Below are 72,089 nucleotides of genomic sequence, written 5' to 3'. Positions count from 1 at the left end.
ACAAGTTGATATCTAGTATAGAGTACCAGCACTGGGCAACAGAAGGTAGCAGCAGAAAGATCCTTGCAGCACCGGGCAAGAAATTAATATGTAAATTGCTAATTTTTGTAAGGATCTTCCCACACAAACCACCAGTGAGGCAGGTCTGCCTCCTGCTGAGGACAGCCTGGGGAGCAGGATGAGAGCATTGACAACGGCAGAGCAAAAGGTGGAATATCCTCCTGCTGCTCATCACATGGATCTTGTGCACAGAAAACATGATTTTTATGAGGTTCTGATATTAACTGCACAAAAGTATTGCAGAATTTCGACAGAGGACAGCAAGCAGGTCTCAGTCTCAATCTGATGAGGTGGCTTCAGTCACTAGTCTGTAACAGGACAATATCACACCAACTCAGGTGCCAGCGGCCAAGGAGAGCCACACTGCCATGTGCCTATTGCAACAGGTGACAGGGAAAATCTCTGAAGGTATATCTGGTTCTATGTCCATCTGCTGAACCTTCTCATGAATCTAATAGCCCATTGCCACTGACTTACAGATAGTGAAGAGGGCTTTAGAGTTGTAACTTGTTGGTGAACTTGTCAGATGAGTTCTAAGAGCTCTTTCCTCAGACAGAGGGAGCATGATATTTATTTGCCTGCAGAATAGTCTAATCATTAGCCTAGATGCAAAATGCTCATTAATTTATTTTTATTATTGGAGTGCAATGAGGTACGAATTCATATTCAAGGAATTTCATGCTACTTTATACATTTGTGATGCCAAACCATTACCACCATGATTTTCACAACACAAAGTAAAGCTGTGGCAGTTTTAATGGATCACCTGGTTTCTTTCAAAACATTTTTATCATGGTAATAAATCCTAGACTTGCCATTGCTGTTCCTAAGAAAATTAAAATGAGCAGGAAATTAAAATGAAAACCTCAGACCCATTAAGAAACCAACAAATTTGAGGTAAAGTTTTGGAAATAGTGAGTTAACTGTTGCTGGTTTACTTTAATTCATGTATTCTCTGACCTAGGACAGTGGTTCAGCTTACCCAGTGTCAGCTCTTTTCTTGACGCAATTCTATTTGAGACAATCACAGCATGAGATTATATTTTTGTCTTCTTGGGCATGGGTTAGAGGTGAGAGAAAAATCAGTTTTCCCAAGGTAAATGAAGTTTTTCTCCTTCTTATTGCCACTTTTGCTTAGGCAAGAAATGGAATTTGCATTTTATTAATCATTTACAGGTGAGAAGTATAAAAATATTTTAATTTAACAAAGAATCTAATTTTCAATAGAACTTATTCCTTCTCTGATCAAGATTAATCTGAAGCTTTACAGTATTTTTAAGAATTAGCGCTCAGCTGGGAGAGAGAGCTCCTACCATGTTATAGCGGTGGAAAGACAAGCTAAGTGAGTGATTCTAGGATGAGCAGAGCTCCTCTTGCCACAGAGATCACTCACAAATAGATGTAACGATTCACCAACTGTGGGTTTTGGAGTGAGGCTGCCAGGGCAAAATAAAGAACTTACTCTGGGAAATATTTGCATATTGGCTAAAAATTCCTCTGGCTCAGCTGCCTCTAATATATCACACATGAAAGGATTTTACACTGCAGTATAGAAAAACGTGCACCTTGCAATATAGTCTTCAGAGCCATCTTCCGCAGAAGAAATGGACATTTCCCAATGTAGTGAATTGTATCTTATAGAAAAGGAAAAAAAGCAACAGTAGCAAATAAAACCATGACGATTATTTAAACAAATTCGAAACACAAGAGTGTGAGATGGGACTGTATAGTGTACATTTTGATGCAGAAGAAAAGATCTCTGTGATCTCTGTGAAATAAGTTTATTAGCTCCTTAATCACCTGGGATCTTCTGAAAATATCCATAGGAAATTGTACATTCTTTAATTAGCTACCAGGGGATATTTGGAAGAGGGTGAAGCTGATACATTTTATACACCCACCCACACACATACATGCACACACACACCACCTCTGTTTTGATTTGCAACAAATGCTAAGAAGTTAGCAAAAAAATCCAGAATGAGCAGAATTACCCAAAGGATTTGGGTTCAGTTCTGACACAAACATAGGCCTTTTTTAGACTGCACCCAAATTTCTGTTATTTGTTCTTAGCCTAACTAAAGCTTCTGTTTGGCAAACAACAAAACCAGCAAACATTTCCTTGATATAAGTGGCTGGTTTATTTTTTCCTCTTATCTCTGTGTTTCCTTGCTTATTTTCTGCCTTAAGTTCCAGTGGCTTTAAGCATAGCTGGATAAACTTTCATCACTACCCTCAACTTGGGGAACCACTGGAGTCCACCACATGGACAAGTTTGTCATGATTCACCTCAGAAGGGTATGGTTAACATATATGTAACTTTTGCGTTCAGAGGTATGTAGCAAAATTGCTGTTTGTTGGTATTCACACCATGAACACTTGAAACTCCTGTTTTCATGCTTTAGGCAACTTACTATCAGTTGATAATACATTTTGTGTATCTTGATAGTGAAAGAAGTTTATGAGGTAAAAATTGCAGTAATTTTCTGATCATATGGCTTTAGAGATAACATTGCTTGGTTTAACTGGTACCTTCATCAACAAATTATCCCATGAAAACTGACAGGACAACTCAAGACCTAGGAGATTACTAAACACCATTTAAAATTGCCTCTTAGCTCAAGCAAGATGTGTGCTTATAGGTTAAATTCCACTGGTTTCCTGATATTGTCTATGGAAACTTTTGATTTCTGGTGTTCCTTGGTACCTTTATGATAATTTTTCTGCCAATTTAGCCAAAGAGTCTTAATGAACTACACTTATGTAAAAATGACCACGAAAAATCCAGAAGACCAAACTTGTAATGGTATGGATATTATGGTACAGGTTTTGTTATTGTTGCCTCTCTATATATTTTTCTCTTCTGACACTGCAAGGTGAATATTTCAGCACTGTACTCTTTCAGGAGTGCTGGGTGGCACCGAGATGAGTATATTCCTGTCCCACCTTTGAAACTATTTCAGAATCAGTATGTGTCATTATGTTGTAGTTGTTAACAGAAAATAATGCCTTTCATCTCCAAAAGCAATTTACGGCTTACAATAAACTGGCACATAAACTCTTCAGAAGGATCACTTTGTGCAGTAACTTCTATTGCACCTTACAAATCTATGTAGCCATGAGAGTCAGAATGCTTTGCTGAGCAGACATGAGAGCCTGCTGTTCTTTGATTAAACTGCTCACGTAATACAGTGAGTGTTAGAAGAGCTTCTTAATACAGGCGCAGTATAGCAAAAATACCAGTCGTGCACACTGTGATTTTGTGTGAAAGCTTTGGTTTTTGTTGCTAGCTGATAATACAAGCATAGTATGTGAGAAGTAATTCTGCATTTTTCTGGTATTCACATTAGAACCACACTTAAGCTTTAATACCAAGGCCAGCTGTTATCTGTTTCTCTACAGCTTTAACTTCAGTGTTTTCGTACATGTTTAGGGAATGCTGCGTTTTATTGACTGTGAATCACCTTAATTCATTTAATTCTCTGTCTCAGTTCTTAACACATAAGATGCACACGCAACAGCCAGACGTCACTTACCATAAATCCATTTCCTTAATGCAATGATTACATTGGCCAGGGCTGGGCAAGCAAGGTTGTTTTCTGCATCTGGGTTTCATAACTAGACCTTTTAAGTATTTGGATTTTATTGTTCACTCACTTCATAGGATATCAATGAAAGCATCAGAGTAATTTAATAGATTGCCTACAAAATAACGCGTGTACAGTGTTGTTCTAGAAGAATTGCTACAAAGAACCCAAAAGCAAGAACTTTGAGGTTTTGGGTGGGGGACGTTTGTTTATTTGGAGCATTTTTTTTCTTCTGTTGCATCAAGTTCAGAATAGATGTTTGGCAGTTGGTAGTGCAAGATTTTGAATAGCTAATCACAATGTAAGGACTAGAGAACAATTATAAACTTCTAATGTACATTACAAAAAGTAAAAACAATAGAAGTATCTATTTTTGAATTCAGTATTACCTGCCAGTTTTCTGCATTTTCTGTTTCTTATTGCAGCCGCACTGTGCCATGTTTTCTCTGCCACCACTATAGCTGAAGCAGGCTTTCATTTCTGGAGCTGATCTTGAGTGTGCTCTCATTTGGGAACTTTTTCCATTTAATGTGACTGCAGGCACCTTTGGAAGTCTGCTCCCTGCTGAAACCCATGGCAACACTCTCTGTAACTGAAGCCATGTATTGTGACAGGCTTGCACTGCCTCCTTACCATGCTGCTATTACTCACGTTGTTATTTCACCTTTCCGTATGCAATGAGTTCCCATTCCCTTATTTTGCATAACACTGGTACAAGTGGCATGTCACTAGCAGCATTACAATATATTTATACATTTGTTTTAACAATTTTTTCTCCTCTATTCCTCCTTCTCAAATTTTCCTATGCTCCTTTCAGGCCCTTGCAGTTACCCCTGCAGTCCCAGCCTGGTCAGCAGCGTGGGGGCGCTGGGAGGCAGAAGCAGCAGCGGAGTCCGGACCCGTTGGCACTGACCATCCCTGGCTGCTATAGCTTCGCCAGCCTGGCCTAAACGTAAAATCCTGCTATGAACCACCTTTTGTTTCACATTTACCTTTTCCGTTACCTTTTCTACTCTCCTTCCATTTACCTTTTCTGCTCCTTTTCTTTCCTACTCACTTTTGCATTCATAAGCGGGGCACAGTTCTTGGGAATTTTTGTCTCCTCACCATATAGATTTGGTTTTAATGCTGCTAAAAAGCATGTACTTTACGTAAATCTGAACAAAGGAAATGTTGCAAAAGTTGTAACTTGCAACACACCAGCTTTACTTTTGTCCTTGAAGTGAAGAAGAGAATATTTGCATGATTAAAGGCTAGGTTTTTTAATAGCAAATTTCCTTTAAACAAAGGCAATATATAGAGAACTAAACATTTTCCCAGTACTCTTGGTCGAATTCTTTGCTCTTCAGAAGTACTATATCTAGAACATCGGCTCTTCTGACTTCTTGTATTTTCAGTTGTCCCCCCAGGTCAGTAACTAGCTGTTGACATTCAAAGCCCAGAGAAATGTGCAAAAAAAGCCAGTGTTGCTGCCTTCTTTCTTGCCAGGGTCTGGGCAGTTCTCTTGCTCTGCACACAGCCACTGAGGCTTATACTCCTAGATGAAAATAGGAGAGTTGAGGCAGATGGAGTACAGTACTCTGCGTCTTATGCTCACAGTATATAAAAGAGATCAACAATTTTGTTTTTGATAGCAGACTTCCATTTTCTGTAAGGCATTTGGTTGATATCCAACCTGCACAGATTCTTTCTCCTGATGTTTATTGCCCACAGGTCAAATAAGTTCAAATGAAGTGTGTCTTTAATTCCTCCGTGGGCTGAGAGCTGCCAGATGATGTGCTATAGAGATGGCTCTCAAGGGACAGCTTTTCCAGAGTAAAAACCAGGCTTGCTGCTTGCAAGTCTCACATGGGAGGGTCAGTTGCGTGGGTGAGGTTTTGGAAAGGACAAGATATTTTCTTCATGCAGAAGTTTTATGCAGAATGATATTTTGGGTGAGCAATAACTTCCAGCAGGCAGCTCTGACTGCCAAAGCTGCATTTGATCATGGCTAGTGTGAGAGCATCGGTTCAGAGATTCTACATCTGCAGAAACGGGGAGTCAGGGCCTCATTATCACAAGGCACACGGTACTGGCAGCTTCCCTCTAAAATGCCTTCCTGACAGCACCCGGCTTTGATTTTGTCTGTACAGAACTTGCAATGGAAATGGCAGAGCACGGGGGACAATGTGTGAGCATTAATAAGCATTCGCTATGGCTTCAATTCTGTAATTGAAGAACTTATTTTACTGTAAAAATACACTGTAAGAGTAGCCTGGATCTTTTCAGCAGGCACAACTGGAAAAGAAAAACTCATTCCCTTGAGGAGGTTTGTACGTGTCTTTTTTTCTTTTTAATAGAGATATATTAAACAGCCTTCTTAAAGTTACTTGAGCAAGTAGGCATGAATTTAGAATCATGTGCCTTCAGAAATAAAAGGTTGGGCTTTTTATTTTCTTAGGCTTTCTCCTGTGCATTTAGAAAAGACAAAGCTCATGTGATACTTGTTGAAAAGCAGAAACTCTAAGAAAAATAACAGGAATAATGTAGCAACTCTTAGAAAGACTTCCAGGCAATCTTTTGAATTTCTGATCCAGACTAATAATGATATATTACACTACTATAATAGTGCCCTACTATAGGGCACATCAGCCTTACATAGGTAAACAGTTGTCTCACAGAAGAAATCCTGTGGCCTTGCAGAAATTTATCATCTCTGCTTTAATTTCAATAATGTTGAATAAAACTTTAAAACAATGCTTGTCAGTTAAATAAAGACACCCTGCAGCAGAAGCCAGTATTCTTGGAGGAAAAGGGATGTGCGTGCAGGGGACATGGGGTGGGCTTTGTGGGGTTTTGCTCATTACAGTATGCATCTTTAGCAGAAAATGTATTTTGGGAAATGAGAAAATTAGATGGACCCTGCTGGGAGAGGGGAGATACTTGACATATGTGTTGGACAAGCTGAGCTACCAACTTGCTGAGTTAACAGCTGTTACTTGTTAACTTCATGGGGGTGGAGGGAAAACAAACCCAAACAGGTGCCTATTTAAGTCAAGTATAAGCAGTTTGACAGCAGGGAGGAAATAACTTTACTCCAGTACTAGGACTCTGGTAATTACACTGCTCTAAAACAAGATGTTTTGGGAACACAGATCACCCCTTGGATAGCTCTGGCCATTAATTGCTGTGGTATTTCTAGCACATAATCCTACTCCAAGTAATTTTTTCAGGACACTCCTGTGTCTGCCTGCCTGTTTTCAGACAAAAGCTTCAACACTAAGCCAGTAGGAGCTGAATTAACACCATCAGATCTCAGCAACTAAACTCCGGCATCATCACCACATCTAGGCACTGGGCACTCTAAGGGCACTTCAGTGCAAGGAGCAACTTCATCTTTGCCACAGTGAACACATTTTTACCTATCAAGCAGTATTAAAATTTGCTCTCATTTCTTTTGGGATCAGTTTGCTTTCCTTGTCTAAGGCGGCTTTTTCCTTGTTTGACAGCTTAGTGGGTTTTTCTTTCCCCCCCTGGCCTGCCCTCCTCCGCCTCACCAAGCACTGGGTTAGAGCTCCTTCCATCTCCTTTATCAGAAATTAGTAAATTTTTCTCAGATTCCTCAAGTTTTCTTTTATATATGACGTTAATTAGTTCATTACAGAATTAATGATCAAGATACAAGCTGTCTTTTTTTTTCCTGTTCTTGCATCCAGAATCACTAAATAAAAGGTGGCAAATGTAACAAGGAAATCACACCAGCTGAGCTGATACTTTAATGAATGAAACTTGCCAGGTAGCTCAGTGTGGAAACATTGGATGAAAGCAACTTACATAACAGAAAGATGAGCAAAATCTCAAGTATAAAACGCTCGTCAAAAAGATGGTGACAACAGGGTTTGCTTCTCTGTTGGCTGCTGAAGGTGACAGGAAAGCTATTGAGCCATGGACTGGAGGGAACAGCTGACACTATTTACTCCACATGCAGTTATCCTTGTGCACCTGACTTTGTTTCAGATGAAAAAAATACCAATAACATAAAACCATTCTAACACTGTATTAGGCATTTTTAAAGCTCATTTCCACTGTCCACATGGTTCAGGGAAAATTTCTGCTACGGGATAACCAAACGGCCTTACTGCACTGGACAGGATAATGGGATGTGCTGCTATACTGGTGATGGCTCCCACATCATCTTTCAATTGAGAGGTACTGGCCAATGGTGCATTTTAGGGCAATCTGCTGGGTTGTTCATTATCTGTAAGTGGAACGAACAAGGTACTGGTGATCACATCCATTTTGGTTTGTCAAACCTTGAGGCTGTAATGGCCCAAATATAGGTATTTTTACATCTACAACCGTATTAAACAGAGATAGCCTTTCAGCTATCCTTTTCCGCTTCACATCAAACTCTTCTTCTCTGCGAACACTATCTGCCTTGTAGTCACCAAACCATGATTACACATTTTCAAGTAAAACTGTACTTGAGTGTAATAGTAGTATATCTTCAGGCCATTAGAACTGAAGATTAAGCTGTGGTCTGACATGGTTAAGCACTGTGTCAACAGAATTGATGAGTTCATGTATTACAGGTCCTATGAGAGCCTGTAGAAGTTGCATGTCCAACACCTTTGGAGAGAAACCTGCTAATGATTAGGTGCACACTACGTCCAAGTGTTTATTCTCATTTTGAATATCTTGCTCAGCAGCTCTGGATGTTACCAGGGATGCCTCCTCTCCTAGGAGGAAACCTGTCCTTCCTGCAAGTTTCCACTTCACCAGTTGCATGCAGTAGAAATGTCATCAGCAAAGAGATGAAATAAAGTTTCTGTATCTTTCAACTACTCAGATTTGGACTCTGACAGACAACTCCTCACTCCTTTGAGATTTAAAGGGAAATTGTTGTCAACAATTCAGGAAGTTGCTCTACAGCTCAACAACATGGAAGGGTGTTGGAGACTGCAGCAAACAATCTTAATGTATTAATTTGTAGCTGGTCAGATATTAGAAAAAAAGGGTGCAGGAGGAGTATTTGGTGTTGAAGAAAACAGAATAACCATAGTCAGCAAACAGAACTTCAAGTGGATGAAGTGAAAATGGCAGGTATGTATTATATGAAACAGAGGTCATCATATCAGGAATTACACAGTGATTGTACACAGCAGGTGGGCTGAACTCCTCCTCCAAGTCAAAACTGAAATTTATACTTAGGATTGTTTTTCCTTTTGTATAAATAGTTTTGTCTTCTATGTCTTTACACATTTTACAAAAAGTGTGTTCTCTGAAACAATCCCTACACATTTAAATATTAATCTATTTACGTTAACATTTAGTATTTCATTCATGTAAGTTTGAGGCTTTTTTATGATGTCCCATAGGAAGAATTCTATGAAGCTTTTAATATATTCAGCACTATCAAGTGCAAAATTTCAAGAATCTTCATCTAATAGAAACTAAAAACTTCCCCTGAATTTTATCCCACCAGTATCTTAAGTATTGCCTCATCTATTTCATACATTCTCAAAGCATGTCAGATTTATAAGGACTGTCAGACTGAGTAAATGCTGACTTCAAAGAAAATACCGTGTTTAACCAAGCACTTCATTTGTACACTCAAGTCATGTATTTTGGGATTTATTTGTAAATTAGTTTTTAAGAACTTCCATCCTCATTGCAGATTACTGCAGTGACTGAAGGCTGTTTGGGCCTTTTAAACTAAAGCCACATTAGACAGGTACTCAACCGGCCACGGAGGATGCTCTGAGAAATCCGGCAAGCCCCATCTCTGCACTGGCCTTGTAGCTGCCAGCTCTCCACGCTGCAGAGCCTCTTCTGCAGAGCCTCCTCCTCGCGGGTCAGGACTCGGTCTGACACACGGGTGAGGCGCGGGGCAGGGAGCAGCGGGCATGGCCGCTCTCCTCAGCCTGCCCCGGGACTGCAGCCACTGCCCCTCTCCGCCTGCTGCACGGGGGCGAGTTGCAGATGTGAGGTGGTGTTGGTGGGCTAGGATTACAGAGACAACAGCTCGTCAGACTTCTGATGTTGCTAACCTGATATTTTTCTTGCACATAAATCAAATTTTACATCTGTATTCGCAGATACCACCACTTTGTTTCCTCCTCCGTCTCCCCCAATGTCACTGTTCAACCAATCTTGGAACCAGAAAAGGTATATAAACCCAATTTAAACTGAACCCAAACACCTGCAATAGAACAGGTCCCTGTTTTTGAAAGCAGGGATAAAAAAGTAATAATTAAAAAAAAAAAAATCAGTGTGTTTGTTTAAATTAGAAGCTTTCTCCATCTTCTATATGTTAATCTTCAGCTATAAGGACAATAGTATTTCTCACAGATGTCTATGCTATTAACCTCTCTAATATCTAAATCTGTGACCTCCCGTCCCAGTAAAAAACAACAAAATGACAGCAACAACAACAAAAACACAAAAAAAGAACACTGAACAAAACTGATCCTCACTTTGCTCAGGGATGTGAAAAAGCAGCAATACAATACATAAAACAAGCAGCTTCAGCAAGCAATACAATGTTAACACAGAACGGGTCAAAATGGAACAACAACGACAACAACTTAAAAAGTAATTGTTTCTTCCTCCCAACACCTGAACTATTTCTTAACCTACAGAAATTTAAAATAATTAGCATTTCAGGTATTCTGATAACACATTAGCTATGAGCAAATTGTAATACAGAGAGCTCTTGATTCATAAAAAGGAAAAATACTTGCACCATCCTGTCTTAGTCATACACTCAAGCAATGATTGTTTGCATGTGTGAATTTTCTATGCAGATGCTCACCAAAACAAGGAAAATGTTCCTTTTGAAAAATTAACTTTTTGGTTATGAAAGATACCTTCTTCAAAAGCGACCATCTAATCCAATAATGCATTCGCCTGCCGCGATGCCTTGCTACTACCCTATACATGCTGGTGTCATTTGTATTGCTCATCATGGGGGTGTCACAGCTGCTGGGGATACTTTCCTCTTCTGTTCAATTACAAATGCCCTTTTTAGCTCTCAACTTGAGAACTGTCCATCTCGCTGCGAAACTCTAAAGTTCTACCATGTATATGCCTCATTTCATCCAACTCTTTTTTCTTACTTACACTTCTCCCCACCTCAATCCCTACCCTTGAAATCACCACCAAACTGTTTTTAGCCATAAACCAGGGTGTTATGCTCACAGTATTTTTCCTCCAACCTGTGGCACTTGCTTTTCAAATCTGCTATTGTCACTATTATGAATGGACAAATACACTGGCTTTTATCACAATGACAACCAGCACTGACTGCTGCTCTTTCTAGTCTTTCCTTTTTTTGTAGATATCACAAACTCACTCCACTTTGTGTTATCCATTCTCCTTTATATATCTGATTAATGACTGTGGCTACTTTCTCATTGTTCCATAAACAGGCCAAAATGAGTATTTGTATGGTGTTTTTTTCCACTGGGGTGATTTAGGTGGTTTTTCATGCCAAGTTTAATTACAACTCTGAAAATAAGCTTGCTTTACACTATTAGGAAAGCACCTTGAAGATTTTCTGTTTCCAATTTCCTTATAAGATACTGTACTTAATAACTCCACTTTTTCAGAGTCTAATAAGCTGCCTTCCACACAGGAGTGTATTCTCCAGTATTTGTCAAGACTACATCTGAGAATGTCTTAGTTTGTCATCATCTGAGCAAAAGCACTTGGTAGATTAAAAGCAAATGTAGCTGTGCACACAGTTATTAAGTGAAGTAACCATGTTTATTAGTGTGAAGATTTAAGAAATATTTTTTATGTTAACAACCCCTATATGTACCAAGGCTATACATATGAGGTTAAATTATTTCCATTAATACATATATCTGTTACTATGTATTAAAAAACCAGCACAGTTTAAGATTTAGATTAAATATAATCTAAAAATACCTACATTTGGGTCTACAAACTGTGTATGAAGGAACTGCTGCTAGTTGTTATACAAATTCAGCTCAGGGAGCTGTTTCTGCTAGCACATGCCATTACATTTACTGTCTGCAATTCAGTTTTCATTCAATCCATCACTAAATCAAGAGAGACAGACCCGCAGCATTTGAATGGAATAGGATCAAGTCACTGCTTCTGACTTCTAGGTCCAAAACATATTTCTGCCACCAAATAAGAGCCCACATACAACTTTTTTTCTTTTTCCAATTACAAGGCAATAAGCTGTCCAAGATGCTTAAGTATCTTGTCCAATAGTTTAAAATGTAAATATTTTACATATATTTGGACATTTAGTTTAAATTCCTCTATTTGGTAATACCTATTCAATTCCCTTTTTTTTTGAGCCCTTATTCATACATTAGCTGAAGGTTGGTTACAAGCTAAAAGCTACCTCTCCTGAAGCCAGTAAAACAGAATAGCAATCAAAACTGAGTCATCCCCTTGTCAAAGTGTTGCTTTAAGAATTCCTGAATGGCAACTACTCACAAGAAGCTAAACCAGAACCCAAATCCTAACAACACTGTCCTACTGGAGAGGTTTGTGTTAATACAACACATCCAGGATTAGTTGAGACTATCAAACCAATCAGTAGAGGGTGCAGTAAACCTGGCAAGCAATAATTAAACATACCTGAGTCCTTACATTATAAATTATTTAACATTTGAGAACTGAGAACATTAGATCTGTATCGGTATTCAGACAGATACACTTAACTAAAACATTCAACAGTGACAAGTCTGAATTAGGTGATCAAGTAGCCAAGTATATACAATCCAATTCCATTTGTTTCTTACAAGTTGAGTTGTGTTATCAGTACTCAATCACCCAGAATCCCTTTTTACTATTTAATGTACTTGTGGTTTTAGCAAAAAGGGTCTCAGTACCGGCAACAGGTAAAGCCTCAAGCATTACTCTGCAACTACAACCTCAAACTTGCCACAGCAGCATGATGACATAAAATATCATCTTGTTCACATTAAGCTGCCAACAACTGAAGTATAGAAAACCATACTCAACTCAATCTGTTTTACAATATGTCATTTTACATGAAGTATTTTGACCATGACTCTAATTTTTGCAATTATACTGCAATTACCTTTAAATTAGGTTTTAACTAAAAATTCTGCTTTTCAGCATTTACATTATTGTAAAGGATGCCATGTTTTAGCTATTTCTTCTGCAGGAATTTACATGCTTTTGAAAATTGATATCCTTATTAATATAGCTCTGCTACTGTAACTTTTTTGTTTAAACACAGATGCTGTACAGCATTGGAGAAGATTATTCTGCAAATTGTCACATACAGGTGAGTAAAAGTGAACTCGCAACTTAAACGCTCTTTCCAGAGGCAGCTTCTACGGTGACACCAAACCTGAAGACCCTGATTATGCACCCTGGTCACAGTCTTCACAGACTGTCGCATCACCACCTATCGAAACACCTGCACTATTATTCCTCCATACTATTAGAGCTGATTGTTTCCACAGATACGTACTGGCAACCTTTGCAAATTAGCATCTATTGTCTGTGAACATTCATAACCTTCTCAATTACAAATGATTAAAACAAATAAAAAAAACCCAATCCCAGTCAAATAATTATGAAGGTAAAGCACAGTATTATCCAAAAGTGTTACCAAGTAAACTAATACTCTGTGCAAGTGCTTTAAAATAATCCACGGCTATCTGAAAATATAACTAATGTATGCAGCAATACAAGAAAATTATTTTTGAGTAACCAAGTTGCCTCTACACTAAAAATCTCTTGAAGGTGTAGCTTCTTAATTTCAAACAAATTCTAGGTCTTATGCAATTAATTGAGCTATAGGCATTGTCTATTTCAGACACCAAAAAATTCCTTTAGTAACTGAAACTTCTAAGTTTCAGATAATGAAGTGATAAAATCAAGATGACATTCAGTGCAATAACCTTTAAAAAAAACCAACAAATAAGTGCAACATTGCACTGCTGTAGAAAATACTATTTATTATACATTTAAATACAAATTTGAAATGTGTTGTGGACACATCTGCAGGGTTACAGGTAAAAAATTAAAATGTACAAAGTTATGTTCTGCATCTCTCAAGACTGACGCTTCAAAAAAATATTTCACAAAATACCAAAAGTTCATCTTTGTAAGAACAGCAAAGATAGTAACATATACAATCTTTTGCTTGGCAGATTATCTTTTTTCTCTCCCTGCATAAAGTACCTAGTTTGTAAACAGTCTTTAAAAGTGTTATCAGCTTTAAGGAATGTGTAATCACAGTTCATATGGATTAGTCCCGCAATGAATTATAATGCTACACAGTAGTTTCGTGTTTCCACAACCCAGTTCTAATATTACCAGTACTGTCTGCAGTGAGCAAGGGTCCATCCTGTCCACTGCTTTTAAGTGGTCCGTTCTGAATGGCTAAATTTAAGCCATAAGATTTTTGTTGGTTTTCAAGTTCAACTGCTATCGGTTTCCTTAGAATATCTTTTTTGTTGTTGGAAGCTATTGTTTTTTCAGTATTTCTGCTACTTTTTGGAAGTGTACTGCAAGCATCACTGCTATCTTGTTGGGACTGGTTATACTGACGTTCTCTATACGCCAAATAGGCTCTTCGGCTCCTTGAATGCCCTTCACTGTTGCTTTGCCGACTTTTAGGTAAGCCGTTCTGCACGCTTCCTTCCACGCTTGTGGGAACATCATACGCATATTCCCTCAATACTGCAAGCCTGCTAGCACGATGTCCCTTGCTTCTGTTCTTATGATGCCGACTTGTGTGTCCGTTTGTCCGAAACTGTACCTCTAAGGGAGCTACATGCATTTTGATATCGTTATCCACTGAATGTTCAGTGAGGCTGTTATCAAGCTGAGGACCTGTGTTCAATGGCAGCGACGTAGGGTGGCACTGAGCTGCTGCAGCTTGTAAGTTTGTTAGTTTACAGCCTTGAGAAGAATTTTTTAGGCTTGATGCACTTTTATTTGTGCATGAAGATTCTGCACTACTGTTGGTGCACTTGGGGGCCTCACCATTGGTTCCACTGGAACTGGAGGGCTGCACGTTTACTTGCACCGAATACGTGCTCCTTCCAGGGCAGCAAGTCATTATCCACGCATGCCTGACATCTTCCCTGTTAATGCAATGGTGCACCATAAGAAAGGCACTGAAGCTTAAACACGTTGCCCCAAAAAAACAGCTGAAGATCAGGTCCATGGGGTAATACAGGGAAACCGACAGAGCTCCAAAGATCCACAGAGCGACATACAAAAGCAAAGTAAGGCCCACTCCCAGCAGCTGGGCTTGAAAACTGTGCTCGTTCTCCAAAGCAGATGTGGAAACCAGAGACACAGACAATGAATCTTGATGAGCCAGTTCCCCATGTTCATTGGTTGCCAGACGCTGCTGTTCCTCAACAGGTTCTTTCAGCTCATATTTACGTTCAGGGTGACGTTTTAGTTGTATGAATATGCTGAGAAAATACATACAGTTTATGAAAATTATAAAGCTAGCTGGTCCATAAAATGCTCCCAAGCTGGGCTCCCAAGTCATCCAGCAACTGGAAAAGAAACAAACCAAAGAATCAAAATGGACATCTCCTCACAAGTCAGTTATGCTTTATAAGTTCAGAATTGTACTTTGGCTGTGTTATGTTTTCTGGAAAAAACAGAATTAATTGCAACAAGTACTTAGAAAATGAAATCCATGAAATCTTAAGACAGCACTCTCAGTTATATGGTACTTACTAAGGAGCGTTAGGTCTGCTGCCATAATTTCGGATGTTTGCTGCTGCTGTTATTCCACAAACAATGATAGGGATCCCTCCACCAATGAGGTAGAACCTAGAAAGTAAAGCCATTATATCAGTGGCTGCTTAATGGCAATGGACTGAATTCAGTTACCATGACAGAAATGCAAGCTTTCCAGGATTCTGAAAATATGCAAGTTCTTAAAGAAAATAAATAGAGTAAATCAGGTTTGGGCTTTTGCGATATCATTTATTTCTAATTCTTCCTTGCTACAATATTTTTCCTCCTGTTGTGAACCACCTCTCTCAACTCCTCACCTCCCTTGCAGGCACTGAATTAAAGTATATACAGAGGGAAGAAGCAAAAGCTGGCAGTCACAAGTTGTAAACTGATGGAAGAGAATACAGAAGCTTGGAAAGAAAGCAGTAAGTGGTTTGTCTCTTGTTCCAGAGATGAACTTGCCTAATATTATGGACACTGAGTGCAGATGATCAGACATAAGAACTCCTGTTACTTGTGGGTGGTGGGTGTGCGTGGGTGTAGGAGCCTGGGGGGGTGGCCTTGGTTTTATTTCTTTATTTTTAATGGATTCCCTAATCTCATAGTATGCACCTCCTGCTTCCCTGTGCTGGTGTTAATAAATCTTAAGCCTTCACAAGGAGAAGGGCATGTGCTTTTTGAGTATTTAACTTTTCATTCCAATTTCCATAAATTCACATTGAATTCATTAGTGGCAGGTCAATAACTACTGATAATCATTCTAATAGCACTCTGCTAATCCAGTCCAAATTCAGATTAGCACGTGCAGTGACAACTACTACTGTGACATGTGGATGGGTAGTCTGCTTTTTCAACAGGACACACCTATACCGATGGTCCTAGACCTTTCCACTCCGTTTTAGATTATTCACCAGAAGTTACTGCTGTCTCACTTAAGACACAAAATAACATTCTAAAATAAATTAAATCTCTTGGAAGTCTAGATACACTAAGATATTTCTTAGATGCTGAATCCTATAGCACTGGTTTATTCCGTATCTTGATGTAGGAATCAGAGGCTGGCCAGATGAAAAAGATTGTTGTGGCAGATTTTACTCTACTTATCTTTCACTACAAGTTAACAAATCACTGCCTCAAAGAGGCACCACTACTCAAACATGATCAGACAGGTGAAGCCGGTTCTACACAAGGCAAATTGTTATTGGTGAAAGAGTGAAGCAATATGGATTGTTTGCATCCATAGTTCAGCTTGCTGCACCGAATTAACATCTTTACAACTGGCCTTGAACCATTCCGAGATCTCAAGTACCACCACCACCACCAAAGTGGTTGTGTGTTGCAGTGTCTCAGTCTTCAGCAGTTCCTAAGAGTCCAAATTACAAACCAAAGCTACCATGCAACAAGGAGATGTATGAACAAAATAGTAATCAAAAAAAACACACACAAAGCATGCTAGAGGATGCAAGCAGTAATACTCAGATTTGGGGGCTGAATGCTGTACAAGCTAGAACTTCTCCTTAAGTTAGATCAAAAAGAGAAAAACAAATCTAATGACATGGGTACAAAAGAGGTGTTAGGACAGTAACAAAAACCCATGTAAATAGTGAAATGTTGTCTTTCTAAGTAGAACAGTCACCCAGTATTTGTATTACAGTAATAAAAATATTTGTGTTTTTTTTTAAAAAATAACAAAATACAAATATTTTTATTTTATGGTCTACTTGAGGTATCCCATTAAGATCTTCAGCAAGGTTCTTTGTAAAGCAGTTCTTTTATGTAAAAAAAAAAATTGAAACTATTTCCTTTTGTCTTTGTTGTAGTCTGCTGAACAAAACACAGCTTCTGCACAACAAAGTCCATTTCCTTCTTGTGACTGGCAGCTGAGAACCTCAGTTATTTTTATACTCTCTTGCCTGGCATGGCAATAAAATATACTTGGCATAAAGTTCTTCACAGTTAAGAAATTCCAGCCAGTGCCAAGTGTTGCACTCTCTTCTCAAAACAGCTGCTATGAGCCACAAAAAATCTCCCCTCTAATGCCTACAGCAGCTTTCTGAAGAACCCCAGATCCATTTCAAAGACTTTTTCCACCTTGTTCATGACCTGTGACAAAGTCCCATTTAATACAAAATGAAGATCATCAGCACCAACAAAACTGCCTTGCATGCAATGAATTTTCCCAAATAAAGAATAAATCTATTCTATGATAAATCTAAAAATACATCTAATCTATGCTAGATTAGATCCCCTATGCTAGGGGAAGGAAGTTTAACAGGTATGAACTCCACCCTCAGAAAATACCTACGGGAACTGAAGATCAGTGTAAACACCATGTCCACCTATCACCTGTAAGGCCAACTCCTTTAAATCCCAAAAAATCATAAGGCAGAACAATTTACATATAGAAATTAAGGAGAAAAATGTGTACCTACATACATTTATCATTGCTTTTCTTTCTGTTCCAAAAGACCATTTGTAATTCTGAAAAGGCACATGCAGGAGGAATATAAAAAGTGTGGAGGCCAACAAAGAATCAGTTGGTTTGTCCCTCTAAATTTCAGTAACAAGGGGCATGATAACAGTAGGTGACCAGTTCCAAACAAGCAAGAAACTCTTACACAAAACTCTTTGTGCTGTGCCACTATAGGTAGCTTTGTTTTGAACATAAGCTTAAAAGACAACTGATAAACAAAAAAAGAACCTTCTATGGCTATTCCATGCGAAAGCAGTACACATCTAAGGAAATCCCTGATCTGCAACAAGTTGGCCATTGAGTAAATCTGAAAAACATGAAGCAAGTTTGCTCTGTTCTGATACTTGTCTCCAAAGTTACTGCCACTGTCACAGATGAGGCATCCAGATATGAAATGGTATGTACATGTGTAGGTCTATGCAGAACTGCACCTGAGGCCGGTAATTTTACTGCAGCATTTTCCAAAGCAAGAGCTCTATGAGGAAAAAAAAATAATCACAATGGATGTTAAAAAGGCTCCCCAGTACCCTGCTGGAAGGCACACAGTTGATGATGGGCATGATATCATACAGTGAACACAACAGATTTACTTTTTTAAACTTTTTTTTAAAAAGAAAAATAATAAAAGGACAGAAAAGACAACACTTAGGTGATACACATATCAACCATCTACCTTCTAATTTATCAAATATTTCTATATGCTTGTACATAGTTGATGATATTCAGAAAAGCATTTCTGATTTTCTGCAGTCTCTCTATTTTAAAATCAAGCTTTCCAAGTATTTGCCTGTAACTAATCGAATTTAATCAACTTCTGCCACCTTGTGGAGAATTTCAGCTTAGCAGTTTTCAATTAATATCTAGAGGCTCAGTAAGATCCGTGAACAAAGTATGTTAACGTTTTCTATTAAAACGTATTTCACATGAGAACTTCACAGATAATCAGTTTGTCTCATTTCAGTGATTTCAGAAATAAACATTCTAAGAGGAATGCTTCACAAAGAACTATATTTTCTTTTGATAATGAGTGATACTTATTTTTCAAATTATTTGTAACCAATCTTTGGAAAACATATTAAACTTTATTTATTTAAATTGCAATGTTTGTTAATTGTGTGATAACAGAGTTCTCCATATTCTTCCTTCTATGATAACTTAATAGGAAGTGTTGCTCTCTGAAGTCCTAATCAAAGCTCCAGTGATGACGCTGAAACACCACCCATTTCTTAGCTTACAAATCACAAACACAGCATTGCAACAGTAATATGCCAAGACCAATCGTCCTTCACCTCACTCTCCTTAACATAATGCTGAGAAATGACTTTATGGATTTGGAAAGAAAGTATTTTATGAAACGCACTTGCAAAAACATAGAAGTGACCTGCTCCTTTTTTTGGTCAGAACATAAGCACAGTAACCTGGAAAATAATGAGCTGCAGAAACAAACACTAAGCTCACCTCAGCATTGGTCTGGGTGGAGGAGGTGGCTCATCAGGATCTTGACATCTTTTTACTTTTTTGGTTACTTGCTTGTAAATATTACGAGATGTGACTCCCAGCCACAGTACGGTCGCAAGAGTAGAATAATGGAGAATTATCCCAACCTTAAAAAAAAAAATAAAAAATAAAAAATGAAGCCCTAAACATTTCTTTTCTACAAGTTAAATAATTTAACACACAACTTGCACGAAGCCTGAATTTTCAAAAGCTCAGTTCAAGAGAAGAAAAAATCCCCTTATTTTATTATGACTGTTCATTGTGGATTTCAAAAAAGCAAAATGTTATGCAAATCCATCTTCCTATCAGCTGAATCGGGAAATGCTACAGATCTGCAATTGCTTCTAGTGGAAGGAAAACTTAACCTGGGAACAACTCTGCTGGCCAACATTTTTAAGATTACATATCAATCATACACTTTGTGAAACACTTTCAAATATCTTGTGATACAGATATTATTCAAACTGGAAAAAGGAAACAGCAAACTAATGATATTATGGTAACTATGTAGCAAGTGGCAAAATATAGACTGCTAACACTCAGTGAGTTTAATATCATATAAAAAAAAAAAAAAAAGAGACGTGTCATACTTTGGCTATTTAACCACCCAAACATTAATGCAAAGTCAGCCTCACAGACTGACTGGGCACTACTGTTAAGAAAATGGTTGTCTGACAGATCTATTTGTATCTGCATTATTTTTTGAAGTGAACATTGTTTTCTTGGGAGTTCCCAGAACTTCTTGTAAGTCCCTGGGGTTTTGTTGAGGAAAGGCACAACCTGCTTGTCCTGTATTTCTTTACTTAAAAGCCAACACTCGGATGAAGTGACTGCAAGAAGTAGGTTTCAGCACACACATAGAAGAGGTGACGCTTCAGTTTCTGTTAAATTGGCTGGAGATGGTTTCCTTGCAAGTTTCAGTCACCAGTGAAAGCACAACTCTTAACCCCTCCATACCACAGAAATTCTCTTGGAGGATTACTGCCTCCAAGAACACAAGAAAGAAGATTACAGTTTGTCAAACTGTTCCCTCGTCTCCATATATATGTGTGTGCACACACACAAGCATTCTCCTCATATTTGTAAGAGAAGGGTCAGAGACATTTTATTGCAACACTTCGAACTGTCAACCTAATAAGTACCGTAAATTCAAAAAGAAGCATTATAGAATATTATGCTACGGGACTAAAAACTTACGAATCACTGGATCGAAAAAAAGAAAACAAAAATTTCACTGATATAATTCCAAAGTGGCGACTGTTATTATACTGAAACACTGCAACTGAATTAGAGATGGCCAAATCTTAAAAAACCAAATCAATATAGCCTCAATAAAGCCAGTGATGTTTGTTTACAGAAAGCATTGGTCTCTGACTTGAAACTCTCTCCTTCCCTTTAGGTTGTACTGAGCAAACAGAAATAACTCTTTTAATACCTGTGGAAATCAGTTTTCTCATGGTCTGTAAAGGCCACATACAGGCCTATAAAACAATTTCATAACAAGTAAGTCTCAAAAATAAAACAAACAGGTATCACATTTCTTTGTGATAGCATTTTGGACAAAAAAAATATTTCTGCTGCACTTCTGAAATATTTTTCCAGTTTTCAAGTAACAAACTAGTTTTACCTTCATGGCTGGAGGAAAACACAAGAGAAATCTTAAAAGTAAAAAAAAATAGATCATTTTTTTATCCAAATTTTACATTCTGATGAAAATGCCGGTACAGTACAACAGGTCTGCAAAAGGCAAAGGGGGTGGATACATATATAGGAGTATGAGACTGGTAACTAATTTTTTCAAGTGTTTTGCATGTTTACTTACTGCTTGGCAAATGCTGGCGTTCCTGGTCTGAGTTATGCCTCCAATAAACATCACACATGTCAGGAAAATATGAAAGCTCAGGTTAACTAGCATATGCCAGCTTTTTACACTGATCCTGATCACACTGTTAAAAGAAACAAATTAGACAACATAAAACACAGCTGCATTATTGTCTTTCATAAACTAGCACGATACACTTGTGATAAATAAGATATAATTACTGTTAATGATTGTTTGACTATCATGTACTTTGTAATCAAATATAATCTCTGGTCTTCATCAGAAGAAATTAAAACACCCTCCTATTAACTCGCTTTATACAACTATTTGGGGCCTGATTCAAAAATTTTAGGCGTCAAGCTTTCACATCAACAGAAGCGTAAAAGGCTGAAGAGTTGGTTAAATTCTACCATCGTGCTCGAGTGGACTCTTATCATGAAGCAAATGTGAAAAATTAAAGAGATATATGGTTACAAGAGCTACATGGTCATACTCAAAAACACATGAAATAACTACTTTCTTAACTATTAGTTTGCATCAACAAATTTTATAGGGGAAAAAACCCTCACAAATGCAGATCACTGTATTTTTAAAAAGAAAAATTAGTCTAAGCACTATGAAACTAATTTTTTAAGTCTAGTAACTTTGATTCATACCTGTGATGGTAAATGTAACTGACTATGATCATCAACAGGCACATTAGCAAAACCATGGCAGTGGCATAAATTACTGGATGCAAAAGATCAGCTGGTTGCGTATATAATTCAGCTCCTGTCAAGTCCTGACAAAAACAAAATTAACATTAGTCCACCTTATCTCTTCATTTTGTAAACGTGGGGAATGGAAAAGGAAACACAAATTAAGTAATAACAGGAACCTTCTACATGAAACGTCTTCCCCCCACACCCTACTCTAAAGCTGACCCTCCAACTTTCTATCATTTGATGTTTCTGGCTTTTTTCCACTATTACCTGCTATTCCGACTAACCTTTATATATGTAGTCACCCACCTTACAGAACACTTAAACCTCATACGTACTTGAATACAGAGAGAAATTAGTAGCTTATAAACACAAACCATTTTCTTCTTCCTAAAATATTTATATGTATATCATGTAGCACAACTGTGTGTTTCAGTTATGATTATTATCTTCTGCAATAACCCAAAGAACATTACAGGAAGCATCCCCAGCAAGTCTGCAGATGATGCTACAGACTGGGGGGACTGATCAATAGATTGGAGGATATTCAGAGGGATGTTCTTGAGCCAGAAAAATGGGCTGATAAAATATAATTAAATTTACCAAAGGTAAATGCTAAAAGATCTGCATCTGGGATGTAATAACCTCATGCATGCAAAAATACAGGCTGGGCACTTGCCTTATTAGAAAGCAACCAAAGAACCACTTGAGGGTACTGGTAGACAAAAGCTGACCCCAAGTCAGCAGTGCCGCCTGCAGCCCAAGGCCAGACTTTGCTGTACTAGCAGAAACACAGCAAGTGGGTCAAGTGGTTATTCCCTTCTGTTCAGCACTGTGACACCATCTCCTCAGAACTGTCTTCAATCTGAGGCTCCCCAGTACAAGAAAGGCACTGACATACTGGATGGTGCAAGTCTAACAGGTCACTAGGACGATTAGCAGGCTGAAGCACGCAATGTCTGAGGCTGAATGGTCTGAGTCTGTTCATCTTTAGGAAGAAAAGGAAGATAGCAGAAATCTCATTTATTATCTTGAACTACCTACTGGGATGGTATAAAGAAGACTGAGTCAATTCTTGGAGCTGAACCATGAAATAATGAGAAGCAATGGACATTATCAGCAACGTGGAAAGTTATGATCAGATATAGGAAAAAAACTAGAATGGCAGTGGGCACATACTGGCCAGAGAGACTCTGCCCTTGGAAAGACCCAAAGCTTGACTGAGTATGATGTGGAGCAATATGATCTGACTTCGAAGCTGATCAAATTTCAAGCAGATAATTTGACCAGATGCTCTCCCTACCAGACTGCTATTCTATGCTTACTGTTTGACTGGAATATACAGTTGACAACTCAAAAAGAATTCAACAGCTCTTTAGCATCGTTCGAGTCTTCTGAACCCACCCATCAAAATATTACTTAAGGAGTAAGCATGAAATGGGACCTTAGACTGTTAAAGCACGGCAGTATTTCAAATGACATTTAAAGAGTGACATTTTTATTCATTAACAAGAATAGCAAGAAGAAATAATTCTGTTTGGATGCAGTTACAACTACTAGAGTTCCATTTCCATTATGGTAATGAACACTGGGGGCATGGGGGGAAGAAGCCACAAAAATCCACAAACCCCAAACCAACATAATGTCAGTCCCTTCCAGCACAAAATAAAATAAATTTGTTTAACTAAGATCACTGGAAAAAACTCTTTTAATGTTTCAGAAGGGAGAGCATACAGAAATGTCTCTCACCTCTGAGTCACTCCTAAATCTCTAGAGTTGGCAAAGTTCAAAAGCGTGCCGGGGAAAAGAACAAGTTTGGTGTTCACAAAGAACAGTAGAACATTAGGAGGAAGCTTCAGTTTGTTTTGAGAAAAACCACAGTGATATACAATCTGGTTTTAAGGTTAAGCTGGGTAATCTGATTTCATGAACAGAGTAAGAGTTCTTGAATTGAGGCTTACAATTAAATTAGACTCAGCAGTCTCTTCACCACTCCTTCAATTGTTCTTTCATCAGAATATAAATTTGGTATTTTTAACTAACTCACCTACCTCATTTCAAACTAATTTAATCAGATTGTCAGTTTGATTTTTATGTATTTGGTTTTCTTTGGCACTTGGAAAAAACACTTAGAGAAAGATCATAAAATCTTATGCCCCAGGCAGGCCATGTTATCCGATTTCAACACTACCCATGGCCTGGTTGATCTCCAGCTGCAGATCCCTAGGAACTCAGTGCTGCTACAAGCATGAGCAAATGCACTGGCACCCACAGCTGGTGAGTATCAGAGAAGAGGAACTGTAGGAGAATTCTTCCAGATTGACAGGTAACAAGATGTCTGCATCTATTTGTGTGAATGTTGAGAACAAGGGCTACGAAAATGGCAAGATTTACAATAAACTTCTAAAACATCTGAGAAAAGTCAGTATGCCTAGCCTAGTCAGCAAAGGCCTTGCCCCAATGCTCACTAAGTCAATGGAATTCTTAGCAATTGCACTGACATTTTAATCAGATCTACTAAAAGCAGTACAGGGAGCAAGTGATGTTATTTCTGAGCTAAACTGATCTTAAATAATAATTTAGTAAAAAAGAATTACAGTAAAGTAACCATAGAGATAACATTAAGAAGAACATTAGGGCATTTATGGCCAACTACCAGAACTCTGTTTCTTCTCAACTACCATTGTTAGTTTTTTTTAATCTCTGCTGCAGGCCTATACTAACGAGATTTCAGATGAGCTTCCTGGCTATGTCTTGTATTATTAAACAGTGGTTAAAATAATTTCCAAATAAATACAAAATTTTATAACTGTATCTTCTGAAATTACTAAGATTAGAAAACTAGGCAGTGAGTTATGAGTTTCCTTGTCAGAGAGGACTTCACATTATGTTCTTAAACGTATGAAGACGAGTCAGTGTATTACAACCTCCTTTCTTCTACACACATACATACTAAGGCACAGTAGACTGAAAAAGAGTGAGATAACGCTGGTTAAGTCATACACCATCCAGTCAGGATGATGGAATATTGCATTCCATTCCCTCCTGCCACTACTGTTCATGTATTTGATGTTAATGACAACTGCTGAATTAAAAGTCAAACTTCTAAAACTGAAGCCAAAAGAATTTCCTATGAGCCTGGGACCAGAATCCAGACCTTCACAACACTGTGAGAATTCACAAATGAAACAGGCTATTATGGCTTTTCTTAGTTAATATATGGATAGGCATTATGAAAACCTTTTTCAACAGCCCCATAAACATTCAGAGCTTTTGCAGTGTATTAACTACATGCAAGGACTACCTAACACAGATGTGTCAAAATCGTTCTCACCAGGGGCCAACATCAGACTCAAGGTTGCCTTCAGAGGGCCAAATGTAATTTCAGGACTACTCCTACATTTATACAGTCCTAAAGTTACATACGGCCCTTTGAAGGCAACCATGAGGCTGATGTGAGCCCCGGTGAAAACAAGTTTGACATCCCTGATCTAACAAATGAATGTTACTCTGTCCTCCTCCACCTCACCCCTCCGCTCCAGTCTCTACAGCCCAGCGTTTTGGGAAATAGCTAAACGATTAACGAACACCAGTTTCGAGCAAGCATAGAATGAGAGCCGCTGGCAGAAAAGAACACTGCCTCTCCCTCTAACCTTTTTGATTTCTGATTGTCAGCAGTTCTCTATATAACTCACAATAAGATACCAATATAATCTCACCATGTATTAATTTAGAAATAGTCATTTACTGCAGCAGATTGAATATGCTCTTCATTTTTCTTCCTCCAGATGGCAGAAATGTGACCAATTTAAAGCATAATCTCTCTTTACATACTACACATACAAATGAAGTTTAATTCCGTTTTAAAGAATGCGGTTATGTTTTAGGAAAGGGTTATGTGTTTGAAAAATATGAAATGGAACTATAGGATTTTAACTGTCTGAAGTAACTTAAAACAGCACCTTCTGAGGCAAAGTGAAAAGTTGCTCTTTTAAAAAGCTTGGCATGTAAATCTTAATTTTATTTATGTTTAGCTTTTTGGTATTCTACTAAATTCTTTTAAGAGGAAGATTTTTGAAAAATAGCAACTTTTCATACACTGGTCATCATAAACTAATCTTCTTTCTTCCACATACAATTACATTAAAATATCTATTTAATTCCACACAGAGCACATTACCTACAACAAAACCCAGGCCAAATTTACACTTACGTTAACGAGATTTCCTAAACCTGTTACTATTTCACTCAGCTTCCTACTACCCTCCTGTTTGTGTGTATCACATTTTATCATTTAACATCTGTGGTGATGACTGACGAGCAGAGTACCAGTCACCATCTGTAAAAAGGGAAGATTCACAGGCCAAATTCTGAAATGAAGAACACTGGGAACAGACAAATAAGAAAACCTACTTCATAACTGAAGTGCACTAAAAGAATGTGTCTCACTCCCTTCTTTAGTGATCACTATATTTTAGAACTGGTTAAACATTTTATTGCCATCAATACACTAAGACTAGAGTTCAGATACTATTTTTCAAGCAATATTTCAAAAACATATTAGATGGTAACTAAGCACTTTGATTTTATTTTCTTTTTTTCAATTGATATCGTCTGGTAACAGACCTACATACTAGTGAATGAATAGCTAATTTGCAGTGAAATAGCAAATCTCTGGTTACAGATCATAGAAAAAAATACCTGGAAAACAGTCCTGCCAAGAGACAAAGTTAACAAATTTTATCTAACACAGAAAAGATTATTTTTTTGACTGTTACCTTTCTCTATTTTAAACTGTCATTGTTAGACTAGAGTTCATAAAAGCCCATTTGATTAACTAGCTCATTAAAATGGCTTCCTATAATATAGTACTTTTTATATGAAAATTCTTTTGTGCCTAGTATAATCAGCAATTAATTCCACTTTGACAGATTTCCACTTAAACTTCATCTTACTTCAACATTTATATCTTATGTCTAGCTTTACATGAAATGGAATGTGGGAATGCTCGTTTTCTTCAATGCAAGAAAAAAAAAACCAAAAACAAAAACAAAACAGAATTGTATTTTACGTATTTTTAAGTACCAGAAAGAGACATGTAATTCTAAGTCTCATACCATTAAAACAGCATAGTTGCTGAGGGAGTAGCATTGAATGGTAGTAATATTTTCATCAGACAGAAGAATGCGACAACCATCAGATTTCCATCCCCCTTGTCCATTCAGTAGATCAAAGTCCCACTGAGCTGCAACAGCATCTGCTCCATGCGCAATGCGCCGCAGTGTCACATTTATAGGAACGTGGTGACTGGCTAGGTTTAAACCATCTGTTACAAAAGAAATGCATTTGCACATAAATTTCTCAACATGTAACACATTAGATGCTAAAAAGCTTTTATTAGATATACAGTAGTAGCAAAAAAGGAGTCAGAAATTTTTCTGATTTTTAAAGATCATTAAAAAGTAGCAATAAAAAACAAACCTATCTTGGTAAGAATAACTGGTGTTACAACTGTACGACGTTTCCCATCATCAGCCAGATTTGTCGAATTCCCCGTGGCTGGAAAAAGCTTTCCATTGCGAAATGCAATAAGCTGAAGCTTATAGACAGATTCATCTGCTGGTTTGATTTCTCTTTTTTGCTTTTGGGTGAAAAGGGAAGCTGGCAACTGGATAGAAGCCTCTACAATTGTGTTCTACAAATAAACAGATTGTTAACGTTTTAAAGAGAAAATGAAATTCTTTATAGAGATTAAATTAGCAACTCCTCCAACTGAACAGTGTCAGAGATTAATGCATTTAGCAAACTATGTATCGTGACAAACCTATTTGACAGTGTTTCCAAGTAATCCATGATAAAAATAATTCAATTGGGTTATTAAAGTCTTGACACTTTCTTTAAAAGAAAAAAAAAAGCAAGCTAAGAAGCTGCAGTTACCTTACTTGTTACAGAGAGTAAAGTTGAAGTTGATAAGAGTAAAGTATTTCAAGAGCTTTCCAGATTAAACTACTGGCAACTAGAAGCAGTAACCAAGATAAGCAGACAAAGAGAAATGCTGTAATTGTGCATTAGTACCATTCAAAATGAAACACTGTATACAAACAGGTTTTACTAAGTTGTATATAAATTATGCTAGAGTAGGGAAGCTTGCATGTGATTTCACAGAATTGCATAAATATAATTTCAAATATACACCCTGCAGTGATGTTCAGACAAATGAAGTGATAAAAGCAAACTGGTATATTATGGAATGTAACTGAAAAAAATACTTCTATAGAATATGAGGAAGAGTTTCCATTCCATACACACCCACATATATATATATATATATGTGTGTGTGTGTGTGTGCACGCACATGCACATATACATGTAAATCAACCTAACCTTTCAGGTCTATTTTCTACTTCATGCTTAATTACAGTATCACTAAGCAGAGTATTTCAGATCTTTAAGGAGACTGGTAATACCTGATTTAATACATAATGAAGGTGAATATACAGCAAAATGAAGCCGGGTATCATTATGAAGTAGGGAGTACTTCAATTTCCACACTTATGAAAAGATATGAAAGCATCTTTCAACTTAAGAAGTTTTAATAAAGAAAACCACACCCACTCATTAAAAATTGTGTCCATTAAAAAAGATATTCTACAATCAAACTTTATTATCCTTTGTCACTTTCTTTTGTCACAGCCATTCTGGTTTACGTAAAAATGCTACTTTAAAAGTTAATAATATAAGCTTGCTTTCTAAATGATTCATATCTAAGATATTACGACAGTAGTGAAACAATGAGTATCCGACCTTTAGAGCCAGACTTGACAGCGTATTTGAAACATTGCACTTAAAGCTTAATTGTTTATCTAGACTTCCATCTGGATCTCTTCTCCCATAATCACTGAGTCCTGTACGGTCTGATGTAGCCACTTTCTGAAATACGGTGCATGTCATCCCAGTGAAACCAGCAGCTTTTATTACATAAGCCTCAAGAGCAATGTTTGGAGAGTACTGTGATGACAAAAGTCAAACATTAAATAATTTTACACTTCACAAGAAGAATAATAAATAATCTTAAATGGATTCTTTGCCTTAATAGAAAGAAAAAAAAAAAAAAAAAAACAAACCAAAACACCCACACAAAAAACCCACCCACAAGCAACCAACCAACACCAACCAAACAAACAAAACAACGCTAATACCACCCAGAAAACCGTTTCTGTTTATCCAGCAGAGACAAATCTGTTCAGAGTTATTTCTCTTCTCCCTACAGAAATGGTAGGCATTTCAGATAATGACAACATCTATTAAGAAAAATAAAAAGCTATTGAAACTCCAGAGCCAGCAAAATGTCTTCTAAATAAATAAATTTGTACTTACAGTAGAATAAACTTGAGCTCCATTTGCAAGCCGATACATAGCAATTTTCTGTAGACACTGTACAATTCTAGTGCAAGCCTTGGCTTCCCTTTGTGCCATCCACAAAACACGTTCATCAGCTAGCATAATATTACTTGCTATGTCCACCATCACATCACCAAGCTAACAGGGAAAAGAAATGATTAGTTTATATCTTTCAAAGTATTTGTCAAGTAGGATCATTATCAGAAAATATAAAGCAACTTGTCAGCACAAAAAGCAAAAGAAAATTGGCTGTTCCTGTTTCAATCACCACTTGTCATGTTGAGATACTGAAATACTTAGAGACATTTACCTCCATTCAATAAAAATGTTATGCCAACCTAATTTTTGCCTGCTTACATTATATTTAGAAGACAAATACAGATATTTCATTAAAAACGAAGTGTAATACTCCACATTCTACTGTACTAGTTAAAAGGACAATTTATAATCAACTTTAAACCTAAAATAAACTATTATAAAAATCAACAATAGTACAGTTTGCATGTATGAGGGAAGACAATAAGAAAAGAGTAATACAGGCAAAAAATAGCATGCAACCCTCGTGCTTTTCTTCCTCTCACTATGCCTGCCTTTTCTTTGACTGCTTCCTTGCTTGCCTTTAATACTGCATGAACTGTTCTATGTTGCAGGTTATACATGATAGAGATAGCAAATACCCAGAGGTACCAGAGCTGCTTTCAAACCACCAATTACATTGTTGTAAGTTTATGCTCACAATCCCTGCCCTGTCTTCTGTGTGACAGGCAAACTATTAATATAAAGGGATTTCATTTATTTAGGCCACAACTCTGTCAAAATTAACAAGCACCTACATTGACAACACTGACCTACACCAGATTTTTACAACATTTAAGAAAGTGACAAATACTGGCCAAAAGTGGAGGTGTGTGTACTTTCTAGCTGAATTGACTGAAATGCAATTCACAGTGCCTAAATTTAGGGACTGGAATTTTCTGCATAGAGAGAGGGTGGGGTTGGAAAGACATCTCCTTTACTATCCATGCTTCCCAATTTTCTTTCAAAATATTACTAATAAGGAGATAACATAGTAGTTTGTTGTTCTTTTTAAAAATTGTCTAATATAAAGGCAAGAACGGGAATATAAAGATATTGATTGTTTTAGGAACTGTCAGTTTTAAGGACAGAAGCTACAAATCAGCAAACATTCTCAACAGCTAACACAGAGCCTCAAGCAGCATTTGCAGGTTGCAGCCCTTTTCATTAAATCCTCAAAACCAAATCAAAGTTAAATAAATTGAAGATCTTCATATGACTTATTACTACTTGAAAAATTCTAACATGTTTTACACATCAAAAGATGGTTTTACAGTAAATTAACAGTATTAAGACCCTAAAGTCACAATACTTAAGTTGTTTCATACTTTTAAAAATATTACACATTATTCTATCTCCTGCTTACCAAAGTACACAGAAGTTTTTCCAACTGTGTTCTAACTTAAGACAATCTCCTAAGACCCTCCTGAACATTTGCCTTCAGTTTATTTCTTCTGACATGAAAAATTTATTAAATGCTTTTTATAATTTATAGTTTTTATCTTTCAGAATAGCCACGGAAACACAAACTAAAGAACTGACAGTAAGATGGTATAAGTGAATACAGTGTCAAGAAAAGGTTTGTAGATTAATATCTTAATAAGAAATAACTAAGTCTTAACTAGAGGTACTTAAAAATATTAAATGAAATTACATTCATTATCATGGGATATACCAGCAAATCAAAGGTTGACTTAAAATCAAACCAATTAAGATAAAAAATACATTGTTTAAGATCAAAACTACCTATGAATTTGACTTTATTTTTTTCATATCATCTATTACCTTCAGAAATGGCAAAGTAATGCCAGATTGTATCACTCCACAGTCAATAAATCACAGTTGAGAATATCCTTATAATGTAACAAATCAAGCAGCAATCTAAAACATGGTTCTATTTTTAACTGGGTACAAAACCAGCCATTTAATGAACTGCTCGTATAATTCCAAAATACACACACAAAAAATATAAGGCATGACTGTAAAAAGGAGATTTAGCCTTAAAATTCTCCAAGGATTTCTGCGAAGAATTTAGAACAAGCATTTATGGTTTGCTGAGGGTGGACAGCGAAAATTTGTCTTTTTGTTTGTGCAAGTTTATAATTGAGGTGCTGTGGTCTCCAACTTCCCAACATGGACTGTACAGTGAGATCAATATAACCTCTGTTCAGCAGTGAAACAGAGAGTTCCTACCCACTGGTGGGACTACTCAACCACTCACACTTTTCTCCCCAACAATGAGCATTCTCTAAGATTTTATTTTAATGTCTTATCTCATATCCTGCAAGATATAGGAATACTGAAAACCTTACAGATACAGCTCAATACTGAATAAAGACAGCCTACCATGGTAGGAGGGGAGAAGATAAGTCTTGTTTTATTCATTATTGAGAGGATCTCTGAGGCTTTCATTATTTGTATTTTTACATAAGAAAAACTTCAATGAAAACCTGTGTGACCCACTCCATATTAAATAAAAACAGACTTACTGTACCTATCTCCCTGCTCCAGTGCTGACCAGAGGTGTTACTCACATTACAGGTCCAGTGAATGCTGGATCATCTCAGCACGAATGCAAAGTCTGTGACCATGGGTCAGCAACTTCAGGGACCTACTAAACAAACAAAAACATGGAATAGAAACTGATAATCCACTAACTCAGTACCTGCATCTAACGTTGAGAAGGTTTCACCGCTCAGAATACTTAAGGACAGATTACTTTAAAGTGATGGCAAATTATGCAGTTACCTCTTTATATTTTTCAGCAAACCTTCCAAATTTCTCTATCATTTCAGCCACAAAAATAACATCCATCTTATCAGAAAAATTTGCTGCTTCAACAGTGTAAGCCAAGAGCTGTCTTGCTGTTGCCACTGCATTAGTAAGGTTGAGCGGCATCTACACAGAGAACAAACATAAGCATTTTGAAGTGAAAATTAAGTACAAGATAGAGGCAATGCTTCAGCAATTAATAAATAAGAATTTTCCCAAAGAGGATAGCAATTCCCACAGGGATCACAGTGTTTTAAGTAGCCAGGGACTACCACCTTATCTGTTACGAAGAACATTTCCTACAAGCCAGAGAACCAGCATTTGTACCAACAGCCAGAAACTGGGCTCTATCCTGTTGTCCTAGAAGGGGAAGAGTTGTTGCACCAAGAAAAGGAGCAAAAGACAGTACTGTCAAATTCTTACCTTCCTTTATACCAAAGCCTAGGCATGAAAACACAAAGCTCCTAAAATATGGCATTTTATAGCAAGGGAAGCCAAAAGAAATTAAAACACATCACTGCTGTAGCATTCACTCTTGATTATATAATTACAGAACTCATTTGGAATGGAACACATACACACACACCAAAAAAAAAAAAAAAAAAAAAAAAAACCACATCACAAGACAGGTCAACTCTATGACCAAGTTCATTGCTTCATTCCTGAAATGCAACATCAACATGCCTGAGCTAGCAGGGAACATCACGTAGTACAGTGGAAAGCTGTGCAAGTGTTATCAGCTCGTGTTCAGATGCTGTTTATCCGTGATAATCCAAACTAGAGATGTTCTGTCTCTCCATTTTTGGTGTACAGATATCTAGGCCGCCCTACTGGATTTGCAATGTGCCACATAAGCACAACCACATATTTGTCCGTGCTGGTCTTAGCACTTGTACATAGATTTGAATGCAATGAATGGAAGATTATTTTTTTTGAAAACACAAAGCCATGCATTTAAAGTATAAATAAAGTTCAAAGTCATAATAAGAACTGAAGTAAACTTTCCAATTCAGATATTCTGCATAATTTCTTTAAACGTGAATTTCTTTACAGCTAAAACTATATCTGTACAATATGCAAACAAGAACAGTGTAATATAAATTTTTGTGTATAAATGCTACAAAGATTTCACTCCATTTTAAACTTAGACCTCTAATTGATTTCAATTGCTTGGCAGAGTTCTAATATTCAAAACAGGTCAACTACTTTTGTGCTCAAAGGCTCTAAAGATGCTTATAATATTACATTTAATGTTACTCTCAAAGAGATAATCAAAGCCTGTGCAGAATTCTGCTAAAAATTCCAGACCTACTACACAGAAAAAGGGGAAGGCTCTACTGAGTAAAATCAAGTCCTAAAACCAGAACATGCCAACTTCTCCATTTGAGAAAATTAATTTGAGATCTCTCTTTCAGTGTAGCATGCCTGTGCGCATGTATTTTTAAGCAGATAACAGGAAGTTATCTACCTCACACATGGAAATTCTTCTGCTGCCTTTCTGAAGATACCAGTGTGACCCTCACCCCTGCTACACCACTTGAACACGCACAAGTCTCCAGGGCTGGATGGGATCCACCCAAGGGTCCTGAGGGAGCTGGCGGAGGTGCTCGCTGTACTGGACAACATCAACCTTAAACCAGAGGTTCAAAGTTTCCGGAGTATTTTTACATATAAGGGTGGGTACATCACTGCAGAACAGTGTTTGTGAAAGCATGCATTAACTAGGGACAAGCTTCAGAAGGAGTTAGGAGCTGAAAAGGTTTGTTTCATAGCTACACTGAAAATCTAGAATACTCTATTGTATCCTGGTGAGTACTAGCAGATTACAGACGCCTAGTTAATACTCACTGCTTTCACTAGTTAACTCTCATCAGCCTCATCAAGTCCATTAGAGGTTTACAGCAACAGACGTAGAGCAGAGCTTTACTATTCTCTATGATCATAATGAAAATAGCTGTTCTCCATTACAGCCTCAGCCTGCCTTGTTTCTCTATAGCTTGTGTGCAGGACAGGGCATCTAGTTGACAAAAAAAACCCGTGACAAGTACCATTCTCTTATACTTCACACAAGTACACCAAAGAATAACATTTTCCTTGCACTTTCAATTTGAAAGCACTCAAACCAGATATTAACCCAAACTTTTAACATAAACCTACAAGTTCTAGTGTTGTACTCAGAGGCATGCATTCATCATAATTCATCTAGACCACCAGTATTACCAGCTTAAAAAAAAAAAAAAAGGACTTTTGAGTTTCTATTTTCATTAAATAATTTGATATCATAGAAATGCACAAATTACCTGATTGAACATATAAAGAACTCGAGTCACATCATTTGCATACTGGCACCTGGAGTAGTCCTCTTCTGCCCAGTACCCTCCCCTGTCGCACCTGCGCCAGGCTCTTCTCTCATCTTGCGAGTTGCCAGGATATATCCCACTGCCAGCGGAGTAACGCGTACACAGCAGGTAGGCTGTGATGCCTGCCAATGTTCTAGGCCACCTGGGGAGTCAAAAGCAAAAGCAAAAAAAATTAGACAAATTTACATGACAAGTAAATAAAAGGATTAAGCACTACAGCATGAAATAAAGAGACACTCAAAACTAAGCATCTCTAAACTATTTAAAGGGCCACCTTGGCTCGCCTTCAGTATTTTCAAGCTGTTCATATTTGTGTATTATTAACAAAATGAGTTCTAATCCTAGCATGCTTTTTTTGAATTCTTTCGTGAGGGTGCAGATGGAGAGAAAAAGGTGCTCATAAAATTACTAAAAATCGTTTACAATTTTTTATAAAAATACCTTGACTACTTCATGAAAATTTTTGTATTAACACTATAAAAACAGTTAAAAACATTGTAGAAAGCCCTGCAAGCTTTCTGTTTGCCCGGTTCACATGCACCAACGTAACTTTCAAATGACTGTATTGGTATCAATAGTAAACTGCAGATATGAACAGAAGACTACTCTTACAGCAATTAATAAACAGTAGCAGTACTACAACCAAACGGGAATAAATGGGAAACAAAAGCATTTATGATGTTAAGTAGAAAACAATTCCCTTCACTCCAGTTATGTGGAACTAAGCACTTTTGAAGAAAACTTATTCTATCAGCTTCCTCCTCTAGGATTTTACTGCATATTTTCTCTGTATAAACATATACAGATAAAAATGAAAGAATGAATGAATACAGAAAATCAAAATGCAATACACCTGTCGTGGACTGATCATTCACGAGATCAGAACTGATTCAAAGGAAACCATGCCTGAATTAGATTGCAGTGCCGGGAAGAGAGGACAGGGACAAGGAAAACCACCCGTCTGCCTGCCCCTGCTTCTGGCACTCTCCCGTTAGGATACACATAAGCAGTATTTTATCATTCAGAACGCTAATATTTAAAGTTTTAAAGCAGAGAGCATACAGAGCATTCCACAATTTAGATAAGTATCTCAAATCCAACAGCCCAACAGGTAAGGTTTAACTAAAACTGAGGGCAAAGGATGGCTTCATTTGATCATCCCAGGCTTTCTGTACCATAATTAAGTCAAGCTCCTTGAATAGGCTTTAGAGCTAACATACTTTTTCTCAGTTTTAAGTATTTTAAAGGGCCTTGCACAAAGCAGTCATCTCCAAAAATTGAAGTGGTCAAACAAAAATATTCTGTTAGATTACACAGTGATTTAAAGTTTGCTTTTATACCTGGACTACATTTCATTAAATAGCCGTTTAGTCCCTACTATCATCTAAATTAAGAGATGCTCAGAACATATCTATATTTGAAAAAAAAACAAAAAACAAAAAATAACTTTCTGTGTTTGGAGGAAGATGGAGTAAATCCCTTGAAAAATATTCCATTTCAGGAAATTAAAATTTAACTAATATTGTGAAAGCAGAGAAATTAAACAAATCAGCCCCATTTTCCTTCCTTATTCATCGGTTAAGTAACTTCTTACTGAAGACACTGGGGTTTATCACAGTTCTTTCTCCAAGAAGAGAATCACTCCAGGGACAGGCTAAGGCAAAAGGCTACACTTTTCAATTATATTAAATGATGCAAGTGATTAACCTTTTGGGGTATACTAAAAGTTCTCTCTGTCTCAAATTCCTACTAATTCCTAATCAGCTCAAACAGAACAATTTTGGTATGTTCAGTAAAGAAAGAAAGGGTCTGTCTTCAGGCCATTTTGACAAAGATTACTTAGGTTTGGGCAACAAGCAACTCCAAGATTGCTGCTGATGGCATCCTTAAAATGCACAAGTCATGGCAACGACCATAAGAGAATTCAAAGTCAGTAAGGAATCTAAGGGCAAAGGCTAAACAATAATTACAACAAACCAAATAGAAAACAAAGGCTTAAATTTTAGTCCCTTAAGATAGTAAAAAAAGGTTTAAGTTCTACTAGCTTTTATAACATCTTTAACATTACAAATCGGTTCTCCATATTCTAGTGACATCATTTAGTTAAGAAATGGAGACTTATTATTATAGTACTACCTGAATTCCAGAAGACACAGAAGATAATTTGGGTATCATAGCAGATTCACCCGGCCTAGCAAATACATATAGACTTTTATTCAGAGCCTCAGCAGCCACTTCAAGAAATTAATGCAAGTGTCACCATTCAACCTCTATCAGAAAGGAAAGCTTATATCAGAATTGGTGGCAATGGAGGTGGTTAAGAGAAAGAAAAGAAAAAAATAAGATTAGCTCAGTTTTTAAATGCCAGGAGTCACATACAGGCATTTTAGAGAACGTAAATTAATTCAAAGAACAAATATGGGGTCTGCAACAGTGATGTATATTATTTACCATCTTTTCTCTCATAAAGAAGAAAACCCATCAGAAAGGACAAAAATCTCCCTTAGAAAAATCACAACAGCCTATGTGAATTTTTGCAATCCTAGTAGTGACCTCAGTGCAACATTCCATGCACCCTAGCAAGCTAAAAAATCATCACTTTAGATCATGTCTGGCCAACTCTGATCAAGGACAGAGCAAGTTATGAATCTGCTGTGAAGGGAAGAAGGCCTAAGAGGATACAATTCATGTAAACTTATTTAAGTCTCTGAAATGTCTGTATGGACAATTAAAATGAAGTCTGATCAACACAGACTAGGAAAAGGACAAGGACAAAGATGAGCTACTTCTCTTTTCCCACTTCTTGAATGCATAATGAGCCTTCCAAGAATGAGGCCGAAAAGAAAACAGGCAGATGAGGACAACTAATAAATTAGCTGGCACAGCTGTTAGAAGACCTGCAGGGCGTCCAAATACCTTGCATAATACACTCAAACCTCAGCTTCCAGAATAAAGTCAGGTTCCCACAAACACTGACACTGGAGTCCAAAGCATCATTTCCAAAGCAATTTTATCAACACTGAAATTTTTGTATTAAGTTTCTAGATCAAAGATTCCACTTGAAAAGGATACCGGCCTCTCTCTATACAGACTATTTTCTAAAAGTAGTATTTTTCCGAAGCACTTCTAACTTGAAGTGTGGTCAGCTCAGTTGTGACTGAATGTATCAGTGTACAGACTGAGTGCCACATAGCCTTATCATAATTAAAACTCTGTAGTCCTGACAGATGCTGTATGACACAACCTCCAAAACAAATATTTTCACTGAAAAATGGCACGTGCCATTCCTTTCCTCACTGTTCACACCTAGAAGAATTAGAAAAAGAGAAACCAGATTGAAACACTAGGACTCAAATGAAAAATAAGCCTTTCAGAAGAGCTTTAATTAGTATATTTTTAAATAAGTATAATTTCTAAGCTACATGTATCTTCTAGAAATTCTGTAGCCATCAAATGGAAAAAAGTGACGGTTCCAGTATTAAACACTACTTCAAAGACAACTAGATAATCACAAGTCTATTTTGCCTTCTCTCCCTTGTCTTCTCGCCCCTTGTCCCTTTTTCATCTGTCTCTTTCCCTTTTATTACTGTCCCCTTATTTCTGCTGTATTTACTTCTCACTCATCTCCCTGTACAGCATTTTATCGTCTTTTACCATGATCTTATCAAAAGAATACTAGTAATACTAGACAGTCATATAATCTGTGCTGCCTTTATAACAAATCAGGTATGTACAGAAACATTTTCCTAATAAAACTGATATATTATTCCTCTAACAATTTAGAAGGCTTTCCACTAACCAGACACAAAAGATGAGCAACTTAAAACTCCCAACTTTCTGCCATAATTTTGTATACACAAAACCAACACGAACGCAGAGTGTCACTAACAGAAGCGCTTTGTGGGGAGCAGTGTCCCTCATCCTCTTTCCTCTCCCGTTCACAACACCCATGGTGCAGGTACAAGTTTCTTTACAGCCCAACAGCGAATTAGACGGGAGAACCGATTCCAGCTGTAACTACACTTCCCTTATTCCCTGTTTTTACTAATGAAGGTTAACCTGGACCATTCTCAGTCATGAACCGTTTCCTCCCAGTACCTGTACGCGATGACCAGATGAGGTGCTCTCCATTTTCCAAGAATTCAGAAAGCACATTCCTCCACCAGGGCTCGAAAGGTGACTAACGACATGAAATTCTCATAATGAAAACAAGGGCTACAAAAGTTTGGCTGCATTCTTAATTTCTTGTCAGCCTAAGCTTCAACATCTTTCACAGTTTACCCAACTGCTAGCAGAAGTACAAATTTGGACTCTATTAACTCTCTTATTTCATCACTGCTTATAATTAGGTGTTCAAAATTTATCACATATACATGAGAGTAGACAGCTGTGGTGGAAAAGATGGTTCATTTACATTTAAGTACTATAATTTCGTTTCAGGAAAAAAAAGCCAGTCCATGAGGATTATAAAAGAATCCTTCCCTTCATGCATATTAATTATGTTTTGAAAGCATTCATTTCTTTAAACCAACAATAAGTTTCAGTTACAATGAGTTTTTATATCATAATTTCATTAGCTTACAGGTAGTCTAATATTTTTTTCATATTACATCTCAGTAATTTTCTAAATTCGGCATGACAGCTGGAGCTTTAAGATTAATTACACTCAGGGAGTAACAGTTTTCAAAAGGATAATTCTTATATTTAAGAAAGAATGCCATCAACTACCAGCATAAAATTTTTGTAAACACAACAGCTGAAGGATTTACTGAAGCAGAAGAATTAGGGTACATTTCAACATGCAAACTGTATTTTCAGTTTAATCATTGATTGTAACATAGAGATATTTCTGAGTAAGGCTTAAAAGAATATCTAAATTAAAAAAAGAAACATATTCTGTGATGATGACACTTTTTGCCTAATCTTTATAAAATCATGCTAAACTACTATTACTGAGCCAAAGACACTAAAGACAAACATCCTCCTTCGCTACGCTTTGCTATCCCATCTCTGAAGGGATAAAAATCTAGATGCCACTTTTGAAACAGCTTCCAAGCTAAAATGACTAACCAGTTCCAACTAAAAAACTATAAAATCAAATTCACCTAGGATCATTTACAGCCATCTGCTCAGAACCATTTTCTCACTAGTCAAAGCCTTATTTCCATATGGTCTCAAAGGTGAAAAATTACTCTTTATTATTACACTACCTAAACTACAAATGGAAGTCTGTTATAGTGAACCCAGACATAGTGAACTTCTTGATAAGCTGAACATTTCCTGAAATCTTATTTCTTTCTACTGAATTCCAGAGGGGGTAAATCCTATTACACTGAACAGTCACTGAACAGCACAGGTTAATTTAATGGAAAACACTTTGAAATAAGCCTTTACCATCTGTTTTCACCTCTAATGGCAAATCAAAGAAGAACGATTCACACTAGTATCATTTAAAAAATGCATAACTGATTTAAATAGACGTGTTCTTTGATGAATACAGCATGCATCTGTTTGACTTTCTTCACCTTTTATCTTAAGCTGGAAGTTCTCATTTTCTAATGTAATGCTCATCCCTGCAGTTGAAAGCACCGCAGTGTAAAAAGAGGATATGCACAAAGTTTCTTTTTTCCTTACAATGTGAAAGTGAAGCTCTTCAGTAGTTCCAAACTGCCTCTGTGCAGCACTTCCCTTACTAATAGTTCCTCATACTCAGACACCAGCTCCCCTTTCTCAAATTGTCCAGCTGATGAACATACAGAAGGTGAACTCAGCCCTGGCTGAGAGCTTTTGTTCTATACCTGAATTTTTGCTACAACTGGAAAAGACCTTCTGCACTTGAAAGCTTGCCTCCTCTGCCTGCAAGAGCTATGTCCCAGAAACATGCTTTAACTCGCTTCTCATTTCTTAAAAAAAAAGATTTATGGTCTTAGATTAGCTGTACAGAAAGATTACAACTTTAAAGAACTCTAATGTACACAGGGAAAGGAAGAAAATTTTATAAATGCAAACAAAAGATCAAGCAGAAGATCAACATAGCCAAGCAGCTAAGAAAAGTGAAAATAAATGACTGGGTAAAAGCAGTTACTACAACATTAAGAAATCCTACAAACTGTAGTGAAAACATACGCTATGACATACGCTAATTCTCAGTAGGAGCTACTGCAGAGAGGTACAACACAGAGTAGTTATAAAGGGAATTACCTTACATATAGAGAATCTATACAGAAGCTATCTGTTACAGCTGGCACCTCCAGGAGTAACGTGTTGTTAGAGTGACCAGCAGCAGAAAGACCAGAAAAGGGAAAACAGGTGAAGAGGTAAGAACAAAAAGATAGAATACTCTGCAATATCCAATACAATGGAATAGAGCTACCACTGCAGTCCCAATATGCATTAAAAGGAAACACCATTCATACCATTTACTCTAATACTTACAGGAGAGAGAAAAAAAAAAAAACAAAAACAACCAAACCAAAACAAAATCCCACATATATTACATGTTTCTTATATAGTGGTTTTGTTGTACAGGAGCAGGTGGTTTTTTTAAACCAGAATGATAACCTGGTGGAAACCCCCTCCTCAGTATGTGATCCAGCTAACTCACAGATCTTGTAAAAGTTTTACTCTATTCCAATAATTTCATTTTTATATTTCAAATATCATAGATTATTTTCCATGTCTTCCAAAGATGCAAGTTACCAGTCTCAAAGTTTAACATTTCATAGTACAGTTGTGTGCCCTTCTTTCAAAACATACTAATTTAGAACAGTTAAAAATCTGTTACACACCATTTATAAACAAACCCACACAGGTGCCTTTAAAGCATAATATCTTTATTAAAAACAAAATTAAATGGACTTTTCTCTGAGAAAAAAAAAAAAAAAAGAAAAAAAAAAAGAGGTTACCAACCTGAAATCCCCTTTATTGTTCACAACCCTCTCTGGAGGGCAGTACTGCGCAGAACTTTCTAACACCACAATGTCGACCGTCCTTGTGTTATTCCCACGTCTGGTTTGTACATGGCAACCCCAGTTTCCTGTGGAGCCAGCCTGAATATTTGAGATGGTCAGTGCACTGCAAAGATAAAATAAACAAATAAAACCCAACAGTCTTCCAATAAAATTTACATAAGTTTTTACCAAAAGATTAATAAGGTACAGAAAGACAATGGAAGAAAATACCAGTTACATACAACTGCGAGTGATCTTACAAAACCAGAAATATCTATGAATCAATGTACTGTACTTAACAGAGAAATATTTACTCTCTTCTTCTAGCTCTCAATTCTGCCAAGGTAGGAAAGAACAATAACAGCCATGACAAAAAGTTCCTTCACTTCAGAAAGAAGAGATGAGAAGTCCAAATTCCCCAAGCATTATCATTGCTCAACACAAAATTTTTATAGTTGTCCCAGAAAGGCCAAACTAAAATAACTTCCTAAATGCATCATTTGTGATAAAGTTAGAAGCCCTAATTTACTAATGCAATTACAGGATATATAACCAGTCTGTAGATGCTGAATGAGTCAAAAATCTGCTGCAGGCAAACTAATTATAATTATAGATCTCTGCTGGAGATCACTCATAACTGTGGTGTGCTCAAAAGGAAGAGGAAAGAATCCATGAGTAGCTTACCTAAACACCTTGTTTCCATCATTTTCATGTTCCAAGAGAACAAACGTATCCTACCGCAAAGATGTTTTACATGAACTGCATTGGGTAATCCTTGCAGTTAATTAAAACCCAACTGCAACAGTCCTGGGCAACCTGCTCTAGCTAACCCTGTTTTAAGCAGCTAGGTTAAATTAATAAAATATTTAGACCTCCACCTCAAACTTGATTGTCAGCAACAGTGACCAAACCAGGGTGATTAAGGAGATGTGTGAAATTAGAGTACTTCTCCACTTGGGATGTTTCTGTCTACAGGTGTTCACTCAGCAAGGATCAAGAGGGCCTCATTGGTTATGGAAATAGTCAATAAATTAGAGCAGAAAACAAGGAGTGGGAAATAGATTTTCTCGTTATGGATTCACCTTGCAATCAGTGAGCAGTTATGAATCATATTTTTTTCAACAAAAATACCCTGGGACTCATCAGTTTCCACTATCTTTCCATCCTGATACCACAAGACTTGCATGTCTTGATCAATATATGAAGCCATACATTGGAAGGGTAGACTATCTCCTTCAAAGACAACTTGACGGTGAGATGGAGTCATATAGAAAGATGGTAATTCAAGTGGCGGTTCTAGAATCCAAGAAATAAAAGCAAAATTAATAGCAAGAAACTGTTTTCAAGAGAGAAGAAAAATACACTGAGTATCAATTATTGATATAACCTCCTTGTAAACTGCATCTTCCAAGATTTTATATAAAAACTACATTCAATGCATCTGATATTGAAAAATACAAATTCTCATTACATTATTTTTCAAAATGTGTATTCCTTTAGTGTAATACTTTTGAAAATCTTTTGTCAGGCCACATCAGAGACTGAAAAACATAAACTTGAAAAGTATATGCCTTTTATTTCTTCACAATTTCTCACTATAAATATTTCAAAATCACAAACACATACGTTATATTATTTCGACAGATGGAATAACTACAATACAACAAAGAAGTTAAGGAAGTTGATCGTGTCGTCTTCACCACAAGAAGTTGACTAAACAACAACAGAATCACCACGAAGGAGAGTAAGGCAGAAAATGAAGATCTTTCAAATTCAAAAACTTGAGCTTGGAATAATTTGCACATCTGAAACCAGATAGCTAGACTTTGGGGAAAATAAAAAATAAAATAAAAAATAAAATAAAATAAAAAAAAATAAAATAAAAAAAATAAAAAAAATAAAAAAAAATAAATAAAATAAATAAAATAAAAAATAAAATAAAATAAAATAAAAAATAAAATAAAATAAAATAAAAAATAAAATAAAATAAAATAAAATAAAATAAAATAAAATAAAATAAAATAAAATAAAATAAAATAAAATAAAATAAAATAAAATAAAATAAAATAAAATAAAATAAAATAAAATAAAATAAAATAAAATAAAATAAAATAAAATAAAATAAAATAAAATAAAATAAAATAAAACCCACAACTATCTGTTTCTGCTTCGTCTTGTGAAATTTAGGTAAAAATGCTTGAAAAAACATGGATTAGGAGGCAAAAGGAGTTTATCTCCAAAAGGTACTACTCATCCTTAGTTTCTACAAACTAACATCCAAATTCACCAATTTCTTTATTATTTATTTCCAAAAGCAAATGACACTGAATTACAACTAAAAACCAGCCTTTGAAAAAGAATCACTATTACTATCATATAAGTGCTGAATTTCAGGGAAACAAAACAGAGAAAAAAAGGCAGTTCACTAATATTCAGAGAATACAGAGTGCATTAGAAAGTATCAGTTGTCAGGAGTGCTTACCACAGGTCAGAAGCTCTTGCTTAACCCCAGTCACCATCTGTGACTGAAGTGACTTGGGATAGGCACATTTAGTTTCACGTACAGTTATATTTCTTTCTTTTAACCACTGGTGCATCCACAGTATGTTGCAATCACAAAGAAGATAATCAGTCTGAAATTCTCTGCAACACAAAATAGGTATTTACAGTGACAAAATGCAACACTCAAAGGTCTGAAAGCTTGACAACAGCTGTGCGATGCCTCTCATCATCACAGACACACAGACAACAAGCAGTCAAACCCCAGAATACAGCAGAGTTGGCTACCACTACGTATTGGAAGATACTCTCATCCTCTGCAAGCTATAGTCTGAAAAATAAAAGTACATGGCCCCTGAGAAATGGAATCTTCTCCAGAAACATGAGGAACATCTAATACCTGCACATGAAAAAATTTCTAGTAATTTCTTTCATCGAGGGAGTTGACAACATCTAAGTGAGCAATAACAAAGAATTGCTTGAATGTGTATCACCATAACTTATGCACACACTTTATTGCTTCATTTTAGCAATCCAGTGCTTTGACAGTAAAATCAAAAGAAAGATAAAAATAGCTTCTCACCTAATTCTCTTTTCAGAGACACAATTCACACAATTTTAATGACAGTTTTATTTTGCTTTATATGAAAATCATATAAGGCTTTTCATTGATTCACAGTCTTCTCTGAATAATACTTTCTACTAAAAAGACATACCAATTCCCCCACAGATTTATCTTGTAGTCAGCTACATTAAAGGAGAACACAAATACTTTATTTAGAAACAGTCAAAAAATTACCAAAATGTGTCCCTGTGTCTACACTGTTTTTTACCTCTAGTGAAGACATAATTTATTTTTCTTTTTGCAAATGTCTAGAGGATAACTCGAACTCACAGGCAGAACGCTTCAAACACTAAATCAACATTCCTGCAAAATTCTATTTGGCCTTTACTCACAAGAATTCCTCCAGACACACACATTTTTAATGGCAATAGTTATATCCAGGTTCTCTTGTCTGACATGTAACATTCTTGGACAGCAACCTTTATGTACACAACTAAAATACCAGGAACAACAACTTATGAACAATTAGAAGATGCTGGAGGAGGGAAAGAAACATTTGCCTTTACAAACAAGAAATTAACTAGGTGTCAAAGCCACAAGTCAGAGCTTTTGAGAAAGTCCCAGTAGAGTGAGCCAACTGTAATGACTACCAGGCAAAAATGCAAGCTAATCATCAGCACTGATATTTTTTCTCCCCATTTACTTTCTTCCTGACAGAAGATTACAACTCTCAAGAAATTAAAAGAGAGGAAAATAACACGAGGTTGAGATGTATCCACTGTTACATGTAACAAAACTATACTATTCTTCAAGAACTAAAATATTCCTTAAAAGTACTTTTTCCCTTTGTTAAAAAGGTGTAAACTGCTATTTATTGAATACAGAAAAAAAACCTTCAGAAGCCCAGATGCTAGTATAGCTTCGTTCTCAGGACTATGTAACAAATACTGAGTATCTTTCGAAAGAAGTTATATAAGCACCTAAATATCTGCACATATAGCTCCCATGTGCTTATCCAGATAAAGAAACCACTACTACAAGGTTTAAAAGTAAAAACGCTAAACTGTAGTAAAAGTAAGTGTCTATAAAATGTTTTTGTTATTGTTAAGAACACAAATAATCATGCAAATTAAGATAAGATGCAACAAGTACTTACAGAGCCTTTAGTGAACCAAGATGATCAAATGTTCCCTGTGTAAGTGTAGAAAACAGATTTCCAGAAAGGTTCCTAAGAAATTAAAGTATCGTGATTCGAACTCATGCTCAAGCAACTGACATTTGAAATTTAAAATAATAATAATAAACATCCCTCTTCAAGATAACATTATTTTAAAGCCTACGAGATACTTTTACAATACTGTCATAGTTCACAAGACTCTAAGAATAATAATCAGGTCTGATAGCCTAGCAAAAAAATCGCAAAAGAAACTGTTCCCCAATGCTCCTTTCTTAGCTGAAGAATTTTAAGCCTGGGAACAAGGATTGTAAGAAAAGACTTTATTTAAAGCAACAACTAGCACACGTTGAACATTCATTTCAAGAAGCTTAAAATTAACTTTGTTGTTCACAGTGAATCGATGCGTTGCCATTAACATGCTGTAAGAAGTTTTAATCTAGCCAAATATTTTTAGAAATATTATACATCCCACTTTCCCTATATCAGTAAAATCACTGCATAAGAAGCTAACAACCAGAGAAAAGAAACATTCCATAACCTTACATGTTATTTTCTTGAAGTAATGAAGAACTACAAAAATGTAAGAAAGCAAGCAAAACAACCAGACTGATGCTATGGTAGAGGACACAGATATTAAAAGATTCTATAACCCTGAAATATTTTTCTAGGGAAAATGTTTTCTACAGTCTGCTACTCTCCCCCTTCCATACCTTCTAGGAAACTGGAAAAAGGATGTAAAGCAGACAAAACACTGAGCAGTACAGTTTTGGTTGCCCCCGATGCCCTTTTCTTTTTTAAGCTTGTTACTGAGTAACAACCCACAATCACAGCTGCACTGTGTGTCTTCCAAGCAAAGAACAAACTACTCGCACTGAAACAAAGAATGTTCACTTACATGAGGCTAAAACTTAAGAAGTAAAATTGTATACAAGTTATACTTACAATCTAATAAGATTTACAAGTCCTCTAAATATATCTGCATTCAGGCAGCCAATTCTGTTATTAGTTAAGTCTCTATAAATACAAAAAAGCAAAATTCAGAATAAACTGTTTTATTTCCAAATGATACACAGTCCACAAACAGAAGTATTTAAACTAAAATTCATGAGTAACACATTGTTCCATATATACATGTAGTCCTTAAAATCCAAAAGGTACTGTTCTATGGGTGTACACACATGCACACAGAGTCCTTATTCCATTTCTGGAGTAATAATAGTTTGCCCATGTGCAGTTAAAAAAGCCTAGCCTTTACCAGTAAACCCCCTTAGAACAGTCTCGGTTTATATCACTAAAAATTTTCATATTTGCACACTGTGTTCATCACATGCACTACGTCACTTAATTTTTTGACGTCAGAGAGGCCTACACCATGCATTTATTCTTCATAAATAGGACCACCTCTGTATTTATACTTACATAAATAAATACGATATATTTTACAATTTAGGTCTTAAATCAAATTGCCAAAAATTCTTAAACAAATGAAAATTAACCTTGCAAGTAGTAATGGTCCAGAATTGGTCCTTCAGTTTTAGTTTTAAGGTTTTCAAAAGTGCAACTACCAGCAAAATTTCCTTTTAAGTGAGATAGATCATATGATCAGTGACAAATGAACATACACACTACAAAAAATTTAAGAAGGAAAGCTGTATACTGACTAAATGTGGGGATGTCAATGAAATCACTTAAGACTCAAAGGCTGAAAATCTGAAGAATATTTAAAGAAAATTTTTAAAAGCCAGCATGCTGAGGTCTTGTTTTTAAAGCTTTATCTAGGACTGAATTTTTACAGCCAAGGTATAAATCCCCCAAAAATGTGTTAATGGGAATGTTGGCACAATCTTCAATAAAGCAGTGTTAACAGTCCTGTAACTTTGTAACTTCACTGTAGTATTAATAGCAAGGGACTCAATGTTCCACTATGACCTTTGGGGAAAAAAAAAAAAAATCACGAGTTTAACATTTAAGAAAGCAAGACTTGATGGCATCAAACCTCTGAATGAACATCTACCCAGTGATGTTTCAAGTCACCAAAATACAAAAAGGGAGGAAGAATACAAGAGACTGCCAGGAAGAACAAGCGAGACTGCCAAGCCACAAGCAGAGGATGTTCTTGAGTCATAAGACTGAGAGCAGACTTTGTTTTATACATACATCTATGTGTGCATGTATAAAGTTGAACAGCACATACATATTCAGCTTTAAATATATGAAATATATAAAAACTTTGCTCTCTATGTTGCCAAAACCTAAGACTTATTCTACTCCCAGGCTTGTTTTGTTTGTTCTGTTTAAACTGACTAGCTAGATGTGCTACTTACAGTCTTTTCAGAGACGAAAGCCCCAGAAAAGCTCCTGGATCTATAGTACTAATAAGGTTGTTCTTAAGGTCCCTGTGGAGAAAAATTAAGACATAATATTTACTATAAACTACTCTTTAAAACAGATATACATGCATGAAGATACACTTAACTTGTCTCAACTCGTTTGAAAACTGCCAAAAAAAGCCATACGATACATTTCTACTTTCTCTAACATAATATCTTTCAAAATTTGAAAATCTGTATTTTAACTAGAAAGAAGAATCTAAATAACACGTGTATTCCTTTAAATATTCTATTAGTTCCTATCACATGAAAGGGTAAAGAGTCAAAGATACTTGGCCACAGTGTCCAAATAGGTTACAGCTGCTTAGGGGTAACATTTGCTCATTACACAAAACTGTGTAGGTAGGCTGTATTCCTCAGCCTACCCAATTTTAAATACTTTAGCAGTCCCCAGCATCTACCAAAAGAAGCCAAACAAGATTCTAAAAATACACCGAAGACACAACATTGAAAGTTTCCACTAGTGCACTAGTGTTACTGACACCAAAAAAAAAGCCCTGCCTGAATTCCAAATACAGCTGGTGGAAAAACAGCACAGATTTTTAAATCTTAGATCTATAGAATAGGAGACTGCAAGGAGAAATGTATAGTAACTATGTCATTAAACTGCTTTATTCGTTGTACAAGTAACATAGGAGTATTGACTTGTAACTCAAGATATTTTGCAGATACAGCTTAATTTGAAAGGTCACAGAAAGCATCTGCCAGCATCTACACAGCTTTGAACAAACTTTATCGCCGCATGAATGTTAAAATTATTTCTACGTCCTTATTAATCCAAGATTTTTTTACTGCACTGTTATCCTGAAGCTTCGCAGGCACTTATTTCTACAAGAAAAAATTCTCATTCCTTGGTAATATGTGAACGTTCTGCATTTTAAAAGAAAATCAGTAATCTCAATTAAAAGCAACATTTTAGTAAGCAAGGATAAGGAAAAAAAAAACCTCCTACATCTACCACAACATTAATAATTCTGCCTGAAAGAGAATTGTACAAGAGGATTACATCTACCATCACACAGATACGCATGAGTGAAAATATAAATCCATCCCAAGATTTCACAATAGCATTTCCTACAGCCACCTTAACAAATCACGGTACAACAGACAGTGTCATGGCACATGAATCCACTTCAATGCTATGACTAATAACCATTTTCAATACTTGAAATATTTTAAATACTTTAAATTTACCTTGCCGTACAGTAAATTAATTCTAAATAAAACTATGACAAACTTATCTTATCTCAACTTTATTTTCTTGCCCTGTACAGTGGCAGGGACTGCCAACTACTTCCAAAGCAGTATCAGGAAACTGAAGAATTGTGGAGTTTTGAAGCCTCTTTTGGCCCAATACCAAGACCATGACAAATCTGAAAATACTAAATGTTATTTGTCACTCACCATCAGTCTTTGGGACAGGGAAGAAAAATGATACTTATTCATATTTTAAATTTCAGTTTAAAATCACATAACTCCCACTTAAAATCTTACTGTTGAAAAACACTTAGGAAGAAAAAGCTTGACAACATGCCTTGGAAGTCCACTAGTCTAGATTATCAGTGATGTTTTATTTAATTAGTTAAATTCAAAGCATACTCCCTGATACACTTCTTTCTTAAAACCATTGCTTCAGTGGAAAAAAAAAAAAAAAATCTAATTTTTAAATTAAAAGCAAGAGTTTTACTACTTACACAACCTCTTTATATGTTTTGTCAGATTAGTTGATAAAAAATGACTAGTCTATTCTTTATGTAATTCTTTTGCTTTTTCCCTTCCCCTTAGTAGGTATTAATATCAGTTCCAGAAGGATGATTACACTAGAATTAATATATTATTTTTAAAAAGAAATGCCAACAATGTTCATGTTTTCATAAAAATCAATGTATATTCTGTATTTTGTAAATAAGATCGCAAAGTGTTAATGAACCACCATGCTTAAGTAATTTTTAAAACACAGCCTAGATGCCCCAAGTGTTCACATTTTCTCAACCTGCAACCAAAACACTTGGGGAGTCTCTGAGGTTTTCCCCCTGCTCTCAGTGGCAGTCATTAATAAGTAGTAGCTACGTATTCATCTATCAAAAAGTATTAGCAGATGAAAACTGTGAAATAAAAGATATTTAAAGATCTCAAAATTAACACAGTGCTGACATGTCTGGCAGCTCTTCAGAAACAGTAGATGATGTTGATACACAGGCTGGTGCAACTGCCAGGACTCCAGTATCTGGGACAGTTTCTAAATGAAGAAATGACAGCTGCAGCTAAGCCAACAGACTGATAAGATTCTCACGAAAAGAGAGGTGGAAAAGACAGTCTCTGAAAATTGTGTTTGGCTTCAAAGTTTTTGTTGTTTTTAACACTTACAAATACATAGCTACAAATTGGTGAGTTTTAACAATGGGAATTTAATCGTCTCAGCCACCGATCTCAATAATTTTTCTTTGGCAAAGCTCAACCAAGAGGATATAGTTATAGGTATTTGTTTGTCCAAATAAAAGAAAATCTGTGCAAAAGAAATCCATTACAAGAAGGTTCAGTTAGGGTAATATTACAACACCCCAAGCTCTACGCCATCAGTACACCTTTTATCTTACAGTAACTACATCTTTCATCTAGCAACTAAAAATACTGCTACAAAAAAAAAAACCCACAAGCCACGCAATAGAGCAATCTTACACTGAGCACCTAAAAAAAAAAAAAAAAAAATAGTTTTCTCTTAAATCTAAATAACACTGCAGATGATGATGCCCCTGTATTTATCAGGGAGAGTGAGTAACTGAGATTACGACAGTTGAAAAACTTTGTATTTAGGGGATGTGATGAGGACATGTAGTCCAACTTCTGCCTCAAAGCACAAGTAAATCAGACCAACTGCCCTGCTGTTGTATCCACTGAAGTCCTGCAAACCTCGAAGGATGCAGATTTCACCCATCACATCACCCAAATCTCTAAGTATTTAGCCATTCTCATTATGAAGAATTTTCTTATGTCCAATTGGAACAGCTCTTCTTCAAATCCATGACTAAGTGAGCAAATAGCAACTTATCAACAAGCAAAAATATTTTTAAGAGCCTGACAACCGCACCTAATGTTATCTTGTTAAGATAAGAAAAAAATCTTAATGAAAGAATATTTAAATTTAACTATGGTTTGCCACGTAACAAACAAAATCCTTTCATTTCATTAGAATTTATAATTAAATGTTTCAGTGCATGTATACATACTTAAAAACTACTTATGTATTTATACATCTTACTTATAATTTACGGCTTTCTGTCTCAGCACAATGAAGATTGTCTGAATTATTACTAAAGCATCCTGCAGGCACCAAAAAATGCATATGTATACATACTGACATGTAAACATTATTTAGCTCTCTCCACTACCATTGGATAAACTATCTTTTCTTCCTGAACAGAATTTGAAAATGAATGTCAGACAAGAAATACATAAGCTACCATGGATTCTTACTATACAAAATGCCTTTTCAAAAAGCAAATGGGGGAAGACAACTAAGTAAGAAATGACAAGAAGAGGTTAAACATGACATAGCCTATCCCTCCTACAGCCCTATGAAGTACAGATTTTATTCAAACAGATCCAACAAATGCTTATGAATAATTAAACAATTTTTATCTTTTCTCATCATTCACTTAGTACGATTTAAATTCTACCCTATACATACATAAACTTCCCCCCTAAAACACAGCAGGCTATTTTTAGAGTTTTCACCATCAATGTACCAAATATTTAGGGTACCTCCAAAACTATCGATAACTGAAAGCACAATACTTTATTGCATGTGAGTCTCAGATGTAGAATTCTACTTTCAGGTCACCATATTCAAATTGTATGTTAGACTCAAGTGCTGCTGGAGCTGTTTCACTAGGTTCAAATAACTCTCTCTAGAAAAGGAAAACTGACTTAGATCTATCACTAATTTTGATAATATCAGAATAATACAAGAATAAAAAGCAACTTGAGTGTCCAGGTGCATAAGGAACTACAAAAGAGATGACAGTTCTGAAACTTGGACACTTTACAAATGGAAATTAAAAAGCTGTTATTAAAAATCATCTCTTGAATTTTTAATAAGTTCTTACATATGCTTTTAACATCCCCTTGCATCTAAATAAATCAATAGTAAATTAGATCACTTTGTTTTGCTGTCTTGCCTACTCCATCACATTATCTGTGGCACGGATGAACTACAAGAGTCACAATTTCTTGAAAATGTAATGCAAAAATAAGAAAGAAAAATGTTTGAGACTACCACACTTAGGCAAACTAAAGAAAAGCTAAAACCTAGACCAGAAAACCTTTTTGTTTCCTTCAAATAATTTCTATATTTCCAACAGTTCAGAATACTCCAAAGCATTCCATTTCGCAGCACAGATTTTTCAGCAGACTAGAAGTATATTTCCTGCTCCCCTCACCATTCGTCTTTCAGAAATTACCTGAAAAACAGGTGAGGATGAGGAAAATAAATATTTTGTTAGCCTAACACTCTGTATTGTCCTTAAAGAGCCACAGCTAACAAAGAGATGGAGCTTCCAGAAGCAAAACCAGAACTAAAGTTAGACCAGAAAATATGTTCCTGAATATTCAGAGAACTGTTTCTCTGCTCGTTAATATTCAAGTAAGAAACACCAATACTCTCCATTCACTTGTCAAGACTTCTAAAAAAACCCAAAAAGTTCAGGTACACCACTAGAGGAACTCAGGTCTATCTTTTCACATGCTCTACTGCAGTATCACAACAAAAATTAAAATCAGAAACTGTTACTGTCTGGAAAAGTATTAAATGCTCCTATTTTTACTCAAGGCACCTATATATCTGTAGATTTGTGCTGTAAAAAGGGCAGAAAAAAATTAGACTCTCTACAAATAACACTCCATATTGCATATTTTCCCTTTTCAAAGGTTTATTACCACAATCTAAAAAGACTGTCATTATTTACAGTTTGATAAATATCAAACCCTCTTCTGCTCCCTAAATATCTTACTGAATTCCATGCCTGCCTCTTCCTCCTTTCTCCTTCACATACAATGAAAACTAGTACTTTACAAATACATAAAGTCATCTTCTTATCCTCACAAAAATCAAGAGGCAGCATTAGCTGGCTTCCAGACAGAAGACAGCAGTTTGCTTCTAAGTTGCTGGACTTTGACTAATGCAATATAAAGTCAAGTATCTACTAGATGAAAAATTATCTGTCACAAATTAGTTGTGCAAGAAGCTACTACAACATTTAAACAGCAGGCAATTCATAGCAAAACACAGCATTAACAAAGTCCATGGAGATTAAAATACTTAACATCTTTTTGTGTAGACACTTTAATTACAACTTAGAGCAGTTAAAATCTTTTTACCTGCTTACTGTTATTCAGTTGTTTCTCCTTTATGACGAAGACACATGGCCATTAATAATCACTTGCTAGTGTATTAACTCCTACACCAGTGTACATAAAGTGTGTCACTCATTCAGATGAGACCACCATACCATCTAAAATACTGCTATCCCAGGTCACTTCAAATGCTCAAAACATGATACCTGCCTTACTGCTTCCTTTTCCTTTTCATGAAAAGAAAGATATTAAAATAATCTAGAAAATCCTTATAAATGACAGGAATTAAATGGAAGCAAGCTGGGTTCTTACGACTTTAAAGAAAATTAAGATTTGTATTCATAGAGCAAACTAAAATTATCATCTCAATCTAATTAGATTTTCAAGTATTTCCTGTCTGAAAATTGTAACGAGTTACAACAAATAACAACTGTCAGCAGATGCCTTTATTACCTAAGCAAGGATGCCAAAATTATGTGTAAAGATCTAGAATGCCATCACAGCTGATAACCTTCCTTCTTTGGCACAATGGCTTATTTCTACAATAAAGTTCATCTGCCAGTGCAGAAGATAAATCTTTCTTTTGGCATGTGGGGGATGGAATGGAGGAAGCATTTGAATTTATTTAGGCCAGGTGACCGGGATTGCAGCTTTCAAGTTTTAGAGGAAGAATAAAATACTTTTAATCCCCTGAAGCCAAAAGGCGTTTGGAACTCTTCCTAGATGTTGCAAGATGATTATGAAACTGGCTGCTTTCCCAGTCAAATGGCCTAGAAAAATCCTTATCTCTAAAGTTTCTGCTTGCTCCCAGGTAGATCAACCTGCCAATCCTGACCTTCTACCAGCTGGAAAAAAAGCTGACTGTAACAGAAGCTACAGTGCTGCTGCTTATCCCATCAGTGATAAATCATCTGAAAGGAAAAGTGAAAGCAGGAAGCAAAAGGTGTCCAAGAAGATACTCCCATCAGCCTCACTCTCAATTCACACCCCTCCATACATTCGGTATATACCAAAGTTGTAGAATAAGCAGCAAAACTCTTAAAATAAATGTCAACAAATTTAAAATTACTCTACTTTCTTTTAGAAGCTCTAATACATCTGCTTCCCCTACAAATATACTTTACAGTTGTTTGATAAAGGATGTGAAACTTCATAAGTAAATTAAAGAAATCATTTTCTTTGCAACATAAGTTTTCATATTATGAGACCAACAACAAAAAAGCAAACGCGGTCACCATGGCATTCCAGTGAACTTCCCACTAAAACTGCCCTAATCTCACATCCAGGTGAGATTATCGCTTTATGCTGTTAAATGACTTTCACATTCATGAATGCTCAACTATGTTACCTCTTCAATCACAAAAAACCCACATCATAATAAAGTAAGAACAGATTTCTTAAGACATTTGTTCCCAGAATTATTAATGAAATATAAACAGAATATAACTTAATTTTTAAAGTGAAAATAGCTTTTTAAGAAGTGCTTACAGTCTTTCAAGAAGGTGTAATCCAGAGAAGGAACCATTCTTCAACTCTGTTATTTTATTATTACTCAGAATCCTGTAAACAAAAACAGACAAGAACAATATATTATGTTTGGTAACAGAAGGATTTGGTGCAGCTTACATTTCTGGGGTAAATCTTTTTGTTTAACAACACTTATATCAAATTACAATGCCTCGGTCATTGTCTGAGGTGTACAACAGAACCGCTTAAAAATTATGAAGGAGAAAAAGGACTTTCTGTGTTATGAAACCATGCAAGCTTACGTAATTAACATGTGAGAGAAAATTCACCCATATAGGATTATGATAATAAAACACCAGAACGGGTGTCATAGAAAATGCAGCATTAAACAACCAACCTACACGTTCAACATTCTGTTCTTCCATAGCCATTTTGGCTTTCAAAACCACACAGCATTTCACCTGTTTCCCATTTCCTCAGCCACATGCTCACTTCTCCCAGCCATCTGTCACACATCCATCCTTCTCCTCAGTGCAATCTTTTTAAAACAGCTGCAAATAAGGCCAGCAAGCACTCCTTCACTTCTACCTAACCTTTCTTCTCTTAAAGGACCACACAACCACAAGTTCCCCCTTCCACACAAATAACTGGATCAGGCCCATCTAGCCCAGTACCCTATTCTGCAATCACAGCCCTATGCAAATGCAAATTATCCACAAATTAGAAAGTCCCTTGTATAGCTGGATGCTTCCTTACTTAGAAGGACCTGCTTTCTATACAGCTACATATTCCTCTGTCACAAAAAAGGCCTATTTTCCTTTTGTATCACATAAAATTTTGGCATCCACAACGCTCCTTACAAAACGTTTCACAATACCATTCCATTCGTTCTGAACACGGCTCCTGCTCACTTCATTTGATGCTCCCCACTTCATACACTGAAACAAGTAGAAATCAATCTCTGCACCTACCCTCTCTTTAGCACATGTAATTATGTAGAAATCTAGATGTTCTCTTGCCAGATGAAAGATTGATAGTATAGTTAATTACAAAAAAAAAGTCATTTTGGGCAACCTTAATAATTTCTGAGCTCTTTCCAACTTCATTACACTTGAAAAATTCTGAGATAAGACCACCAGAACAAGACACAGACAAGTCACAAATATACACAGTGGGATAACAATGTTCTATTTTGTTTCCTATTGTTTTCCTAGCAATTCCTGACATCTGATCTGCCGTTACCACTTGTACTAAGAACTGAAGATTTCTGGTCAGTTCAGTGCCCATCATCTCATATACAAAGACAAAATTATCATCATCCCCAAAACGATTTTCATTTTTCTACAGTGCTGCTTCTGCCATTTTATTGCCCAATTATTAGTTTCACAAACTTCTTCCAAAATTCTTCACTTTACCCTCATCCTTATTACATCACAGAACTCAAACTCTGTCAACCTCCTACTCACACTGTTTTACAGGTCATTAAGAAATACATTGTGCATTACGGGTCTCTAAGCCTCTACTCCACTGAGAAAACTAATCATTTACTTCCACATCCACTTCTTATCCTTCAGCATGTTAGCTATTCATATCAGGATTTTCCATTTTATGCTGACATACTATTTTCATCAAAAGCCTTTGGCAAGGGACTGAGAGATGCCTTTTGGAAAAGCATTTATGTCTCATCATATCAGCTGGATCATCCTTGTAAATAATTTGCTGATTCTGAAGAACTCCAAAGGTTTCTAGGGAAGAGCTTCCCATTACAGGCAACATAAATTTTCCAGAGTACATCTCTCTCTTTATCCAGGTATCCAATACATTTACTATGAACTCTGCTGATTTGTTCAATGCAGACATCATACTTTGAACCCTGTAGTTCCCCTAAACTCCTGATGCATTTATTAAAAAAAAAAAATATATATATATATTAAAAAAAAAAAAAAATCAGCATTTGCTACCCTTCCAGTCCTCAAAAAATCAAGTTCATTCTAAGCAAGACCTCAGACATTCTTAATTTGAATTTTTCATCCTCGCCATCTTGTCACTTATTCAGTCTGTCAGTTTTTTCCATAACTTCTGCTACAGTCACTTCAATTTCAGACAGGTCCTCTGTTAAATGCATCCTGCAGATCCAACATGTCCAAGCACTTCTTCACTTACACCAATTACACCTTCAGGCTGGATAACTACTTCTGCACTTACAACTGCCACTAGGAGATTTCTTTCCAGCCTACTGCATCTTTCAGCTATCCTTTACTACAGCCATAAATGAAAAACACACACACACCTCTGTTTCCTCTGATGCATAAACTTTATCTAATGATTACAAGGATTAGTACTTCAAAACACATCATGAATAAGATAAAACTAAAATACAGAAACAGCAGTCTATGAAAACAGCATTTTCACACAACCATATATTACACTAAGTAGTTTTCTTCTCCAGGTTTCTCAAAGACTGCCTGGAGCCTCTGTGGTTTAGACAAACACACGGCAGGCAATTTTTTTGTTTCAAAGCTCCGGCTCTGAGTCACTCTCAGTCTCACATACACAGAATCAAGACAGCTGAACACATTATTTGAAAATCTTTCCATTTCCAGTCTGACAGGCAGAAGGCTTGAAAATTCTTGAGGTTAAGATTAAATCACTCAAACGAGGTAACAGTTCTGATGTTAAAAGGAGGAGATCCCATTCCTTCTCCTCCCTGTACAGTCAGCCCATGTATTTCTGCAGCTCATCTCAAGTCAGTCCCTGGTGCCCACTCCACAAGCAATGAACATTAAACTACATATTCACCCAAGGCACCTTCCAAGAGATTAATTTATATGTCAACCACAACAGTATGATCAACACAGTACGCTACACAGTCAGCTAATCCTGGGTGAAGACTGATGACAGGAATGGTAGAAAGGATGAGGAAAAAAAAAATGCAAGTATTCTGAGAACTTGCTGCTGTATGTGCCTGTAAAGCCTATAACATCCACTGGAGTGGTAGCTAAGAAAAAAATTTGCTCTTGTGAAAATACAGTTCCAGAGCCAAACAAAATTAAGCTACTTTACAAGGAGAAAAGAAGGAAAACTGGCCCTTGGCTTCAGCTGGGATAACCTAGATGACCAAACAAATGAAATACATAGAGTGTTTTTTTAAAAACAGATGTACAAATCAAGAAATCACAGTTACTCCTCAACCAGAATACACATTTGCAAGGCTGGTAAATAGAATAATTATCATAAACAGCATCATCATAATCTACAACTTGGAATGCCTGCAGAAGTAGTAAAACTTAAATGAAGCATTAAAAATAATATGTCCTAAAGTCTTTGAAACTACTTTCACTTCTACTCAAAGAGAAAAAGGGTTCAGCCTAACTAGTAAGTAGTATTTGTAGAAATGGTAGGTATAGGATTTATTCTGTAAACCAAATCTATTCAGAGCAAAGCACACCTTTATTTCAACATCCTTCCTGGTTTCAGAAATGTGTGTGGGGAAAAAAATTATATATAAAGAAATGAATTAAGTAGCTTATAAGAATCCTCATTAATAGTTAATGCAAACTGAACATAAGGCATAACTGCAGCAGGAAAAAAAAAAAAAAAAAAGACATCCAAAAAACCTCACCACTTCCCTCCCCCAAAAAACAACCAACACCAAACAACAACAACACAGCACACCAAACACAGGACAACTTCCCACCTATGGATAAAAGAAAAAACATGAGATTCAGGAAACACACAAGTCAACACAAGCAAGCAAAAAACTACGCTCTTTGGTAACAGAGAAATAATTTGTCAGTTATAACTGACTTCATCTTAAGATTTATTCATTTTCCCTGTACTTTTTCCAGGAAAAGAAACTATCCAAAATGGAGCAGAAACCACTTCAAAAGTAGCTAAAACTGAATGGACTAAATTTTAACCAAATAAAAGTTACAGCTCTGTAAAAAAAAAAAAAAAAAAAAAAAAGTTTCTGACATCACCTAGAAAATAATAGGCCTAAAGTAGAAGCCTTTGAATATCTGTTCACTAGGTAAATTTCTCTCTGGAGTGTGATGTACAAATTATAGTCAGCCTGATTTAGTATTTTCTCTGCAGAAGCTCTAAGTTGCTCAACCATAAAGGTTTAGTACAATAAATGATAGATTTTACAACACTCCATACAACCTAAGACATTTCATCACACTTAAAATTGTTGTAAGTGTAATCTTTAAAAAAATGCAGTTTAAAACTTGCTATTAATATATTTAGTCTATACATTATTTGAAGTGTTAAGAGAGGTGGCATACAAAGATGAAACACGATAAAGCGTTCACCTCAAAGTAGACATCTTATAGTCACTTTCAGAATTTCTGTGCATTAATGTACAGTGAAATGATGGACTATCATGTGCCACTTAGACACCGAAAATTATTTGTGACCAATAATAATTCGAAGTTACTGGTTTAAGACCATAATTTTTCCTAAGAGGCAAGTAATTCTGAAAATATGCCAACTTTTACATCGTTAAGAAGTTCAAAGGCAAAATGGCAGAGAGCTACAGATTTCCACTTCTCCCCATCTTATTCAACTCATCTTTAACAGGTGACTTTGTAACATGAATGTTGTACCTGGATATTTCATGAAGGGGTTTCCATAATCCAATGTCACTGTTGCTTTTTATGTATTACAAACTCCACATGAGATTTTTTTTTTTTTATTTTTTTAATGATCAACAATACCTGCTTGGAACAAACGCATTTTGCCTGTCCAACCCTTACATAACAGAAAAAACAATGTGGACCTACTGTATGCAAACAGTGTCACAGCCACAGGAACTAACACCAAAGACTTGGAATGAAAGGCATCTGAAAAGTAGGCTTTAGAAACCATTATGGACAACAGCTCAAGTCAGCCTAAAATGACACATTTCCCCTCTCCTTTGAGCAGAACAGTTATAGTTGCAGAGACAAAGAGATGATCCAAAACAACACACTTCAAGGAAAAAAAAAAAAAACAAACAACAAAAACAAACAACACAACACCCCCCTCCCTCCAAAACCATCCCAGCTTTTCACCCATTCCAAGAACATTATTGCAATGTTCCTTTGTTGAATATAGCTTGGATCTGAAAGCCCTGTTTCTGTTTTGCTCCATAAAGTTGTAGAATTTGGCAAAACTTTGCAAAAAAACTCAACTCCGGGTCTAACTTATTGGCAAGACCTTTCGCAAAAGATGCCCAGTTTTAGCACACAAAATAGAACTATGCAGTCAAACTCAAAGTCTGTTCTTTGTACTACAAATAGTTTTACAACAGATACTAAAGGTTATGTAATGTAATCATCCTTTTCTCATACTGCGGGGAAGCAGAAATCAAGGTTTTAATTCTTTTTTAAATTAGAACAAAGTGGTAAGCTCTAAGTGAGAAAAGTTTTGTTCAGTGAAACAATTTGCGTTTGTCAGCTTTAAAACAACCATCCTTAAGACAGTAGTCAACTAGACAAGAATTTAGATTGCATCTCCAAACTTCACAAATGAATCATTTCATAGGATACTATTAAAAATCTACGCATACGCTGACTAACACTGTTACCAAAAAAAAAAAAAGTCAAAATGGCCTCTGTACAAAGAGCTAGGAGACAGTGTAACTGAATAAAGTCTTCGGCCGAATGCTAAAGACTCACACAGAGAGCCAGGAAGCAGAAAATAAATCCCATCATTTCATGACGATGGCTGTATACTCAAAGGACTGCAAAAGCAGCCACCAGCAAAAATTGGACTAAAGTAACCATCTGTACAACCAAGAAAAATGCTTTCTGCTGAAAGCTGTGAACATGCAAAAAGAAATACATTTTTCAAAGTTTATCTTGTAGCAGCTCTGATTTCGTAAGGATATAAACCCAGTATTTTTCAACAGTTAGTATTTTGCCTTCTAGTGAGTTACTCATGTCAAACGGAAAGAAATGCAAGTAATAGACCAAGCAGAACATGAACAACATTTGCTTAAAAGTAACTCTGAAATGAAAACACTCCACAAGCTACACACAAAGAATTATGAACCCTTCCAAAGCCCCTAACAAAAGGAGATAGTACTTTCCAATTTAACAAAAACATTATACCTGAGGAAGCTTAACAATTAAACATTTGCAAAATAGAAACTTGCAACTGATAAAATATTTCCTGTGCTATTTCATTACTATGCACATTAAACAATATTAAGATTGTAAACTAAAACAGAAGTAATGAAATCACCGAATAAAAACTGTGCCCATTTATATCACTCCATTTTTAACTGGGAATGTGCTAACTTCATATGATGTAATGATGGACTTCTTTTCTACACAACCCCTACATCATTGAAGCAACTATGCTCACTTTGTCACTTTGTGCACTGCTATTCCAAATAATTTTTCTTGATATTCAGTGTGTGACCACATGCCTTATTTATTGCCTTTCTTTAAGAAAAAAAAAAAAAAAAAAAAAAAAAAATCATTAAGGACAGAATTCTTAATTTCCAGAAAAATACAGTAACAATCACTGGAGTATCTCAGTGAATTTTCTATGTAAAAGTCCTAGAAGGACAGAACTGAGGGGCAAAACAGAATGCAAGAATGAGTAGCTGTGTTGCTGAAAATTATACTACTATCAAAAGAAATTCTTGTGAAATTATAACCTTACTAACCAAACTTCTCTTTCTAGCACTTATCCCAGGTTGGAAAGCCTACCTAAGAGAAAATGAAGGGGACACAGCAACATCTACTTTCTTTCAACACTAACTCTGAGTTGCCATCTCTAAAGTTAACCAAAAGCACTCATAACCTAGCCCTTGTGACCATTACATTCTGGGAAGCTTCCTCCAAGTTCCCTCTCCCCCCCTTCTTAGCTGTAGCATCTGCATTAGTTTAAGAGATGATGACGGGCCCTTTTTGTAATGACCCTCCTGTCTTACTCCTCTCCCTTCTGCTCCCTCCCGAGTTTCCTGCTCCTTATCCACCAGACGTAGATTTTTTAGGATTCTCACAGACTTGCAGTTTAGTGCAAATTTACCCCTCCAACCTCCATACACTTGCTTCACAGGAAATACTGCACACAGGCAGATGCCTAGCCAGACTCTTAACTTAAACTGTTACAGAAAATATATTGTGTGTGCCAAATCACACTAGTATTACACTTATAGCATATGCTGCCCTACCCAGTCTCATATGTATTTACATTTCCTATTAGGTGCATGTGCTCTCTAGAAAGGGCTTTGTCTAGACACATTTTAGCAAGCACTTCCTGTCAACTCCTGGCATACAAAGATACATTTTCACAAACATGTATATCCTAATGCTACAGAAGTCAACAGGTTCTGGATAGTTCAGCTCCCTGAGCTGACTAGGCATGGAGCAAGACAAATGTTAGTACAGCAGCAAGGGAGGGGAAAAAAATCCCATACCCACACAGCAGGAGACTGGGAGATCGAAGTATGAACACACCAGCTCCAGTACAGGCTGCAGTTTTACAGGCACCTGGGTGTGGATGTAACTTTCTGCACTGGGGAAGATCTTTCCCCTGCCCTCACAAAGCCGGAAGAGAGGGTAGAAGGGACTTCCTTCTCCAGCACAGAGCTGGAAGGTCAGCTCACTGAAACTTTAATGAGCCCATCGACAGGCAATTTTGATCACTAGTATGAATTTCTGTTAACACCAGAGGCTGTTTTATCCTCAAACATCAGTTCAAGGTATTAGAATCAGTTGTTTGGTATGTCTTACAGGACGCTTTTAGAAATCTGAGCATAACTTGCAAACTTTGAGTGATACTAAATTTCAGGGTAAAACCTCTTCTATGACGACATGGACTAACTAATAATAAGTTGTTGTATCAGACGGAAATAAGCCTTTATGTTCACCTGCTCAGATGGAAATAGCACACGTAGACAACAGCAGTAGTTTTCCCAGACTGAGTTACAGCACTACTATTTCTTTATATGATCTGTCTTCTCCTACTGGCTTCCAGACACTAATAATGCCTTTACTGATTTTGTGGGTAGCTGCTGAATTTCAAAGAGTTCTTGCCCATCTCACGCTAAGCCAGTTACACTCATTCTTCAGCATCTTATCTCTTCTGCCTTCATTCCCTCAAAGTTCTTCCTATTTCCCATCTCCATAACCAATACAAGCAAAGAAACCCATGATCTCATCTCAGCACCCCCCAACTCCAGTAGTTTCTGCCTTTTAATCCAGTCTCCTGCCTTTCTTCACTCCATATCTAGACCTTCACCTCCCTCCCTCTACCTCAAAGCATCGTTTTTCCCCTAGATTGAACTGACCTAGCCAGTGACATAGATTGTACTCTTAGACAAAGCACCTGAAGACAGCACAGCCCACAGCCACCTAGAAATGTAATGCTGGAGACTTGCCTGGATGAACCCTAGAACACACTGTCCAGTGCAGAAAGAATTGTGAAATTAAGTTGTCTATTTCTTATTTAATCAACCTGCATTTATAATGTTTGGTTTGTCTCCCCCCAAAAAAGCTCTTAGTTGGTCTGCCTTGCCAAAAAGGTCAAGTTCCTTTTCCAAAAGTGACAACCCCACAGCCTTGCCAAAACTGGCTGACTAGCTTGGATCACACACACCGCCAGAGCAACTGCTCAGGGACCAGCAGCTCTGCACAGCCGGCAGATGTGCAGGACAGAGCTGTACAGCACCACTGGACATGCCCTATGCCATTACTGAAGGAGTCATCACAACACAGTGATCCACATCAACAGTAACTAATGGATCCAAACTGTCCTGCTGTAGCACTCTAGGGGCAGTAGGACAGTTTTCACTGCTAAACAACCAAACAATGAAATCCAAAGGTGAAAATAAAATTCTCACCTATTTACTGTGTTAAAGACTAAATATGTTTAATAGATTATTTAAGATTTTACAAATTAATATTCAGAATTCATTAAGTATCTCATTGCAGAAAGCAATTTAAGACAATTTATTATTACTAGTGAAAAGAAAAGCTCAACTGTTTTTAATCTTAATGGATTAACTACTGATACAAATAAAACATTTCAACTGTATAGATTCAAAAATTACAGAGACTATTATGGTGAAAATACAGACTAAATACGGGAGTAATGACAAAACCATAAACCTGCAACATATCTGGCCCATGCAGAGTACATATGGGAACCATTAAATTCTGAAAAATCTAACCTTGCAGCTCCATAGTTGTTTTAAATTACAAAAAAAACCCTTGAAACATGAACAAACTGCAAGCAAAAAGGAACGAGACACATGCAGTTCATCACTGCAGCACAAACTTTAATTCTATTTCTTTAACTCTTGACATTAACTTTAAATTTTTAGTATTTTGCAGTTTTTCCAAACTGAAACAAAACCAGGAGTACTAGTGATCAATAGAAGACAACAATAAAAGAAAAAAGTATTAATCCTGAAGACAGAAATCTCTCTTCCTGAGGCTAATGAACACATAAAGGGCATTGCTCATATGGACATCTTCAAAGGAATAAAGGTATTGGGCAATTCTACACTAATATCGTGGCTTTAAGAATTAAAACAATAATAATAATAATAATAATAATAATAATAATAATAATAATAATAATAATAATAATAATAATAATAATTTGTCCTCATTACAAAAATTTGAATTTGTTCTCCATTATTTTTCAGAACTTATCTCTATCCTCCTCCCTTATTTTTAACTCAGAAGTAATCAGTACATAGCTTTCATGCAAAATTTGAGCACCAGGCTTGTAACAACTGCCTATGGCAGAAGCCATATTTCTAATTAATTTACATATTTAAGCAAAAGTACAATAATCTCATTGTGAAAGGCACTTAAAACAATTTTTAAATGCTTATATAGAATAATAATTTAAAAAAATCAGTATGCATTGATACAGTCGTCATTGTATGAAGACTATTACCAATCACAACCCACCATGCATGTTACATTAAAGCCATTACTGCACCACTGAAATAAACAAGCATATTCAAACTTGGCTGGATACTTATTAACAAGGTAACATTCATGTCTTCTGAAGTGGAATAGTTTTTTAGATCAAACAAAACAATGCAATTTAGAAGAAAACACCGTTCAAATTGTGACCTCAAAATTTTCTTGCAACACTCAAATATACACAAAAGTGTCCACAATCATACAAGAATATTGTATGTATGCAATATTCTATAATAACCACCCCACAATAATGAATTAGCGTTTAAATAGGGCATACAGCAAGGCATGAATCTGATTTTTAATGTGGATTGCTATCTTCTCAATGAGGTAAAAAACATACACAAAACCTCGTAGATGTATACTGAATAGGCCTACTAAAATACAAGCCTAATATAAAATGAAACACCCCTAATGATTTTTAGGAGTCAGATGCCACTGGTAAAAAGGCATGAGCAAGTACTTGGCAAGTCACACAATTGTGGATGCAATGATTCTCAAGTACTGTCTCTCTACTGCCTTGTGTTCATGAGTAAAATGTATTTTGCACAGGCCGTGTTTCCACTGACTAAATAAAATTTTAAGATGACTTTTAATGGGAGTTACTAGCCCTTTATGTCTTAAAAACAAACAAACAAACAAACACGTTAACACCGCCCAAATTATTAATACTGGGCACTTACAACAGTTTAAAATAGACTATTTTAACAACAACCAAAAAAAAAAGGAACTTTCTGTCAAGGGCACCTTCAAATTAATAATGGAAATGTACTTTAAAAGAAGAGGCAAACTTCCACAGAAGACATTTACTATGCCTATACTTCCTGTTTGTCAATGTTTTGGTAAAGGATACTTTTTTCCTAAACACATAATAGAGAAAGATCCAACTAAGCAAAACAAAGGAAATGAAAACAGTTTAGAAAATACCAGATCACACCTTGGGAAAAAAAAAAAAAAAGAAAAAAAAAGAAAAGAAGATTAAAAATAATAACTATAAATCTCTACATAATATCTATTTCCTTTCTTTTTAAAACTTGAAAAGTCCTTTTTTCTGTCAGAAGGAAAAAATTACTCGCCTAATTACACGTAATTCGCGTAATTACAATGTAATCACACACTGTGACTCCTTGCAACATGAGTGACTTTGAAACTTTGAAACTTGCTTTGAAACTTTTGGAATTTAGGTATTTGTGTTACAAATGGAAAGGCTGTGCAGATGTCTTGCGGGCCAAATAAGTTTGCCTTTCAGCTGCTTAATGGATGTAATTCAACATGATTATTTAGGAGCTGGACAAAAACTGGGACATTTTAAGATGTTTCTCAACAGTAAACCAGTTAAGTGTATCTTTGAACAGTTCTGAACAAAAACAACAAAAAAAAAAAAACCACACAAAAAACAAAACAACAACAACAACAACAACAACAAAAAATAAAAAATAAAAAAACACCACACCACAGGATAGTGCTCTGGCTTGTAAATTCTAACACTTGCAAGTGCAAACACTGATACTCATGTGTTCCTACAAGGACATGTGAGTAAGCAAAGCAGTAAGGCTCCTGATTCAGATACACAATTCTTCACTGAATATCTATACTTTTATTGTGTTGATTTAGATTCCTATTCCTATAGGATAACCTATGCGTAATGGGTAACTAAAATTCTCAACAAGTAACAAGGATTACAACCGCATGGGCTTGTCTTCAGTGGGATTACACATTCTCCTCCAAAGAATGACGTAATGGCTAATATCTAATTTGTTATGACATAATTTCAGCTTGCATCAAAGAAATACAACAGCAATGGATTTCTTATCTCAGACTTCTATTACAAGAGTATAGTGCATTTTTTACTTACACGTGAATCATTGCAATGGTCTCAGCATCTACTGAAATACAGAGCACGTCAGACGAAACATGGAGTTACATTCACCCAGATATGTTATCTTCACATCAAAAGCATCTCATCTGGCTGGTTAAACTACAAAGGTCAAAGCCATCTATGGCGTTCATGTAGATATAGCCTTCATTTGCATCCCAATCAGTTTTTATTACATAAAGCTATGAAAAAGTCCTTTTCTTAACTACAACTAACTTTAATTAATCTTGTAATTTGACCTAACTGCTCAGTAAAGCACCAGATAATTCTACCTGGATCTTCATTTACAGTGCTCCCAGAAATCCTAAACATTACTTATTCTCCCACAGACATCTCTCTATAGTTTAACACTCCTCTTTCAATGTTTGTTTTCCTTCCTCAATCATTAAACAAACTTACTTCATCTCTTACCAATTGAAAAGAAGTTAGGATGTGTTGTTTGTTTGTTTTTTTTTCTGAAGAGTAACTAAAGATTCTACTACTGACCTAAATTAACAGGACAACAAAATGTTTTGTGGCAAACAAAAGCCAAGGCATTTCATAAATTAAAGTGACCTTGTCCAACTTATGATTAGCATTGTTAACCACTAACTACAATGGTGTGCAAGAATGATACAACCTGGCCAGCATCTTCAGATGCTACTCATTCATCCTAATTTCCACTATTTCTCTTACTTCCTCACTTTTTAGATGCTTTTGTGCTCAAAAATATTTCACTGGTGAAAAAAAAAAAAAAAGCCACAACTGTAAATGAAGCAGCTGATGTACTCAAAGGCTAAGAGTTAGATCAGCAATAAGGACTGAATAAGGATTTCCAAAATTAATACAATCACTTAATTTGAGACATTCCTAGGTCACTTAAGAACCAAAAAGTTTTGTAAAACTACAAATTACTCTTATTTAAAATCGGTTTGTGCAAAATAAGAGCCAACATAAAATTAACTGAATTAAAATGTAGCTCATCTACACAACAGTGATCTATTTTCAGCTACTTATCTCTGCAGTGATCCACTAATCCAAAAAGCTATAATAGAACTAGTACTTATCTTAATAGAAGAATCCCACAAGAATCAAGATTCAAGATAACTCAGGGCAGTTTGACACTAATCAGACAACTTTCCACTATCCACCAAATGTTGCAATTCTAAGCATCAGCTTGGAAGAAAAAGTAATTTTTGGCAAAAGATTAGATAATGATTAACCCAGCCACTACTGATCAACATGTTAGTGAAATGGCACTTGGCAAAACACCTCATAAATCAACAAAACTTTCTAACCAGATTAACACAGATCCAGTAACCAAAAAAAAAAAAAACAACCACACACTAAACAACACACTCAAGAGATACAGAAGCCACACCTTTAAGAGTCAACAAAAGATCCTGAATCACAACAGCTATTGTGTCCATTCTCTGAGAAAAAGCAGGAACATTGGTTTAAAACTCTTTGTCTTATATTTAAGTAAAATTTCAAAGTGTGCATTCATATTAATTGTATCAACACCATTATGATACTTGCTACAAATAACAATTAAAGAAAACACATTGTTTCCTGCTGTGTCTATTAAAAGTTTAAAAAGGAAAAATAAATGTTTTGGAAGTTATCATGAACTTCAAAGGTCAGTTAAAACTGAAAGCAACTAATTAGCATATGTAGATATGCTCTAGATGCACTCTAGATAATTAAGGAGTATGAAAATCAAGATGAAAGATGAATCATTCTTCCACATTCTTCTGTCACTGCAATTATGAGCAAAGGTCCACTCACAGCCAGGCTACTGTGTTTGATATCTGCTTGTCTTTCACAGCAGATCTGTCACTACAAGTTTTCTGAAACAAAAGGCTCCCACAGTCAACTTTTTCATATCAACGGTACTAACATCTACTTTTATCAAAATGTTAATGGATAATGCTATATTTTTAACAGATAATCAGCTGCAAAGCCTTTGAGGGTCACAAAGGCTAAAATGAATTTGTTGATCAAACAGCTGTCACCTTCTACCTTTTGCTTTCTTTTCTTTTTCAGAACCTTCATGTATGAGTATTTATGGTTACTTCTCACAGGTCATTTAGAAGTGTTCTCTGAACCCTTACAGATTGCCAAGCAAGAACAACTACTTTATCCTTAATCACCTCCTTTTTTTTAATGCTTTCCCTTTTCTCATAGCTCCACCTCCATGAATCTGTCACTGACTGCATCCACACCTTACTAATACTTCCTGAAGGAAGCTCTTCCTTGGTGTTTCAGTGCTGACAAAGCTCACAAAAGCAGCAGTCAGACTGTTGTTCTCTTGACAGAACCATATACCTCCTGTGCTTAATCTCAGACTATAGGTAAATCTTTCAAACCTTTGGTTTCCAGTTAAGCATATAAATATCTTAAGTACCAGTACCACAGGCACTTTACAGCTTTCTAAAGGACAGGGTTCCACTTTTAGGGCTGTCCACTGATGAAATCCAGTGCTGCTGACGTCCCTGCCCATGGCCAGGCGACTGGACTTGGTGATCTCTAAAGGACCCTTTCAACCCAAACCATCCTATTAACTTCTTTGCTAGACTGACCAGTTAATGTCTCAGGAAGAAAAACCACATGCAAATCCTTTATTTGCATGTGCACACTCATGTCTAAGTAAACAGCAACATATTTCTTACTTTGGAATAAGTTGCACATCCTGTTTGAAACTTGTTTTTCAAATGGATGAGCTAGAATTACCTCCACATAAAAACAGCACGCCTACTGCTACGTGGAAGTAAACTGACCTTTTTTTCCAAAGAGGAAACAAAATAAATCCCTTTGGCTGGTTTTATTGTGAGCCATAATGAATAAGTTGCTGTTTGCTACCACAAAACTTCAGGCCCACCTAGCCTACACCGCACAGTGAACAGTTCACGCTCTCTGTTAGTGCTCAGTTGTTAAAACTACCTCAGAGCATGATACTCCAAAGCTCAGTTTCTCCTGAGATTTAAAGTAAAGGGAAAAAAAAAAACACAACAAGTACATTTAGAGAAGTTTAAAAAACAAAGTGCAACTACTTCTAATAAAGAAATACCTAAGCTTTCCTGAACGGTTTGATGGAGAGCAGTCCCAGAAGGGAAGCAGCAGCAAGGGCTGTGCGGGGACGTCGCTCCGCGGGGCGGGAGGCGTGGGGGGTACGCAGAGCGGGACCGTCCCGCACAGCCCCCCGCTCGCCGGTGAGTAACGGGACGCTCCCCCACCCCCTAAAATCAGCATCCTGGGAAGCTGAGGAAAAACGCGAAAAGCACAACCAAAAAAAACCTCACGGTCCCAAGGGCTTTCCCCAGCAGCAGAGGGGGATCAACCGCGCGCGCCCCCTCCCCCCCACGGCTGACCCCATTTTACCTCAGGCCGCCGCTCCCTTCCGTCACCCCCCCACCCCGTCCACGTCGCACCAAGGCCGCCCACCTCCCACCCGGGGACGGTACTCACAGGGTGACCGTCCGGTTGGGCAGCGCCTCGGGAGGCAGGACCTGAGCGAGCTCCAGGTTGCTGCAAACTACCTTCACCTCCACCGGTCCGCCGGCCGCCGCTGCTTTGCCGGCGCTCTTGGGACGACTGTCGTACTTGCATCCCGGGGGCAGCACGGCGCCGCCGCCGCCGCCCCCCAGCACCGTCAGGAGCAGGAGCGCGGGCAGGAGCCCCGCCGGGCGACGGGGGCGCGGCGGGCGGCAGGGAGCTCTGCGGCCGGGGGGCAGCATGGCGGGGCTGTGCAGGGCCCCGCTCCGTCCCGCTCCTCCCGCAGACGGCGGGGACGGACGGGGTCGGCTGGGCCGGGCAGGAGCTGAGCGAGCGCAGGGGGCTCGCCCTTCGCCCTGGCCTAGCTCCGCGGGGGCGGCGCCAGGCGCGGCCGCAGCGCTACCGCCATGTGGTGCCGGTGGGCTGCGGGCGGGCAGAGCCTCGGCCGTCACAGCTGCCCTCGCCTTTGTGTCGGGGCCGGCGGGTTCCGCGCAGCAGTAGCAGCGCCGCCTTCCGCCGGTGTCGGAGCCCCGCGGCGGCGAGCGCGCCCGCCGGGCCTCAGCCCCACTGCGCAAGCGCCGCGGTTGAGGCTGCGGCCACAGCGCCTGCGCGGGTGAGGGGCCGCGGCGGGGCGGTGCTGCTGCCCGGCGGAGGGGCCAACGCTTCCGAGGGGGGAAAGCGTTCGCCGCATGGGGAGCTCCTGGCCGAGTCGTCGGTAGCGTTGGGCCTGCCCGCGGTCCGGCCCTCTCCCCGCAGCCGTCGGCTCCTTCCTCATGGCCTCCTCCAGCAGGAGCTCTTCGTCCAGGCCCCTCAGTGGCCGGCGTCTTTGGGTCCCCCAGCATTCTGTAGAGTCCCTTTGGCGCTCCTTTGACAGGGGGTCCTGTCCCCCTCGCAGAAACAGGGTGGAGCGGTGTGGTTTCCCTCTCCTCTGCTTCCATCCCTTGCCTGCTGCCCCCAGCTCCAAGTCCTTGATCTTGCAAGAGGACCTGCTCCCATTCATGCCTCATGGAGAAGGGATAATCCCGTGCCTAAGTGCTAGATGTTTTTTAGTATTCTGATGCTAAGTATCTTGTGCTTGTAATTCATTTGTCCTCAAATCATCCCTGTAAAATAAGGTAACTGTTATTCCCACTTCACAGCCAAAGAGCCAACGGGTGGGAAAAGTTACTTCAATATCACCCATCTCAAGTGTTAACAAACAAACAAAAACCACAAACAAACAAAAACCACAAACAAACAAACAAAAAACCCCCAACCGACACCTACCTACAATGTGTAATTTCATTACACTCTTGGGACTGCTTTTCTGGGTGTAGATATATCATGTTCTCACATTTCTCTGCAGCCAGCAATGCCTTTGTGCCAATGACAGCTGAAATTCTCAATACATTCTTTGCCTCCAGTAGGTGTGAGCATAATAACTGTTACCTAACTTGCAATAAAATTACAAAATCTGTCAGCACCTATTTTAAGAATTTTAAGAAAGACTTTGCAGAACCTGTAGGAAGTTCTGGTCCCTAAGCAAGAACTCACAATGGCCCATCCTTACAGAAGAGCTCTGGCAAATAACACCCTGCAAAATACCAGTTGCTACAGAGAAATGCAATTTTAGGTATTGGCAATAACAGCTGCCAATATACATCTTACAAAGACTTTAACCTAAAGTGTCCTTGAATATTGTTGAACACTCAGGTTCTGACCATTCTAAATGTAACCTCGTGAAAGATACGGGCAAGCAATAGGAACTGTCATTTGGGGCAAATGCAACAAGGTTACACTAATAACATCACAATTACCTGGGCATGTTGTAGGTACTCTATACCCACCATAGTGTTTCTGATTATCAATTGTATGGCCTCTTACAAATGAAGATGGAACCTGAAATTGTTGATAAGAAAGCAAAGAGGACACAAGTCCTTTAACATTAGGTTTGCATGCCACTGAGTCACACAG

General features: G+C 36.9%; 1 protein-coding gene across 1 annotated transcript; it reads right to left on the bottom strand.

Moving 5' to 3' along the window:
* Nucleotides 1-13,583: 13,583 nt before the first annotated feature.
* On the bottom strand, nt 13,584-70,676 carry ADGRA3 (adhesion G protein-coupled receptor A3). The gene is made up of 19 exons (XM_082050531.1): nt 70,110-70,676; nt 54,873-54,944; nt 47,967-48,038; nt 46,585-46,656; nt 45,622-45,693; nt 43,884-44,044; nt 42,484-42,697; nt 41,361-41,525; nt 34,392-34,593; nt 32,068-32,217; nt 29,221-29,382; nt 28,648-28,851; nt 27,325-27,538; nt 26,961-27,169; nt 21,799-21,923; nt 21,143-21,266; nt 19,282-19,427; nt 15,348-15,443; nt 13,584-15,160 (listed from the first exon to the last, which is right to left on the bottom strand). Exons 1-19 carry the CDS (start codon nt 70,376-70,378, stop codon nt 13,918-13,920), a joined length of 3,972 nt encoding a protein of 1,323 aa, XP_081906657.1. The 5' UTR covers nt 70,379-70,676; the 3' UTR covers nt 13,584-13,917.
* Nucleotides 70,677-72,089: the final 1,413 nt, after the last annotated feature.

Source organism: Streptopelia decaocto (genome assembly GCF_964273445.1).
Source record: "Streptopelia decaocto genome assembly, chromosome: 4".
Classification (NCBI taxonomy): Eukaryota; Metazoa; Chordata; class Aves; order Columbiformes; family Columbidae; genus Streptopelia; species Streptopelia decaocto.
Note: the sequence above shows the minus strand (reverse complement) of the source record. Positions and strands in the feature narration are given on the sequence as shown.

Excerpts from the sequence above, each read along its gene's own strand:
- ADGRA3 (XM_082050531.1), bottom strand. The coding sequence starts at position 70,378 with ATGCTGCCCCCCGGCCGCAGAGCTCCCTGCCGCCCGCCGCGCCCCCGT. Across the intron at positions 28,852-29,220 it reads GAGCTCAAGTTTATTCTACT|TACTCTCCAAACATTGCTCT; the intron begins GTAAGTACAAAT and ends TTGTCATCACAG. Across the intron at positions 21,924-26,960 it reads GCAACTATGCTGTTTTAATG|GACTTGACAGGAGCTGAATT; the intron begins GTATGAGACTTA and ends TGTTTTTGTCAG.